Here is a 68,770-nt window from a genome sequence, read left to right as displayed (position 1 = left end):
AATTAGAAAATTTTCGCTGGGCGATGTTTCTATATATTTTTAAATCTATATTAACTTTTTTTACTTCATCTACGACCTTAGCCCAGAGCACGCTCTTTTTCCTCCTTCCCGACGTGAACTCGTTCTCCATGCTCAGTCGGACTCTGAGCAGTAATTTTATCTCCGATGTACTAAAGTAATCACTAAAACCAAGAAAAGTATAATAAAATAAAGTTTAAATATCGTATTTTTCATCAATTTTTGTATTAAAAGCTAAAATAAATAATTAAATACCTACTTTTCATCAGACATTGTACTAGCGTATTTATTGGCAGTGTGAAAATTTTTGCTGCAAATAATGCACGACTTTTGATATAAAAATGACGTTTAAGAACGCGTTGCATTTGCAGTACTGCCATATTTGCATTTTTGAACGCACTGCTCACTCTGAAATGGTATGTTGCGCATTGTTGAACATACCCAAAGCGCGGCAGGCGTTTCTTTCTCGTGCTAACCGGCGCCAGTTAGAAACACCAAGGCAAACAGAGGCACTGGAACACGAAAGATGACCATCTTTCCTTGCTCGAAAAATATAAAGTCAAAGTTGTTGTTGTTTATTGTTAGTTTTAATTGCTCTTCTTACACAAATCAGTTGACCACTCAAATTAGCAGTTTTCACAAACTCATCTTAACTTTTTTTCTGGGACGACTTCGAGCTGATGAGCAACTCAAATTACTCTCTCAAAATGGCTCTCAACAGCTTGAGAACCGACAAAAGAAACACTAAATGTGCGGTGGGGTACGCCGCACTAGGCAGGGCTAGTTTACTGGGCTACCGACAATTACTGGATCGGACAGTGTACAGACAGACAACGAAGGACATTCATCGGGAAACTTACCACCTTCTTAAGCTCCCCACCCCCGAATGGCGTTATCGGAGTCCAACCACCACCCATTGCAGACGAAGAGCTCGAACTTCCCCGAGAGTCCCGCGTAGCATTGGCACAATTACATTCTGAATACTGTAGCAGGTTAAACTTCTACTTATCCAGAATTGACCCGGACATATTACACATATGTCCTACATGTAAAGGCACCCCGCACGACACTAACCACCTTTTCACATGCCCCATCAAACTCACTCATCTAACACCCCTCTCCTTCTGGACCCAACCTATCGAAACAGCGAGTTTCCTGGGCCTATCGGTAGATGAGCTAGACGAAGACGACCGGTGATTTACACTACACTGACAGGGCAAAGCATACTGCTACAACAACAGCAACACTAAATGGGCAGTTTTGTGCACACACAGGCGATCTTGAATGAGTAGAGAAACAAAGGGATTGATGTTTTAGCAAGCGATACATCTTAATATAAAATTGGCTAATTTGACTGCCCTCCTTATATCAATCCTACAGAATGTAGCTTAAAAATCATGTTTTTGTTCTTGTTGTTATTAGCAATGGCTAAGCAGTAGCCTAAAACACTGTTTAAGAAGAGCGTTGCCTAGCGCTGTCTAATAGGTGTCATTTGCAGAGAAAGTGTTCCACAGTCTCTTTCTCTGCAGGATTCCCATAGCTTTTGCAATAGGAGTTGTACGGAATTCCAAGTTTTTCGGCATAAGTACCGATCACCCAGTGACCAGTGAACACCGCAATGAGTTTGGAAATTGAATGGCGGGGAGTTCCCATCACCTTAAACGTACTGTTTCGAAATAGCACACGATGAGACAGACCTCCATCTGTCTTATGCTTTTTTGAGAAAGATATTGTACAGTTTCTCTTTAACAACGGTCAAGGTTCTGCCGACCCCTTTCTGGCAAGCTCATCGGCAAATTCATTTCCCTCTATATTCCTGTGCCCAGGAACCCAGATAAGGGGAAATGTTTCCTGCACGTTTGAGTTTCTCCTTACAGGAGTTCACCGGAAGGGAGCTGCAATAAGGCGACGAGACGGCCTTGATCGCAGCTGGACTATCGGAAAAAATAATAATGTCTCCCTCCCAACAGACAAACAACGATAACTTTTAAAATTATTGATTTTTTTTTTTTGAAATTTTGTTAAAGTCAAGTCGAAACATGATGTACTACTGCTATGTTTTTATTTTTGTAAAATAAAGCAATAGACTAGCAAAAAAATTATTGAACATCATCATTTTTTCGGGCCTCTGACGACTGCTAACCCCTCAAGTAACTGAATGTGTTTTTTACTTCAAATACATCCCCGAAATTTGTAATATAAAAATGAATCGCAAAATGTTATCAACACATAAGCATTGAGCATAACTCAACAACGCATGTACCAATCTTAACAATTATTTTTTTAAAATGTTCCTTGAAGTCCAAGGATGGTTTGTACGGCGAGAAAAATTCGAATAATTTCCGGGAAAATCCTAAAACAGCCCTTTTCTTTTTCCCACACAAATATTGCGTGTTCGTGTGTGTGCGTGTTCGCGTTGGAGCATCTAATGCGTTTACACAAAAGTGATAATATCGTGAACCTGACCAAATTGAAAAGTCAGAAAATGTAAGAGCTATAGATTTGATTGGCCTCGCAATATTCTTTCTTTTGTTTTAGTTTCAGAACGAGTTAAGGAATGATTTCATTCACAAATAATAAATAAAAATAGTTAAGTAAATTCTAAGAATAATCATGCAGGGTTGAACAAAACCAAATATATTTTAAGAATAACAAAAGATAAACATATTTTACAAGATCTACGGAGCAATCATAACCCATTTGGTGGTGCAATGATTCTATTAGCAGGAGATTTTCGTCAAACATTGCCAGTGATTCCACGATCAACGCCAGCTGATGAACTCAATGCATGTTTAAAGTCCGCCAATTTGTGAGAATTAGGTACAACTCGGAATTGAACGAACTTATCCATGACGAGACAGCTGTGCGTTTTGTAAAGGTGCAGCGTATGCGGTGGCTAGGTCACGTGCTCCGTATGCCTGCTGAATCCGCTGTAAGGAAAGCCATGACTGGAAAGATAATTGGTGCGAAGGAGAAGAGAAGACCGAGAAACCGATGGATAGACGCAGTAGGAAGAGTTCTCACCTCAATGGGAATTCGTAACTACGAAGGAAAAGCAAACGATAGAACACTTTGGAGGAGTTTTGTGAAGGAAGCTTTGTTGACACACCCCGCGTTGTAATGCTGTGAATGATGATGAATTTGTGGAAACATGTCAAGGTATTACGCTTAAGCAAGAATATGCGTGTCGAGTTGCAAAATGACCAATATGGAGACATATTCTCTGAACAACTCATTGACATTGGTAATGGCGAATTTCCTATAGACACCTTGACTGGTCGCATTAACTTTCCTCAAAGTTTTTGTCAGTTAACTCGATCAAAAGATGAACTTATTCAAAAGGTGTTTGAGCCATAAATAAGTCCCAGGGGCAATCATTAGGTGTTATTAATCTAAACCATCAGATTTGTTTGTATAGTCACCAGGTAATCAAACAAAAAACATTGTATACCGTAAAGCACTACAAATAAAAATAAAAATAAAACATATTTTTTTTTAATAATTATGATTCACTTGATTTAAAATAAAGCGATTACTGAAAATACTTATATACGTTTTATTTCATTATTCTTTATTATATCGGTTATTAACCTTATGTTAATAATAATAATATTAATAAATAATTAATTATCTTTATGTTTTGTCATTGAAGCACCCACTTTATAAATATTTGTCACCTTTCGGTTCCCTTTAGATTATTTTTCAATCAGGTTTGAACCTTAAGTTCCCGTCTTAGTTTTTGAAGCCCTCTGTAAACATCCCAGTCGGGGTTTTTAGTGGATCCCAAAAGGGTGGCCAAAGTTCGCGGAAGCGAAGATACTTAGGTCACCCGAGCTGACCCTTTTCTTTAATTCTCCTGAACAGAACCGTCACCATGATGATAGGGCGGTGTGTGAGGGTGAGCAGAGTAAAAACGTTTTAAGGTGGAAATATAAACTGCCACATTCAAAATCTATTTGACAGAACGAAGTCTGTTGGGTGCGCTAGTTAAAAATAAAACACACTTCCCATACATTTATCATATTTGTATATTGATTGTTTTTATTGATTTATTCAATAGTATAATTAAATAGCGAGAGCAATGATAAGAGCTTTAACTTACTTAAGGCTTAACTACTACAAACGAAATATTAGAGACAGAGAGCGCAGCGCGTAGAGTAAAATATTACATAGATACATTAATGTCTTTTATCCTTTTTTTCTAAATATTAACTAAAATAAAATAAAGTAACTAGAAATTGAATTAAGAAAAAAGAAACATACGATTTTATTTTACTTAAATTAATTTTGCATGAAAAGAAAATGACTATAATGCATGAAACTGGTGGTTTCATTAAAACCAAAAAATGTGTTTATAAGTATTCGTATGCGTAAGTACGCAAAAAAAAAACTTAAAATGCTTAGTGTAAATTTGAATTCGAGCGTTTGAGAAAATTAAAACAAAATTTATATTTTATATTGTATATTTAGTACATTATTTGCAGTAATTGCAGTAGTATAAGTAAAGTAGTAGCTAAAGGCAAAAAAGTGTGCAGCGAACGCCACTAATGCTAATAAATTACATGCGTACATATGCACATATGTACGCGCATAAATATATATGTACGTATGTTTAAATAACACAATACGTTAAATTCATTTTAATTTGCTTGCTTACATTTTTTGTTTTTTATTTGCTGGTTTTTTGTTTTTGTTTTTAAGAGTTTCATAAATGTGTAAAATATAGATTCTTGCTAATATTTGAGTCATGATTCAACGTGTTTTCTTCAACATTTTTATATATTTATATTTGAGTTTTATTTGATTTTTCTTCTTACGCTTTGTTTGCTTTGCTGTGCGACAGACAATTAACTAACTGAACAATAAATTCATTATATTTTTATATTTACAATTATTTATGAATTTGTTCGAATGAAAATTTCAGTAAACTCTTTTGTGCTTTTAAGCACTTTTGAATTGAACGATACAATCATTTTTGATTTCTTTGTATTTGTTTTTAATATTAATTCTTAAATATCCGAACGATTTATGGTAAAAATTATTATTTTTTGTATGTATGCATGTACACCTGTGTTCGAAATAATAGGAGCGCGACGAATTGAAAAGCTTCAACTATTTTTTTTTTATTTTTGTTTTTGTATGTTTTTTGTATGCGAAGATTGTACAACAAAAACCATATAACTCAAAGCGCCAAACTTTGTACAAAATTCACAACAATTTGACAATTTTCAAAAACAAAAAAAAAAAATATTAAAAAAATTCTGGCTATGCAGTTCTATAGTCCATTAAATTTCAGCGCAATAAAATGAAAGTTCAAATTCGCTAAAAAATCGCGTCAATTATTTAAAATAAAAGCGCGACGAATTGCAAAATTTGAATTCTTCTTTTTATTAATTTTGTTGTAGGTATGTTTTTATAAAAGTAAAGGGAATTTTACAACAAAAACCTGTTACTCAAGGCGCCAAACTTTCTACTAAATTCACAAAAATTTCAAAAAAAAAAAATTTCAAAAAACAACAAAAAAATATACATAAAAATTTCCAAAAATTCTGGCTCTGCAAATTTATAACCCATTAAAGTTTAGTACAATCAAGCATAAGTTCGTAGTCCCTCTGATCAAAAATCGCGTCAATGCCTGACAATTTTTTTTTACGTGCGATGTTGACAATTTTCTTCCATATAAGCCCTTAGCACGCATGACAGACATCACTCTCATCTGTATACTTTGGCCATAGAAACAGAGAAGGAAATGAGAAAGTTGAAAGCAAGACAGAGGGCTTCCTCCAGAGTATCCGAAGTCGAAGCCCGTAGCCCGTTCTAACACTCCCTTCTGCAGCCATCAAAGCAAATGGGTTACTTACTACAACCCACAAGTGAGCTGGGCAGGCTGTGAGAGGCTGCAGATGGACTAAACTGATGTTACCTGCTATGTCCCACCGACTGTCGTAAATCCTCCTGTCAATAAACAGAGGAGACTATAGGAGGCTGGTTGGCCTGATGACGGGCCACTTTCTGTGGGCGAAAAGCATGGACAAAACATGTGGGAGAGAATTTTGCGTCACTGGAGAGTTACGCTTTATTATACTAATATTGAATGGGCTATAAAACTGCACACCTATAATTTTTCTAAAAACTCAGAATAAAAAGTTGTAAATGTAAAAAAAAAAAATTACAATATTTTGTTAAATTTTTTTGAATTTTCTAAAAAGTTATATTTTTATAAAAAGATAAAAAAAAAAACAGTTAAAACCTGGTAATTCGTCGCGCTGTTATTATTTTGAACTCAGCTGTATGAATGTATATGTGGATGCAAAGCCGGAGCGAAAGAGACGGCAAATGCCAACAAATGATTTAAATTTTTGGAATTTTACTTTTTTATTTATTTTTTTTTTTATCCAATTGGCGTACAAATATTTGCCAAAAAATTCCAATTTTTCTGGTGGATTGTGGTTAATCAAATGGGTTTTAAGTAAAAGAATAAGCAACAGAAAGGTGCATAGAGTCGTTCTGCTTAGGCATCACCTAAGTAGGCGATAGGTAAGGCTAAGCTCCTTCTGCAATTTGCGGTGTGTGTGTGTATCTAGGGTGGTGGTACAGATAGCGGGTTCTTATTGTTGTTGTAGCAGCCTAAAAACTTGCTTATGCAATTTTAGAGAAAACAACCGAAGTGACAGTCCTCGATAGTATTAAAAATTCAGGTCGTTTCGGCAGCTTAAACCCGACTGGCAGCGAGGACACTACAGTTTTTTGCCAACTCCAAAGGGCAGAAAATTTTTATGAGCAACTTTTTTGAAAAACAAAAAAAAAATTCACTAAAACGTTTGCCATTGCCTGACGAGTTTGCTAATGCAGGCACCGGATTGCCTAGGATGAGTACGTTCAACATATATCCTTCCCTCTCAGTCTCAGTTTTGAAGATGGAACTAGTAGACGAGCAACTCACTCTGGTAGTACAGTTTATATGGGAAGCTCCCACCCTCGACCTCCCACAGGATTGCCAAAATAATGCTACGAACTTATAACACGAAAACAACCAACTCCCAAGGAAGGAATATAAAATATTGGTTCAAGTACTGACCGGACTTTGTCTCACTCCAAATTACGCAGCTAAAATGAAATTAGTTCAGAACGACGAGTGTTACTTATGCGAAGAAGAAAGCGGTACGCTAGAGCACCTCCTTTGCTACTGCCCTGATGTAAGCAGAACTCGTTACAACTGCCTGGGATCGGTATACTTTTCATCTATGAACGATATTGCCGACAAAAGTTTAAACTGTTTATTAAAACTCGTCAACAACTCCAACAACACTGGTAACACTACAGAGCCTTATGGTCTATGTGAGATCTATTAAGATCAGGCAGATGATAAAACCTAAACTTCCCATTGCCTGCCAGATGCAGTTAAAGAAAAACTATGTCGACAGTGGGCATTGAGTACAGATTCTTTTGCTGGTAAAGAGCCAAGATAATTCAGAAGGTTGGGCCTTTATGCTGCACTAAATTTTTTTATTTTTAAATTTATTGCAATTATATTTCAGTTGCATTTATCAAACTTTTCATTTACCAGAGGCATTACAAAGAACATCGGAAAAGAGACGCCTGGGTTCACAAGTTTAATAAAGAAGAGGAAGAACATTCCTAAAGAGGAATCTATATAGACTTTCCAGGTCATATACGCTCAAAGTACCACCTGATCTTAATTGATTGATTTTCCAAATATCCAGAGGCATACAAATTCACAATAATTTCAAAGCTAAGGTCATAGAAATATTGAAAGATTTTTTTTAACAGATTCGGGTATCATGAAAGCTTCGTATCAGACAATGGTACACAATTTGCAGGCACACAATTTCAACAATTTTGCTAGGTTCTCGATGTACGACATCATCTAAAAACAGCTCCATACCATTCGCAGAGTAGTGGACAAGCTGAGAGGTGATTCGATGACATAGTTAGTTAAACATGCTTTAGAAAAGTTTTCATGGTGGAGACAAAAGCTAACACAAATCTTTAAGAAATTTCGCTTTAGTGTCCATCGACAACTAATTAAAATTGCGAAGTCAAAAGATAATACGAATCTTCAAGAATTTTTGCTTCAGTGCCGATCGAAGCCGAATTCAAATTGCGTGGAAGGAAAGTTATCAGCAGAATTATTCCTATTAACATTAAAAAAAAACTTTTTTGAAAAGATGGAGATGAATTAGAGCATACATTTTACATTCGTATTATAAATCCTAGAATATTATTTATAATTTTTTTAAGGTTACTCAATCACTTTTCACTCATGACTTTGCATCCAAATACACACAAGTGAAATATGAATATGAGAGCTTCTGCTTTGCTTATTTATTAAGACGACCTGGTAGTTTTGAAAATGAACTAACCGATTAATATTTTGCTTGTTCTTAAGCGTCACTAGATGAGGCGTACGAAATTGGCAAATATTTTAAGGTTATGAAATTTTCAAAAATACTACAACAAATGTTGTCCGTTCAACTGTCCGTTAGTCTGATCTAACAACATATATAACTTCTTCTATAACTTTTCTTCTTTTCTTGATTGACTTTACTTATATGTTAAGCTATACACTTGTACTTTTGCCCAATATGTGGGCGCAGACATATTGGTTAACCCAATAATAATAAATATTGGCTTGCCATAAATACTAAAAATATATGAGTGTGTGTGTGTGCTATTTTAAAATTGTTTTTTTTTTTTCAATTTTCAATGCAGGCGATTGTATGCTCCCAGTTGGCTATAACGCCTATGATGTATGCAGGTTAAAAAATATTATATTTAATTTAGGATATGGGATTAAATTTTACATGATTTTGAAATGTCAAAATTACAGCAATTTTTGTTTTCTACTATGACGGGGTTACATACATATTTGGTTTAAGATTATAAATACATATAAAAATTTGTCAAATTTCAGTCAGCTTAAAAGCAACGGAATTATGATTATGTTGTTGATATATAAATAAAAAAAAATGTAAAAAATTATTAAAAAAAATTAAAAATTAAAAAAAAAATATATATATATATAAATAATTAAAAAAATATATATATTAATAAATAAAAATTAATATAAAATAAAAAAAAATTAATAGATATAAATTAAAAAAAAGAATATAAATTAAAAAAAAAAACAAATATAAATTAACAAAAAAAAAATTGACACTAAAAAAAATAATAATGATAAGAATGTATTTCGAGTAAATCATCCAAAGTTTAAATAAAGCCAAAAAAAAAAATTATTCTTGCCATAAAAAGATTATTTAACTTCTTTGAGCGCATTGAGAGTTTAGCTCTTGTTTGGGGATATGCTTGTGCCACATAGCGTCAGCGTCAAAATAAGTTTTTAGCTATTTATTAACGTAATTGTAATTAAAATTATTTTTTTTTTTTAATAAAGTTCATACTACAACAAGAACCATATAAAGCAAAGTGTCGAACTTTGCGTAAAATTTGTGAATATTCGGCAAATTTTTATTAAAATTTTCATTAAACATCTAATTTAAAATTTTTATTAAAATTTAAACTTTTTCAAATTTCTCATTAAAATTTAAAATTTTTACTCAGGACTTTTTTTAGAAAATTATCGGGTATGCAGTTTTATAGATCGCTGAATTTTGGTAAAGTGAAAGTGATCTTATGCATTATCTCCATTAAACGCCTGCTGTACATTTTTTTATATAGCAGAAAATACCCACTATGTAGATGAGGTGAAATCATCTCAGCACCTTCTCCTTAGCTTCCCTGCTCTGGCGGGGCTAAGATCCAGGCATCTTGGCTCTTACTTCTTTGCTACGCCTGCTGATATAGCTGGCGCTGACATTAAAAATCTGATGAATTTCCCCAGCAGCAAAACGCGGTTGACGCAAATGCAGCGCAGTCATCGGTCGTAATCCACACTCTCTAAACCCACCCTCCTAACCATTCCAGCACCATCTCTCCCCGCCCTCTCCCTGCCTCCCATCGGTCTTTCTCTTTCACCTCACCTCCTTCATAATGGTATCACAAAGGACGAAACCGTTTTTTCTTCGTCTAAGTGGGATCATTCCTTGGGCAACCATATCAACCTAACCTAACCTAAACACCCAATACCGCCAAGCAGAAAAAATTGTGAAAAATCAATACGATTTTCGATCTACTTGAAACGTTATCGGGCACTTTTATAGATCACTGAATTCTGTTATTATAAACTGAAAGTAATTAACGTAAACAATTAATATCGTTAGTATCAATGGAAAAACATCAAAATAGCGTCAAGTAAACAAGAATGCGAAAACAAAGCGAGAAAGGGCCAAAAAGTTGCAAGGATGTGCAGGCACTGGTTTCAGCTTATTGGCAGCGTGTAGAGGAGTGAGAGTTGGTGAAATGTATGTATTATTTTATCGGCTATTGAAGGCACGTGCTCAGCATTGGGTAGCAGATTTATCTGATTTAACCTGTTAAGTGATTATGTCGTATATATGCGTCAATTTCAAAAGTTCATTTTTTAATTAATGTCGTATATGTGCGTCATGCCGAAAAAAGAAATTGTATTTGCTATGAAATTTAAAGTTAAGCGAAAATTTCCCTGTTATTTTGACATTATAAAGTAAGCATGAACACTGAATTTCCTGATAATCGTTATCATAATCGTTCAGCCAATGCGCACGGTGAATCCAATATTTGGCTGAAAACCGGTTTTGCATCGACAGTCCAAAAAATGAAATTAATTCAGCACAGTAAATCGAGCTGTCTAAGAAGAACTAATCGCTTAATAGGTTAAGGTTCTTTTTCAAATTTGTGATGCTTCGCATTTTTTAGCCGAATAGTTGCTGTTAGATTTAACGTGTCAAGTAGAGCGAAAATTGCGTTGATTTTTCACAATTTTTTCTGCTGACGGCGTTTGGCGATTTCTTCCATATAAAAAATGTATAGTAGGAAAAAAATGTATTATATCGCATTCGAAAAAAAATTCAAAAATTCTCAAAAATCATTGCGAAACTTTCACTTTTCGCTTTACCAAAATTCAATGATCCAGAAAACTTCATACCCAAAATTTGAGTATTTGAAACTTTCACTTATCACTTTACCAAAATTCAATGATCTCTGAAACTTCATACACGAATTTTTTCTCAAAATTATTCAGAATATGAAGTTCAAATATTGATGAAAATTTGTCGAATTTTATACAGAGTTCGAAACTTTGCTTTACAGGTAGTTATTGTAGTATGAAATAATAATAATAAAAATATGTTGTAGCACAAAATAAAAAAAATAATTGAAATTACAAAATAAATAAATAAAAAAATAATTGAAATTACAAAATAAATAAATAAAAAAATAATTGAAATTACAAAATAAAAAAATAAAAAAATAATTGAAATTACAAAATAAATAAATAAATAAACAGTCAAAACTTATCAAAATGTGGTGGACACTTTATTTTGACGCTGACTGCATACCTACTGGGTACATGGATGTATGGTAACATAGCTCGTTCCCTATAAGAAAACTGACCGTCATAAAAGCTAGCAAACTCATCAACTGTATTTCATTTCATCATTTTCTTTAGCATTTGCGGGTATAAATTTATGTATGTAAGGTTCACTCGAATCAGCGATGTTGGAAGTATAGATGAGGTCTGATCAATCGAAAGAAAATTTTTTCGAATTTTCTAATGCATTTGCATTACATTTTCGATCAGTGAGAACTAATCCGTCATATGAAACCTCATTGGATCTGCTGAACTGTAGGTATGGGTGACTGGTCATAGCATCATTGATGATCAGTCAGAAATGGCTGTCATTGGCTCCGTTACTGGCGCTAAAGAAAAAAAATGCGAAAAAAGTTGAGAAGCTTGTACTGGAAAAAGCTCGATTAGAGGTTAGATTATTAGCAGCGGAGACTAACCTATGCGTTGGTCTCATACATACTACTCTACATGATCATCTGAAACTCTCAAAAGTGAGCGCAAGATGGATACCGTGAATGCTCACTGCTGTTCAAAAACAAGTGTAAGTCGTAGTGCTGTAGATAGTTTTTGGAGCTCTGTAGAGAAAACTGAACGAGTATTTTCGACCGTATTATTACCGTTCCCGCGGCAATCCGAACTTAAGACTTTTCTATACTTCCTTCCCACGACAGTCGGTTCTACGTCACGGGAACGACCCGGATTAATATCCGGCCAAGGACTGTCACTCCAGCAGCATTCCCTGTAATTGTATGGGGAATATTTATACTGCTGCAAAAACAACAATAAGCATATTGGGTTCATCACTATGAGTCTGAAAGTAAGCAGTCTATACAGTGGCATAAGAAGTGTGAAAGACACTCCATCGGCGGGAAAGATAACGGCCATTGAGTCTCAGAATTTGAAGGAAATTTTATTGATTCGAGTACATGAAAATGGGTGAAACAATAAACGAAGCATTCTACGTTACCACTTGGCCTAATTTAAAGGAAATCAGTATAAAAAAAACGGGCCAAACTGACTGCTGGGGTGTGGCTTTTTCATAGCACTACAATTTACGCCGTGCGTATCTCCTAGGCCACTGTACGAGGCTGTGGTATTTAATAAATCAACATCCCACCATATAGACTAGCCCTGACCTCTAGTGATTACCTTCTGTTCCCAAATTTAAAAAAAAAAATCTCCGCAGAAAAAAATTTTCTCATGATGAGGAGCTTAAGCCGGCAATAAACGCATACTTTTCGGTCAAGCAGGAAATATATTTTTTAGAGGGCATTGAAAACTTAATTTCAAAATATGAAATTTATTTTATTGCAATGTCTGATTTATCTCTGTCTCTTGCTAGATATTTCCAGTTGATTACTTCCAGCTTTCGTACGACTTCTTCTATGCAATCTATTATAGACAGACGGTGGCATTAATCGGAATTAACGACTTAATTAGGAATTGTCTCAGAAATTAAGTGCAATTAATGCAGATTGACAACTAGACTTAATTTGAGTGGATTAGGGGAATATTCGATGGCAACATTGCCGTAAATTGACAGTTAATATTTATTATGAATGAAAAATAATGACACTTCTAAAGTGTAGAAGAACAAGAAAGACTGGATGCAATGCTAGTTTGCACGTTCGAAATGTCATTAATTGATTTGATATTGGGAAGCAGTTTGAGAAATTGCAGTTTAAGATTTTTTTTAAATAAATGTTTTTTTTAATAAATATTTTTTTTTAATAAATATTTTTTTTTAATAAATATTTTTTTTTACTAAATAATTTTTTTTTTAGTATCAGGACAGCTAATGCCCGTATTTGGGCCTGACATCCATCTTTTACTGACAAAACTATGAAATAAGCAAATCAGCTGTTCACTAATCTGCTCAACAACCGTCTGTCACTCTACGATTTTTGATCAAAATTATCTACGCCGGTAATCGCGATTAACGCCGCCGTCTGTCACCCTACAATTTTGATCAAAATTATTTACGCCGGTAATCCCGATTAACACCACCGTATGTCTAGGCTATTAGTCGCCTACGCGGGCGTTCTTTACTTCACTTTATCACCTCTCATTATCATAGATTTGTGCTGCATTATTAGTGTTTTTGAGCAGGCGTGTCTTTCATACTTAGAACATCTCTAATCTACCTTAGCCCTTGCGGTTTGATGAATTTGACAATGTCCTCGCCGCCATGCATAAATTGAAGTACCTCTTCGTTGGCTGGTATTATGTAATTACCTCTTTCGTTTAGCCTGGCGCCATGTATTTCTTATGAATATCTTTCTCTCAAAGACTCTTGACAGATTTTTCTTCGGGTGCTTTCATGGACCACACTTGCGAGCCACATGCACAATGGGTCTCATCTAAAAATATATTGAATTTAATATGAATCGTTTTTCATAATGATGCCGAGAATATATTGAACGCCCCACGTATATAAGTTATGATTTGGAACTTCTATCTAACCTCACTTTCAGCACTGCTTTTACTCGAATTGATTACTTTAATCAGTCATCACATAAATATTGATCAATTAAATAGGATTTTTTACAAATTTGCTTAACTTTTGCTTTTTTTTAAGTTTGCTCGTATTGTATGTGTTGGTTTCTATAGGAATGTATTGCAGTTTAGGTTGGCTAGACGCAGCTAGTTTATGTAAGACTTCATGACGGTCAGTTTTCTGGTGGGCGTTCATTATTTAGGTAAGTGTGTGTGTGTGTGTGCGTGAATACGTGCTTACATACATTGTTTACATTTATTTAATATCTACTGTTTTATTTCACCTTTTTCTCGTGCACATTAGGCAATTTTATATTTAGTAATTTTTTTTTTATTTTCTTCTTTTTGTTTCTTTACATAAATACAATACAATGCGACAAAAAGAACAATAATATTTATAATTATAATAAAAGTAGCGTGCTAAAAGCGCAATATGTTTTCACATTTCATTTTAACTACACATAAGCCAAAATTATTTATTTAATTTTCTGTAATAATTTTTTCAACTTACAACTAATGCGTATTTCTTATAAGAGTTTGGAATTCTTTAGTTTTAATTATGTTTTAAATTTAAATTGTTCTTTTCTTTTCTTCTCTTTTAGTTTTTGGGTTTACTTTCAAAAGGGTAAAAAGTTATATTAGAAAGTATAAATATTTTACTTTTCATCATAAAAATAGAAACATAAAAAAGGTTTTGTAAATATACATATATGTACTTTGCATACATTATAAAAAATCGCACAAATGCCATTGATTATGTGGGTGTGTATGTGTGTAAATTTTGCACATAATTACTTTCTAGTATAGTAAGATTTTTGTCTTAAAATTTCCTTTCACTTGATATATTTTTTTGTATACATATGTATATGTACGTTTGTCTCACACAATTTAACAAGCAATGCTTCGTAAAACATTTAGTTTGCATTTACTCTATTCCTATTTACTTTATTCTCTTTTGCACTTTCACTTGTTAGCATATTTTCTCCTATCTATTTCACTTTCTCTCATTTGGCTACTTTGCTTTTTTAGTCTCAGTTAAATATGTATATACGAAAATAAATAGTTGTATGTACGTATGTATATGTGTAAATTGCGCTCAAAACGGTGGTGGCATCTTGCGGAGTAGGCTTTTTGCTTTTCGCTTTTTTCACTTTCAATGGACGACGAAGTTTCATTTAGCATCTCATTACCGAATAGGAAGAACGGGTTGGTTAGTACTGAGGATATACATACATAAATAATTTGCAGTCAATCTATTTTTTTATTTTTTTTTTTTTGTTTTGATTTTTTGTTGTTACTTATATCCATTTTCAACACAACCAAAAAGTAAGTTTGGCATTTGGTTTTTTGTTTCGCTTAAACTGTAAGAAAAGGGAAATATTAGAAAAATATTAAGTAATTTTAATAAAAGATAATAATTTTGATAAATATTACAAATTTTAATAAAAAATACTAATTTCAATAAATATTACCAATTTTAATAAAAATTTCTTGTTCCTTATTAAATACTACAATATAAAATGTGCTTAGGGGGGAATACCACTGTGATTTTTCAAAAAAATCGATTTTTTTCCCATTTTCTTAAAGTAGATATGTATGTATGTATATTCAAAAATATGTATATTAAAAAAAAGAGGTTGTCTGTAAAGTCGGTTTACTGACGATAGTTTAAGGGGGGAGCCTGGTTTATGAGGTCTAAAAATTGCATCTCTTTGCGATTTTTTTTTTAAGGAAAAAATTAATTTAGCACTGCAAAGTTTTTTCTATCTTTTAATGAACATTTAAAAAGTATAAAAAATTTTTGTACTGGTTAAAATAAGTTGAAAAAAATGTTTAACATAGAAATTAGTAGAGCGCTGCAACGCTGGAGTTTCCAACTGGCGTACAAGATACAGCTCGTAATTATTATCTAAAGCAAAAAATTCAAATGGATTTCTAATTATCATGATTTTTTATTCTAGTTAGTTCATCTGACTGAGAGAAATTAAAAAATTTCAACTTTTTGGAGGTTTTAAAGAAAAAAATGCCTTTCTATAAAAAAAAATTTCACTTCAACTTAGTATAAAAATCTTGAAATTTTTTTTATCTATTTTTTTAGTTCAAATAGAAGAGAATTTAATACTGAAGGGAACAAGCTATGATTCATTTCAAAAGGTTCATTAGTTTTTTTTCATTCATGTACGCCAATTCAAAGAAATCATAAAAATGAAAAGTCGAGAAAAGAAGATAAAGTTTGTACTATAGCTGTCCGGTCACAGCGTAACTACCTAACGCTTGCCTACCTTTGGCTTTGTATCTACGGAAATATTGAGAATTAGGCTCTGTAACTTTGTGTGAATATTCTGAAATATATTAGGAATCGCTTAAAACGAAAAACAAAATTGATTTTTTTGACCTTATAAACCAGGCTCCCCCCTTAACGTGACAACGTCATAAGAAAATACTGATGGTATGGTTGTATTTTTCAAAAGAAAATTTAAATTTTATTTGTTTGATAGATATTTTGTATGGATAAAGGAAGGAGCTAAATGGAATCGCAATGGAATTGATCAAGTTACATTTACACAAACGTGAAAAATCACGAAAGATTTATCGAATTCATGAAAGATATGTTCAATTTCGATTGTGCATCAGACGTTAATAAGTCAACAACACTAGGAGGCACCATCATCGATTTGCCCTTTTCAAGATACTTTACACTCGAAACACCCCCTTTCATTTCCTACTTTTCCTATCATCGTCCTATTCTCAACAGAGAAATGGTTCATTACCATGCACACAGGAAGAAGGCATATGCAAATACAAATATGTATGTGAATTTATATACAGAAAGAAACGACTGGCGCGCTTTGTTAAACTCGGCCAAAACCGCGTAAGCGGTTATCGCGCCAATTAAGAAGAAGAGAGAATTTATATTCATATGCACATATACATACATATATAGGTATGCTCACTCAAGTAGGAGAGAGCCAGATGTCGAACGTTGCCGAACGCGGGGGCCGATTATGCCTCTTTGTCGTTCGTTCCGCGCATTTTTTGGTGCGTGCAGCTACATCAAATTATAAGGCGTTATCACGTCAAAAATTGTAACTTAAAATCTTGAAAATTGATGAAGTTATACCCAATACAATAAGTGCAGGTAGTGAGTAACAACGGCCAATGAAAACTTGAAACGCGTTTTTCTCAAAACGACTTTTCTGAACACGGTGACCTCGATTTCTCGCAGACTTATAAACCGATTTTATTTTAATTTTTACATGTATTGGCTATAGTTGTACATAGTCGTTTTTAAAAATTCCAAAAATTAATATTGTTTCAAGCCTTTCGAAAACAAAAAAAAAAAAGGGTGGAAACACAAACTTATTTTTAAAATAGGCACCATTTTTCAAAAAAAAAAAAAAAAAAAAAAAAAAAAAAAAAAAAAAAAAAAAAAAAAAAAAAAAACCATGTATGACGATAGCCATAGATGTATAGATTAAGAATTTTTCTTTTAGCTTTTGGCGCTGCTGGACGTATGTAACCCCTTAATTATAATATATTAATGCTCCCTTGTGGGTTCCAGTTCAGTGTCGCAAGGGAGCAGAGGTCGCGGTCGACCAAAAAACACTTGGAGAAGGTAGTTGTTGCGTGAACTAGCAGATGCCGACATCTCTTGAGACGGTGCAAAAACAACAGCACAGAACCGTGTACGATGGAAGAGTCTTGTCCAGGCCCTATGCTTCCTAGAGGAGTTGGTTGGTTGGTTAGAGTGGTGATTCATCCAGAATCCAACTAGCGGTTCCGCACCATTTTGTTGCCACATCCTCGTTACCAAATTGTTTAACAGTTATTTACAGCAGGACTATATCCAGTCTGTGCGGTTTAGGAACCTTATTACGTTGTTGACGTCTAAGCCAGACAGCTGCTCGAGACTCTCGAACAGCGGTTTGCCCAGGGTTGACATTCTGTCCTTCCATAGGGCAGGGCATTCACAGAGAAAATGGAAGATTGTTTCTTTTTTCTCCGGTTGTTTACAACTATGACAGTATGTGTTGTGAGGGATGCCCATTTTGGCGGCTTGTTCTCCGATAGACCAGAAGCCAGTTATGACTGCCGTAAGTCTACAGGTGTCCCGTCGTTTCATGTTTATTAATATCGACGATTGCTTGAGGTTGTAGGTGGGCCATAACGTTCTGCTGATTTTGCATTTCGTCTGGTCTCTCCATCTACACTCTGCAATTCGAAGGTATTTTAGGGAAATTGCATTCTTGACCGCACCTAGTGGGGTGAATACCGATTCTGCAAGAGCGCTATTCATGGCAGATTCCCCTCTTGCCAGTTCATCTGCTTTTTCGTTACCTTCTATGTTCCGGTGTCCCGGGACCCAAATTAAGGTTACTCTATGGTTTTCACTCAAGTTGGTGAGGCTATTCCTACTTTGCTCCACCACTTTAGAGGTTGTTATAGTCGCATCCAGCGCCTGGATTGCAGCTTGGCTATCCGAAAGAATAGCGATATTGCCCTTAAAAGAGAAATCTGCGATTAGTAACCTACAGGCTTCCGCTTGGAAGACGCTACCGGTATTAGGGAGACGCACAGATTTTTCAATTCCAAGTCTCTGAGAATATATACCAGCTCCGACATCACAATCCATTTTACTGCCATCTGTATAGACTGTGGTATCGAAGTTGTTTAGAGAGAATCCCTTATTCCATTCTTTTTTAGATGGAAAGAGTGTGGCAAAAAGACCCCATATTCTTCCAAGCATACGTTTGCAGGCATATAAAGCAATTTCTGCTTTCCTTACCCCTTCTTCGACGTTTAACTTCCAGCTAAGTTTGGAGTCCAGAATTACTCCTAAGTACTTTGCACTGGTTGATAGAGGAGTAAATAAGGACAAAAAAAAAAATCATATTAATGATTTTATTATGATGCCAGCAGCTGAGCGATGAATGAACAAAGAAAATAAAGCCTATGCTAAGTCTTTAGCGGCGAATTTCTTCAGATTTCCAACATCATCAATCATGTTGCAAAAAAAAAAACAAAAAAAAAAAAAAATTAAGATATTACTGATGAGGGTTGGTGTCGAAATTCTGTATGTACAAAATTCTAAAAACAAAATTCTGCTTTTTAAAATTCTGCTTTTTTTAAATTCTGCTTTTTTAAAATTCTGCTTTCTAAAATTCTGCTTTCAAAATTCTGTATTACAAAATTCTGTATAAAATATAATGTTAACAATGTTAAAGAGGTAATGTAATTATTTAATTTATTATTATTATTCGAGATATTAAATAAAAAAAAAATAATAATAATTTTTTCTTCGTCGAATTCCTTTTCGCGTGGGCGGCCTTCGGCCGCGCTTCAAAAAAATAACCCTCATCAGCCAACTCCGGCTACGCAATTCACCGTATTTTTGCGTAGAACTTCTTTTCGCGTTGGCGGCCTTCGGCCGCGCTTCAAAAAAATAACCCTCATCAGTCCAACTCCGGCTACGCAATCCACAGTATTTTTGCGTAGAACTCTTCTAAAAAAAAAACGAACAGCTGCGAAGAATTATTAAGAAAAGAAATGAATTAAGTCACACTACATATTTAAAATAAATTGCAAAAAATATTGTAATTGGCTAAACTAAAATATTGTTATCGCTTAAACATACCTATATGTATATTTATGAATTAAATGTTTATTTTGTTACTTCTTGTATGACGAAAATCACAAAACTTGAATAAAGCAGAATTTTTCGCATTAAACATGCAGAATTTTGAAAAAGCAGAATTTTGGAAAGCAGAATTTTAAAAAGTAGAATTTTAAAAAAGCAGAATTTTAAAAAGCAGAATTTTTTTGCAATTTACAGAATTTTGTCATCCAGAATTTTGTAATACAGAATAATGACACGCTCCCACTGATGATACCGGGGGCATGAGACGAATTCTATTAAATTGTCGAATTAACGTTAAAAAGTAATGCAAATGAAATAATTGATGTTTATAGGTGTAAGAGCCGAAGTTGACAACACACAAGAGCTAAGTTTAATGTAGAGAAGTGGATCTCCACTGTTTTTCTGATGTATTATTTAATAATAATAATAATCAAACAGCTGTACTTACTCTAGAATTACACATAATCTCAAACAGGTTTTTCAAACACTTTATTGATTCATAGTTGATGGTGGCGACATTGTTGGGCACATCGGGCATTTATTGTTGCCATCAACGAAATTTGGAGCGCCCCCTGTAAGACAAGAAGTCAATAAGAAAAAAATGTATAAAAAAATAGAATTCAGTTTTCATGTTTTCTTGAGTAACATTTGAATTTATTGCCTTGCAAACTGACTTTCCCCACTTGCTTACTAACAACAAAGCAGCATTGCCTTGCCACTTACATTCATACTTCTCAAAGTTTATTTCCCTCCCAATCACATTAACTCATAAAAATGTGCTTCCTCCTTTCACTTTGCAACATACGAGCATTTTGCCCCACCCCCCTCAACTTACCATGCATATTGGAATGTCGTGTATGTGCTGTTGGTGGATGCATTAACGGTGCAACCATAGTCTCCCCGCAATGCAAGCGAGCGTACGGCGGCGGCGGCAATGGCCCCGCACCTGTCGCATTCGCGTGATACAGATTACTGACGGCGTTGTGCGCAGCGCTGCGCAACATATGATACGGCGGCGGTGGTGGTATGGGAGTTGGCGCTGGCGTAGTTGGTGTACTACTACTGCTGCATTGACTACCGCCACTGCTACTGCCACTACTGCTGTTGTTAACGCCGCCGCTCAAATTGCGTGCTGCAGTATTGGAAATTTGCTGTAGCAGTCGACAATCGGCAGCGGTGTAAACCGAGCTGCTAGTGTCGTGTTGTTGGGCATATGAACCGTGTCCGCTATCGCTGGATGAAACCGACCCTATTCGATGTTTTGATGATGATTTGTGCGGTGCAGTGGGTGTAAGTTGTTATTGTTGGTGTGTGGGGAATTTGTGTTGATGGCACATCAGCAGCGGCATGGCGTATTGTTGTTGTGGCGTGTGATTTTGTTCATTTTTATTTAACGTATTTATTTATTTTGTTTGTTTGTGTTTGACGGTGTAAAATAATGATGAGACAACAGAAAATTATGTATTGTAAACTAAAAAAAGTTAAAAAATGTTCAAATACCCAACTACATTTGCGTCTCAATTTTTGCAAAACTACAGTGTATGAATGTATGTACGTGGTGGATGTTTGTGTAAGGCGACACGCTGTTATACATATTAAATTAAGTGAGCAGCATCTACATACGTTTCGGGAAGGTGGTGGGGGAAAGCCAAAATAAACGAAAAATAGTAAATAATAAACAAAAAATAGCAAAAAAATCACACACCTATAGTACATACATCAGTGTAGAATTACTCGTATATTTATATGAAGCGATGACTTGAATAAGGCAAAAGCTTGACAGATTCTTAGTTAACTAAAGTCACTTCTGGTCAATATGATATTGAATAATTTATTATGTTAGTGAGGTAATGTTGATGAACAGTTCTTAAGCAAGCAATGCAGATACTCAAATAAATCTATCAACATAATTAAAATGGCCGACAGGTGCCAGTTGGAGACAGACTCGTTCAGCCGTACTGCGTTTTTGATATTATCGAGTTGAAATTTTACTGAACACAACCATAACCATAAAAAAAACTACAAGTGGTACGTACATGTACATTAGGAAAAGACAGACAACGCCATATGTAAAAAAAAAAATTTTTAAAAGGTTACCCCTACATGCGACCATAATTGTTTTTTAAATACTTGTAATAAAATATACGAAAAATTGTCTTCAGAAAAGTGTAATGATTTTCGCCGAATTTCAAATTTAATGGTTTCAAGACAAAAAAAAAATTTTAAATGACCCCTACATTCGACCATAAATACGTCTAATGGAATATACGAAATACTTTCTTAAAAAAATTTTACTGATTTTTGTCGAGTTTTAACTTTAATGGAGATAAAAAAAAATAAAAGGAGACATCGCATTAGCCCATATAATTGTGTTTTGAAATACTTGTAAAGGAATATACGAAATACTTTCCGTAATACAAAATTTTTATGATTTTTGCCGACTATTAAATTTAATGGTTTCGAGGCAAAAAAAAAAAAGAAACAAATGTAAAAAGTTGACCCCTATATTTGACCAAGAGAGAGAGAGAAAGAATATATATCTAAATGAATTCACAACATTTGCAGAGAATACAAATAGACAAAATTTACGAAAAACGGAGAAGGGTAGACCGGTGTAGGTAAACGCTGGATACAAACCATGGTAACAACGCGCACTACTCCGAGCGTTTATCACCCGCACAAACGCAGCGATTCCAGGACCACAGCAACGGCACAAATACCAATATATCCGACGCCGGGATGGATAGTACTTTATAGAACGCAAAAGCACTAGCCAGGAAACGGAAATGCGCCAAAAAGTAGGCACCAAAAAAAAAAAAACGCTAAAAAAATTGGGACCAAAAACGACCCAAACAGTAGGCACCAAGGAAATATAACGTCAAAAAGTAGGCACCAAAAATATATTTCCTACAAGTTTGCACCAACAAACAAGCGCCAAAAAGTACGCAGTGTTATTTTTCACTAGAAATTAGCAGCCACAAGGAAAAACTCTGGAAAAATAGCCTAACGTGTATCTAAGATATATGTATATAAGGTATAGCTCTCTCTCTCCTTTTCCTCAACGTTATATCTTTTTTCTCTCTCGGGGAACGAAAATGCCCAAAACGTTGCATGGCCTGGGAATTTTACTCTCCATTCTCGCTCCATCCGTCCATCGACGCCTAAGAAGTTTCACTTCAAAAAACGTTTAATTTACAATTTCTCAAACTGCTTCGAAATATCAAAACAATTAGTGAAATTTCGAACTAACAAACTAGCATTGTGTTCAGTCTTTCTTATTATTCTTTCATTAATATATTTTTCACTCACAATAGATATTAACTTTGCACTTTTGCGCCAATGTTGCCATCGAAAATTCCCCTAAGCCGCTTAAATTATTAGAATTAAGTCTAGTTGTCAATCCGCATTAGTTGCACTTAATTCCTGAGACACTTCCGTCTTTTAGGCTTTTAATTTACTGGCATTAGTATGGTACTTTAGGATGGTAGGAGCTGAGGTTTGGTGTGCAAGGGGTGTAGAAAAGGGTACTTGAGACAACGGAATTTGAAACAAAAAAATGGTCTCCAGGAGACCTGAACATTGATATGTCATACTTTAAGATCCGGTCATAAATGCTGAAGATATGACGTTAAAAAAAATTGAAATTACCTTGCAAAAATACCGTAGACTCAGGAGTGTACTACCAACTTTTTTTCTGGGCTGTTTGTTTTAGCTGCATGAGGACTATCGCTATCGATAACTATGGTTTGCCTGTCGAGAATGGCAAATTGTACCGACATTTCTGTTTAAGTAAGTTTTGGCAAGTGCTCATGAATCGTTTAACGCGAGAACAACGCTTCTAAATTGAGGAAATTTACTTTGATAAAAAAAAAAACAATAACAAAAATGAATAAATCTTTTCGCGAAGTTCATAGAGCACTGGCGGCATCGTCGGTCTTTATTTCTTTTGAAATGAGGAAGCAGAAGCCGTTACGGTGAATGGCGAGCGCTATCGAGCCATGCTGACTAAATGTTTGTTTCCAAAAATTAATCAGCTAAATATCGACGAAAATTGGTTCCAACAAGACGGTGCAACTTGCCATACAGCAAGTCTGGTGGCGCCAATATCACATACTTAGACTTGCGGTAGGTCCGTTGTGATACCACTGGAACTTCTTCCTGACACTATGGAATCTCTTTTAAACTATCCTGCGGCCAGCACTTCTACCAATCAATTCATTGCAATATTCAACCCACCATTGACGCGCTACGGCAATATTTATTGGAAAAGGCAGTGAAAAATTGGACTTATCGAATGAACCATGTAACTCGTAACCGCTCCAAACATATGCACGGTATTATATTCATATTTTTTGAAATTATTTCGTGAAATTATCTACCCGATTATTATAAAAAAAATGCATTCCAACAATATTTCTGTTTTTGAATTCTTGGTTTTGCTTTTATATTTCATTCGCTTAGTTGTTGCCAGCCCCTTCCGGAACATTCGCGTTTTTGTAACGGTATTATTAGCTCTCAAGCTCTTAAAAAACACTCGATATGTAAAAAAAAACACAAGACTTTTTTTCTGGCCATGTCCCGTACTCAGATTCCATGAAATTCAAAAATTCCATAAAAAAAGACTCTGAAGAAATGCTGAAGAAAAATTTGTTGTGCCAAATTTCCTTATGCAGTACTCAGTTCTTAAAAACTTTGCTACACATTTTATTACAACTATTTTCTAAAGTTTAAATTTCTTAGAAAAGAGCACAAGACAACCCAGGTTTGGAGCAAAAATATACAGCCCGCGAAAGAACTATAGCGGATAGCAACATTTTGATAAGTTTTGACTATTTTTTTTTTTATTTCAATTATTTTTACGAAAATACAGTTCATTTTATAACAAATACCATATCAATACAATTTTCACACTTTGTGCAAGATTTCGAAAAATTCGATAAAAATTGATTATAATTTTAAATCAGAATTTAAAAAAAAAATTTTTTTTATAGCTCATTAAGTTTTGTGTAATATTTTTTTCATTGTAACTAGTTAATATACAATGAGTCAAAAAAGTATTGGCACACTCGAAAAATCAAAGTTTTCAGTGCTATAACTTTTCTTCTCTTTTTTATACTTTCATTGGAAGAAAAGTTGCAGTTGCAAAGTTAATTTTGAAAACAAAGAAACAAGCTTCGATCAGGCACAAGATTATCTTTTTTTCTTCCTTGTTCACTCCTCTCGGGAGCATAGGGCCTCGACAAGACTTAGCCTTGCGTTGGTTTCGTTAATCTGTTTTTGATTTCTGACAGGGTAGGTGATTATAAATATATATATATAATTGGCGCATACACCCTTTTTTGGTGTTTGGCCGAGCTCCTCCTCCTATTTGTGGTGTGCGTCTTGATGTTGTTCCACAAATGGATGGACCTACAGCTTCAAGCCGACTCCGAACGGTAGATATTTTTAGCTTTTTCATGGCAGAAATACACTCGGAGGTTTGCCATTGCCTGCCGAGGGGCGACCGCTATTAGAAAAAAATCTTTTCTTAATTTTGGTGTTTCACCGAGATTCGAACCAACCTTCTCTCTGTGAATTCCGAATGGTAGTCACGCACCAACCCATTCGGCTACGGCGGCGACCTGCCTGCCGCTAATTTATCTTGTCCGATTGATTTTAGCTGAATCTCCAAGGACTTGTGATGATCACCGCAAAGAACTTCTGGAGAAACGGGCTCCACCCAAATAATGATAACTTTTACAATTATTAATGTTTTTTTTTTTTAATTTTGCTAAAGTTAAGTCGAAACATGATGTATTAATGCTATGTTTTTTTGTAAAATAAAGTAAAGCAGTTGACTAGCAAACAAAAAAAAAATTATTGAAAATAATCATTTTTTCAGTTCTCTGACTACCTCTAACCCCTCCGATGTCAAACATTTGCACATACAAAGGATAATAGCATAATTTCTCTTGAGCATTTTCTTGACAGGTCCGTACCTGCACCTGAAGAAGCTGAAGGCTTTTTTTTGTTTTTAAGTTTGTTTGATTCCGGAAATTAAATTTTACTTAAGGGAGCCTGGTTTATGAGGTCTAAAAATTGCACCTCTTTGCAATTTTTTTTTTAAGGAAAAAATTAATTTAGCTCTGTAAAATTTTTTCTATCTTTTAATGAACATTTAAAAAGTATAAAAAATTTCTGTACTGGCTAAAATAAGTTGAAAAAAATGTTTAATATAGAAATTAGTAGAGCGCTGCAACGCTGGAGGTTCCAACTGGCTTACAAGATACAGCTCGTAATTATTATCTTAAGCAAAAAAATTCAAATGGATTTCTAATTATCATGATTTTTTATTCTAGATGAACTAAGAAAACTGAGAGAAATTCCAAAATTTCAACTTTTTGGAGGTTTTAAAGAAAAAAAATGCCTTTCTATAAAAAAAAAATTCACTTCAACTTGGTATTAAAATTTTGAAAAATTTTTTTTTTATCAATTTTATTAGTTCAAATAGAAGAGAATTTAATACTGAAGGGACAAGCTTTGATTCATTTCAAAAGGTTCATTAGTTTTTTTTCATTCATGTACGCCAATTCAAAGAAATCATAAAAATTAAAAGTCGAGAAAAGAAGATAAAGTTTGTACTATAGCTGTCCGGTCACAGCGTAACTACCTAACGCTCGCCTACCTTTGGCTTTGTATTATTGAGAATTAGGCTCTGTAATTTTGGAATCGCTTAAAACGAAAAAAAAAAAAATTGATTTTTTTGGCCTTATAAACCAGGCTCCCCCCTTAAATGTGCGCGCATATATAAAGTTTGCCCAGAGCAAATTTGGTATTTCCTTATTTGTTGAAACGTTTTTTTATTTTTTTGTTTTTTGATAGACGCCCTCAAATTCTTAGAAAGTTCCCCAGCGAAGGCACCTTTTCTTTATTGTAAAATTCAATGACCTCAAAATATATTTGTAACCTTTTAATATAAAATTATTTATACCATACAAGCATAACTGTATTATTGTGTTCAAAATTTGCAACTAAGCGCGACCTTCACCAAAAGCCCTACGCTACCTGCTTACAATTAAAAACCACTTCGCCCAATCAACCATTGCGGACTAGCACTACAATAACGCAATCAACTTAATAGTCTAAGCTACTTCGGATAACTTAAATTCCAACCCACTATTGCCATTTCACTGATTTTGTTAGTAAGCAAGGAAGGAAGTTAATAGCAATAAAATTTTAGTTATGACATTTTCAAAAATTTCCTAGAAACCAAAAATAATTGAAGCAATTCTAGCTTACCGGAAGTCACAGATTTGCGCAATGGCAAGTCACGAAATGTTGTAACGCTACTGCTCTCAACTGACAGATCAACAGATGGTAATGGTGGCGTTGGCGTGTCCGAATGTGAGCGTTCATGTATGGCCCGCGCGGGTACCATATTGCCTGAGTGTAAATGGCCATTTCATTAGTATATAAAGTTCATTGAGAATGCTGAATAAAAGATTCAACCACCACTTACCTGCCGGCATCGAATTGCTACCGGACGCCAAGCGCCGATGCGAGCATGGGCTTGGCGTGGTCGATGCGCCAGGTGCTGCCGTCAAGGGCATGCCAGCCGGTGCCGAGGTGTACGCATGCGCTAGCATATGATGCGGCGTATTAACTAGCAGTGGGGGCGGGGGTGGCGGCATGCCCGAGTGTCGCGCTGTAAACGGCTGATGTGGCCGCACTTTCGTCGGATCGGAAAGTGCGAGTATTTTTTTGACGGCTTGCGGAGACGCGATGCCAAATTTTGAGTTATTATTGTGCGCCATATTGCGACGATTGTGGTGATCGCTTGTCGACGATGTCGAGCTGGTGGTGGAGAGTGTCGGCGAGGAGGGATGACGTTTGCGTAGTGACAACGACGAATTCGGTGCCGACGACGAAGACGTGTGCGAATAGATGCTCAATTGATCACCGCTGCGCGTCGATGAATTACCGGTGCCATCGCGTCCCAAACCACTTTCACCACGTGTACTGCTACTGCTGCCGCCATACGTCTGCGAATTAGAGGATGGTTCGCATTCGAGCGAGAATTTGTGCAATGCATCTTCATCGTTGATGATCTTCAAATTATTCAGGTATGCTTTGACGCGTCGCACCATTTGCGCCTCTTCGAACATTTTCTTAGGGTTGGGTGCAGCTGTTGACTTTTTACGGCGCTTGATTGTCGATTGGCCGGCATTGGCAGCGATGACGGTGCTGTGTGTGCCGCCGGCGTTTTGTGATGTGGATAATTGATTGAGCGAGAAGAGCGCATTCGACGGCGATTGACCTTTGAGTTCGAGTATAGCGAGCAGATCATAGGGCGAGGAGCACATATGAGTGAGCAGACGTACCTCCTTGGAGAGCATGCGTAACTTTTCAAAATTGATGAGACCTTCTACGCGCGTGTCATTGCCCAGATGGATGAAGGTGAGATCCTTCTTTACGATCGGATAGAATGGTATGATGGGATGTTGTGCGAGCAGCTCTGAGGAGACCAGCTGTCGATATTTGGACATATTGCGTGAGGGGTCCATTAGATCCTGCAAGTCGGAGAAGAGCCGTTGATATTTAGAAGGCAATTTTTCCCAAGTAAGGCGCAACCGTGACACAGCTGCATGCCCCAGTCCGGATATAATGGCGAACATGGAATTGAAATTGCGGCACTCCTTGCAATGACGTGCGATTTTTATGAACTGCTTGACGATCTTCATGCGCCGCACGATATTATGCTCACTGCAAATCTCAGTTACCACCCAAAACATTTCGCGGTTGACAAGCTCGGCGAATTTCGACAACATTGGCACGCCATATTTCGTTTTAAGATTGAACAGATCATCGATATATTCCGTTGACTCGATTTGCCGAAAAATAGCGAAATCCTGCAGCGTCAATTGTATGGCCAATTCATAGGCGTTCAGCTGCAGAAAATGCACACTCGACTCACGCACCAATTCCAGTGCCAATTCATCCGGCACCAGCGTCTCTGTGCTGCCATTTGTTTTCAGATAGTAGCGTGCGGCGAAACCAATTCGCTCGGCGAGATTCTGCAGCTGATCGGGTAGGCGACGCTGTTTCACCATGCCACCTTCGCCTACACTAACTTCGCAGAGCGAGTAATTGGAACTCGGGTCGTGTATGCCAAACTCCTGCAGCGCCAGCATCACAACTTCGTGCGCCGTCGTCTCCTTGTTGATGAGTAAATATTTGCACGATTGATCAGCCTTGAAGACTTTGAGCACATGCTCGGGATAGTCAGGCAGCATAGCGGAGCTAGTGGTGGAAACGGCAGATGGCCGATGCATGGAGGTAGTCAAATAATTGGGCGTGGGAGTGGGTGCTGTAGCGGTGCTGGTCGCAAGAGAGTTAGAATCTTCGTAGAGTAAGGACGAACTTAAATCAGGATTGGATTGTGATTGGTAGAGACGATTGCCGCCGACGCCACCGCATGTAGAGGAGGAACTGGATGAGGATGTGGTGAGTTTGCCGGCTTTTTGTGACATAGTCTCTGTTGGTGTGACTACATCAATGGAGTCATTCAAACCCGCACCACCGATGCTTTTATGTTGCAATAAATTCATTTTCGCCAGCGCCTTTTGTAAGCGTCGTTTTGGCGCAAGCGTCATAAAGCCACCACCCTTTGTACCACCACCACCACCACCATTCCCATCATTGCAATTTGTGTGCGCTTCCTTGCGCGCGGATGCGTTACTGACACTTTGCAGCAGATTCGACATGAAATTGCTGGCCATATTGCCGCCGCTAGATTGTTGTGACATTACTGGCGGTGGCGTCGCTGGTGCACAACAGTCCGTCTGGTCTGTGGGCAACAGCATATCTACCGAGCTGAGTCGCAAGATGTGCGATCGATTTGTTGTTGTCATATCATCCAACATGCAGCGTCCATGTAATTTGGCAATGTCGTTGGCGCAAATGCGTCGCGGACTACGTAATGATTTGGTGCCTAGCGAGCCGCCGCTGCTGCCACTGCCACTGCCGACCGGCGTGCCGGCGCCATTGCTGCCACTGCTACCGTTGCCACCCTGCTCGATGGCCAACATCATCTCTTTGAAACCCAAAAGATTGCTTTTCACCGTAATACTCAGATGTGTGCTGCTCATAAGTATTTCCATGGCGCGTTTGCTTGTCACATGTTCGAAGGATTGGCCATTCACTTCGTGTATTTGATCGCCACGTTTAAGACCGATGTCTTGTGTCTTCGAGCCGGGCACTACATGCGCTATGTATATGCCACAACCGCCACCACCCGTCGCCGCTGTAATGCCACGCATCTCATAGCCGCCGATTATATTGAAATTCAATGGCTCGTCGCGTGATGAACGCGTCAACGTACAACTGCGCATGCGCGCCTTAGCCGCACAAGCTATATGCAGTAAACGCAATTGACTCAGCAAACGCGTGTGCTCCAACCCAGCCTCGAACACCTCCAGGAACTCCATCATTTCATGATCAGCCTCAAAATCGGTGAAGTGATTATTCACCCAAAGCAGCACAACGCGCGTTACACGATCTCTGATCTCTTGCGGTGAAGCGGTGCTGCCCTTTGGCGGCTCCGCGTCACACTCAAACCATGCGAGCAGCTTCTGTGTCACCTCTTGTGGATTCTTGATGAAAATGCGTTGTGTGAGCAAAAAATCTTCCACATATGTCGGATCAGTCATTGAATTCTCCTCCACTAATTGTTGTAGCAAACGTTCTGGTGAGCCGCGTATCACCACGTGTCCACGCTTCATGCCCGCCGCGCTTGCCGCACTAGCATTACTGCCGGCACCGGCGTGCTCATTGCTGCCAATTTGACGCAACTCAGTGACCATAACTATGCGGCCATCCTCGTCTTCGTGCCGCCGCGTGTTCTCCTCGCCCTGATGTTGTATGCGATAGTAATCGGTTTGTGTTATGCAAACAAACTGGCAATCATCACATTTGGTGCGCATTACGCCGCGATGATACAACTTATCCATAGTGGGCAATATGCCAAATGAATCGCCCATTTGCAGCTCTTCCCGTGTGCCGTTCGCATGCTCGATTTCCACGGCGCCGTTGATAAGCACCGACCACGAATCGAGTTCCTCGCCATCGGACATCACCACAGTGCCGGCCTTGTCGACCACAGCAAACACCATAACGGCACATAGTGCGCGCCGCACAGCTAGTGTTATGTTGGTGAAAGCCTTCAGGCCTTGAGTGAATTCGAGCAGGATTTCTACATCTTCTTCTGTGCGTTCGGAGGGATCTTTTTCGAGGCAATCACGCACGGCATCGCGCACATTTAAACTCTAGAAAATGGAAGCGGAATTAAAGTAAAAGCAAATTGAGTGGTAATCATTCGACTCACATCCATACTCTCGGCCAAGTCCTCCTCATCGGAGTCCACTACTGACTCCACCAAACCGGAGAGATCAATCTCCTCAGCGTCCATTGATGAACCGTACACGGATGCCATTGTATCGCTGCCGCTGTATGCTGAGCTGGTGTCACTCGAATGTGAGCCGCGATTGCATTTTTGCTGCAATTCCGGTCGGGTGGGTGGATACTGCAAGACAAAAAAAAAAAAAAAATGAATATTTTAGTGATCTTAAGTAATGTTGGTTAATAGACTTTTTATTATGTATTTTGTAGGGGGTATATCTACGCGCGTTGCTATTTATATTTCTGGTCTAACAATGGAAAAATTAACATTGGTGGTCCAACGGCCTGGCATAGGTGGTAACGCTCGCTTGCTAAAACGGCTGTTTCTGTTGCGAAATTTGAAAGGATTTGCGTCAAGCGCACAACGGGTAAGAAACGAGCCGCAGCATCAGCGATCACCTTGCGGTCCGAATGCGTAAAATTATTGCTTTTTTATGTCGGAACAAACTAGCAAGTACAGCACTCAGCACTCAGACAACATTAAGTCCATTGTACTGCACTCGGGTTCCCTTTTAAGTTTTCTTTAAACCTACCCGAACTTCGAGTAGATCTTGTGGTGCCAAGGAGCCACTTCCAAAGATCTTAAGCCTGATTCGAGCGAAGGCAGGGCAGATGCACAGAAAGTGGTCCACCGTCTCATCCTCCTCTCCACATGCTTGGTAGAGTGGACTGTCTGAGATGTATACCTTTTCAATGTGCTTCGCCTATAGAAAGTACCCCGTCATCAGTCCAACCAGCTGCCTACAGTCCTTTCTGCTTAACGACAGGAGGATCTGCGACATTTTCTCAGCCTGCCAAGCTCACTTGTGAGTTGAAGTTACCCGTTTGCTAACCGTAGCTGGATAAGTAGGAGTTTAACCTGCTACAATATCAAGAACATAATTGAGTTAAGGTTACACGGATCTCACGAGGCAGTTGAAGCTCTTCGTCTTGGCAAGATAGAGCCGACTGTCGTGGGAATGAACATCTCTTTGCCTTTACACCAAGTGCTGCCGAACCTGTTAGAACCTCGTGGCGGTTTTGAACCTTAATAGCAATTGCGGTTGTAGGCGTCGCGAAAGAGAGCAAACTCTCGAAGGTAACGCCCAGGCTTTTGGGGTTACTTGCAGTCGATATTGGTTTTCAACCGATTTTCACCGTTAACTGCAATTTGACCTGCTTCACTCAGGAGGTAAAAAGGGTCGCCGTGGATTCTGGAGATTCCTCGCAGTGAAAAAGCGAGAAAGGCTGGCGAGATAAGTGTTTACTTTTGAGCACAAGCCATCAATGCTATTGTCGGACGCAATTATCGAACAATCGTCTGCATAGGAGATCAATTAAAAGCTCCCTTTGGTGGTTGGGGGAACTTCGAGATATAGAAGTTGAAAAACCAACCTGCGGCACTCCTTGCTTTAATCTGTTATTTTTCTTCTTGATATTTTTCCATAAATGGAGGGACCTACAGTTTTAAGCCGACTTCGAACGGCAGATATTTTTTTATGAAGAGCTTTTTCAGGCAGAAATAAAATCGGGCGACTGCTATTAGAAACAAACTTTTTCTTCATTTTGGTGTTTCATGGAGTATCAAACCTACGTCCTCCGAATGGTGTTCACGCGCCAACCATTCGGCTACGGCGGCCAGTTATGGAACAAAACGCACACCACAAATTGGAGGAGGAGCTCGGTCAAACTCCCAAAAATGGTGTAAGCGCCAATTATATACACATATATACTCGTATGTTGTTGTTGCTGTAGCAATTACAACAGTTTAATAGCTTTATCGTCCTCTGTTCCGGCCTGTCTAGTGCGCTGAACTTCACGCCTTATTGCTCTAGATTTCAACTCCGATTGCTCCGATTTTCACACTTTTTTTGTACCCTTCTTTAGTGGTGGCTCCTAGGCACTAGAGTTAATACTCGGCTGGACATTTTTTTAAAACCTTCGGTTGGACACCCGGGTTTGGCCTTTTTATCGTCCGGTTCGAGGATCCTTTTTAAGAGGTTATATTCATAAATCGATAGAAAATTAAATTTTAGGAAGCTACCGGAAGCTCAAGTCGTTAGCTATAGAAATATATCAAATTCACGGCCAAAGTCGAAAAAGCGAGTCTGGCCAGACCCGGCCCCCGACGGAGGGTGAAATAAAAATATTTAACTGGTGCTTGAAACAATTAAATCGAATTTATTAAGTCGAAAAATGCTATTAAATTTTTCAACTGCCTGTTTCTTGGAAACTCACGTGAACAGGAAGTCGAGAGAATGGCACTTAAGGGGGGCAGCTCCTCCAGCACTTTCAAATTTTCAATTTTTTTTTTTGCTTTAAAAAATCATTTACAATCTAAAGAACATCTTTTCAATGTTTTAAGCTTAATAAAAATATCTAAAAAGTCGCTATAAAGTCAGTGTAGTGATGAGCGTCGAACGAAAGATGAATAAGAACGTTTTTACGTGTTTTTCCGCGCTGTCGAATATAACTCAGAAAGTAAACAATTTATCAACTTAAAATTTTACAGGGATATTCTTTAACATATTGGCCTTTACATGTGCCACAAATTTTTTATTAATTATCACAAAAATATTGCTTAGATTTGTTTATAAGAAAAAGTGTATATTTTTTTTCTTTTTCACTCAAAATTTAAATTTTTTTTCGTTAAAAATAGGCGAATGCAAAGTGGATTAGCTTATTTTAATGAAAAATTTGAGTCTAGTTGATTTCAGTTGATTACAAGAGGCTGTACATTTCACGGCGCAGATTAAAGGAGCCACGTTTGAGCAGCTGTAGCGCCGCCATTTTTTTGTTTTTGTTTTTGTTTTGCGCAGCCCCCCTTAAGAGCTAAAAAACGCACGCTGTGTACTCACATGATGTCTGATATGATGATATGGATCCATTAGTTGCCAACAAATATCACTGCACTTGCTAATGTGGTCACGCCACCAACCAGTCCAAATATGTACTCTCTTTTCTACAACTAAGTTCGATTTCTAATGCAGTTCAATATAATCTAAATGATATTGACGAGGAGCCTATTGATGAGCTCGACGGCGTTGATAACGCGAATACATTAAAAATGTGTTTGATATGTACTTTTCCGTCTTACACCTTCGCGTTCGTTAGCTTAGCTGGAAGTTGAATTTTGTCGAAAATTTCTGCACAATGCCTTGTCTGACACGAACTTTTCACGCTTAATTATGTGTATGTATGTTTGTACATACTTTTGTATATGTATATAATCACTTTGTGTGCGCAGCTCAACTGGAGATGACGTCGATTATCTTTTACCGTTCTTGCAATTCGCATGTTCGTATGTATGCAGTTAGGTTTTTATGCTGCTGCTACTGCTACTGCTGCTGTTGCTATTACGGCCTTCATTCTGGTGATTTTACTTTCCACTTATGACTTTTCTATAGTAACTGTAGTGGTTGTAGTTGTTGCAGTTGTTGTTACTGTTACTGTTAGTTCATGATGTTCACTAATTGGTTTGGCGGCATTCAGCAGTCTCAGCCATCAGCCATCAACCTAACCGTTGACTTGAAGCTCTGCAAAAACACGAATTAAATTACTTTCAATTAGTACAGACCCATACATATAGACAAACATACACACACAAACATACATATGTGCGATATTCACATTAATGTGGTAAATAAATAAATAATAATATGATTATTGTATAATAAACTTATTTAGGCGCTTGATACAGACAGCACCGACAAATTGCACTGCTGCTGATGGTCTCGGACCATTACAATGCCCGATGACGGTCGCGCATAGTGCGCAGCATCATTTCACTGCTTCAATAAACTCACACATGCATGCACATTGTCTGCCCACTTGTAGCAGCATCGACATCAACATCAGCAGCAGCAGCAGCAGGAGCATCAACACCACAGCCACCCACCATCAGCAAGTGCAAAAGCGTATATGTGCGCAGTGCGCGTTTGAGTGGGGCGTTTGCATTCTTGCATTATATTGTGTGACGGCAAGCATATCTCCACACACACACACGTACGCGCATACGCACACATATACACGTAGCCAAGCATATTTGTCAGGCCCTATTTGCTTATTTGTCCGGTACCACTTGATTGCCCGCTTCACTTCACCCACTACACCCCAGCACAACCAGCAACAGCCCTGTCTATATTGCTTTTCATTTTTCACCGTTTTATCATAAAAGCAACATTCTTGTAATACCAATAGCACAAAAAAAAGAAAGAAAAAAACAAAAACCCAAAGAAAAAGACACACACACACACTCACATACCATTTATAGCGTTCTGTGTATGAGACGCAGTTGACTGGAGCATAAGATCACAGGAAGCGCAGCGCCAAGTGTGTATTGTTCTCGGTCAGTGACAATCAGGGCATAGCGAAATAGTGGCCCATAACAACTTTGGTACTTGCAGGCTTTAAAAAACATTTCAGAGACATTTGAATTGAATAATAAATGACAACTAATACTCGTATGGTGGAAAGTGGTGGTGATGGTTTGGCATACAAATGAATGATATGAACAATTAACAAATCAGAGTGAAATAAGATTACGAGGGTAAACATGTAAAAATACAGCCTGATACCCATTCCCGCGTGCTCCACGTTCATTCCCTACGTTAGCGGGAATACGCGTATTTACTCGCACTCGAAGTGTAACCAATTAAAAAGGCTATACATTTAGTTTGGAAAATTACTTTTATTCAACCGAAAGTAAAAAATGTGTAAAAATAATAAAAAATTAAGAATCAATTTACTTTTGCCCGACATGCCCATCTTTTGCCTTGACTATGGCCTTGAGACGGTCAAGAAACGAATCGCAAGCTGCCCGAATGTGACTTGCCGGTATTTTGGCCCACTCGCAGACAATAGCTTTTTTCAGCGCCTCGAGATTGGTCAATCTTTTAGTACGGCCTCTCAAAAATGGCCCAGTGACCCAAAGAGAATAATCCATCGGATTCGCGTCTGCTGAATTTGAGAGCCATTGTGTGAACGTTACGAAGTTCGGAACGTGGTTTTTTAGCCATCCTTGGTTCACTAGAGCTTTGTGAGACTGTGCCGAGTCCTGTTGAAATGTCCATGGCCTGTCAGCGAAATGTTTGTCTGCCCATGGCTTCAAAGCAACCTCCAGAATACTTTCCCGATAATATTTCGCATTTACCTTGACGCCAGTCTCGATGAAAACGATTGGAGACCATCCATCCGCGGTTACAGCGTCCCAAACCATTGCCTGCGGCGGGTGTTGCCTCCTGGTGGCCAATCGATGACTCAAATTCTCGTATGAACGGTCGGTCAAATAAACCCTATCGTTTTGGGAATTTACGAATTGCTCAATTTGAAAAATTTTCTCGTCTGAAAACACAATGTCCGGAAATTGACCGCTTTTGGCCAAGCGAAGTAACTGCATCGCTCTCTTAAGCCTGACTTGTTACTGCTTTGGTGTGAGATTATGCGCCTTTTGGATCTTGTAAGGCTTTACTTTGAGATCATTTTCAGTATGCGCCGGATGCTACGGTCAGATATTTTCATTCTTTCGCGATTTGATTGGCACTTCGTCGGGGATTTCGGTCAAGTCGCTTATTCATTTAACGAGTAATGGTGCGATAAACAAAAACTTTATTTACTTTGAAGTGCTCGAGCTCACGAACAATCGCTGGTTATGATTTTTCAGCCAAATATAATGCAATCACACTATTACGGCTGAAATCCATTACTGATTTTCTTTTTTCGCGTTTACTCGGCGTAATACCTGGACTCTGGCAGCATCCAACAGGAATGTAATATACTTAGTTTTGCCTTAAATTCTGTGACAATTTTTAGAATGCGTAAGGGGAGAACATATTCGCAGAAAAAAGTTCCGTTCTTTTTGCTTTTGTTCGTTTGCATGGTCTACTAATAAATTATACTCAGTTTCGTTGCAAATTTCGTTTGTAGACAATGGAGTCAGGAGCTAAGAAAACTCGTATTGCACTGATTGCATTGCAAAAGTGTGGTAAAAGTGCAAGTGAGATTTACGAATTGCTGAATAAACTTAATATTTCGAGTAAGTTTGCTTACCGCACGATCAATACTTTGTTTTCCAAACGTTTGAAGTGACAAACAGAAAAAGAATTGTTCGTCTTCGCGTGGTTCGAACCAGTGCAGCTATAAAAACCGACGAGAAAGAATTCGCAGAAATCCTCTTAGAAAGCAGAAAACCATGTCCAGGAAATGAATGTATCGACCAGGTCCACGCCAAGACTAATTAGAGATGATCTTCACATGAAAGCCTTCCGCCGCTTAACTGGTTATCTTCTGACAACGCGCTTGAAGAAAATTAGACTCGACAGATGCAAGCAGCTTCTTCGGTGACAGCGGTCAACGGCCATGAAGATCTTATTTTCACAGATAGGAAAATTTCCATTGTTGAAGAAGTTTTTAATAAGCAAAACGAAAAAAATTAATGCTAAAACTTCTAAAGACGTAAGAAATGTTGTTCCAAGTGTTCAGCGTGGCCACCATCCAGCTCTGCATTTCTGCGAAAAATTGGTGAAGACCGGGGCAAAACTGTACCAGGAGGATGTCTCAGAAGTCGTGGTGGAGCAGTTGAGCAGTACTCTCTTCAATGGAGAGCATTGGATCTTCCAGCAAGATTTCGCTTCAGCCCATAAGGCGAAAACCACCCAGCAGTGGCTAAAAAACCATATTCCTCGGGTTCATAGCCGCAGAAGATTGGCCGTCTGGAAGTCCAGATCTGAATCCATTGGACTATACAGTTTGTGGTCAGAATTGAAGAACTTGGCCTGTCAAGATCCGCACAGAAATATGCAAAGTTTTAAACAATCTTTGGTTGGAGCAGCGACGTCAATATCCATGGAAACCGTGCGAGCTGCAAGAGACAACTACTGAGGCAGACAGCGTTTAGATAGACAATAAACAACATTCATCGGGAGACTCTTATCACCTTCTTAAGCCCCTAACCACTAAATGGCGTAATCGCAATCCAACCACCACCAACAGCAGATGAAGAGCTCCAACTTCCCCGTGAGACCTGCGTAACATTGGCCAATTACCTTCTGCATATTGTAGCAGGCTAAACTCCTACTTATCTAGAAGCGACGCCGACATACTAAACATATGTCCTCACATGCTCTACTAAACCCACTCATTTAATACCCCTCTCCTTCTGGACTCAACCAGTCGAAACAAAAAGTTTCCTGGGCCTACCTTTATATGAGTTAGACGAATACTGCCGGTGATTTACACTACACTGACAGGGTTTGGTATTGCTGCTACAACAACAACAACAACAACAACAACAACAACATTAATTCCACCTTTCTTGCTAAATTGTCAATATCTTTAAAAAATACATGAAAACTTTTTCAAGCTGTCTGTAGATCCATACAATTTTATTAACGGATGAGGCCGACAAACTGCAAAGATATTTCAGATACCAGACATCACACCAAATTATGCCATTTTGCTGGAAACAGCAGCTGAACGAAGCCATTTTTATACATTGGGTCTTCGCTTCAAATATATTTTTAAAACTTTATATGAATATAAAGAAAGCAGACTCCCGCATAAATTTCCGAAAAACATTATCGCAATCGAATTCGTTATCGTGCTTTGTACGAGGCTGACAGGGTCTATCAAACCTTCACACTTTAAATAAAATAACAAAAGCAAAAAAAAATTTAATTAAAAAAAAAAATTTATTTAAAAAAAAATTAATTAAAAAAATATATAATTATAAAAAAAATGTTCAATTCAAAAAAATTTTATTAAAAAAATATATATTAATTAAAAAAAAAATTAATTATAAAAAAATATATTATTTAAAAAAAAAAATGCATTACAAAAAATTGTAATTTAAACATTATCGCAATCAAATTCGTTATGGTGCTGTGTACGAGGCTGACAGGGTCTATCAAACCTTCACACTTTAAATAAAATAACAAAAACAAAAAAAAATTAATTAAAAAAAATAAAATTTTATTAAAAAAAAAAAAATTCAAAAAAAATTTTAATTAAAAAAAAAAAAAAATTGAAAAAAAAATGTATTGTAGTTTCAAAAAATATATATTAATTAAAAAAAAATTAATTATAAAAAAATATATTGTTTAAAAATTCGTTATGGTGTACGAGGCTGACAGGGTCTATCAAACCTTCACACTTTAAATAAAATAACAAAAGCAAAAAAAAATTTAATTAAAAAAAAAAGAAAATTTATTTAAAAAAAAAATTAATTAAAAAAATGTATAATTATAATATAAAAAAAATGTTCAATTAAAAAAAATTTATTAAAAAAATATATATTAATTAAAAAAAAATATATTCGCCCCATGACACGAAAAAAAACATAGTTTTCACTTTTTAAATTTTTTAAGGTAATTTTTTACACAATCAAAATATAAAATAAACAAGTTAAATACTTAGTTACTTAATCGTTTTTGTAGAACAATTGTGAAAAAAATGTGAAGGGCGGCCCAAAATTAATCATCAACTTTGATCTTGAAAAACTTTTTTACTAAATAAAAAAAAATATTTTTAGTGAGAGAAATCTTTATTTTGACCTTTACGCCCTTCATTGCTCGGCTGCAGTCTAGTTCACAACAGTGTTGCCAGTCTATTACAATTGTAATATATCTATTACATTTGTTCTCAGTTTATTACGCTATTACACTTCATATGAAATCTATTACAATTTCCAATTCTAAGAGGAAACAGGAAAAAATTGTTCATGTTTTAAATTACAATTTCAGCCAAATTTTGAAAAAATGTTTTATAAAAGACGTTATCTTTATCCATCGCTGCTTATGTAAGTCCCATTGTTAACGAGAGAGGGCGAGCAGCAGCCATAAAAGTAAACATGATGTATACTAAAAGGACATATGTCTGGAGATATTTTTGTTTCATTCGCCCTTTTGACAATAATTTCTCCGCTACTCCACATCGTCAATTTTGAATATGTATAACAACACGATACAACACGTTGCAACTTGCAACGTGCGCATTGGCCATAAAGGCTTAAAATATTAAGCCCGCTAATGTTGGAAGAATATATGTTAATTAGTGATATCCTGTGTTACTGACTGTGTTATGACGTTTATTTGACTCTGCCTTTCTGAATGAGCTTTACTGCTTTGTTAGAAGTTTATTCAGTTCGAGAATTGTCACTGTGATGAGCATGTCAGTGTGATAGTGAGTGTTTTGTTTTCGTTTTATTCAATTAAATCCTGTTGATACATCAGTATGGAAAGGTAAGTGTTTCTGAACATTTTCTCACGTGAAATAATTGCGGGTTATTTTTTCAATGGACCATGAACAAGAATTTAATATAAAAGAATATCTACATGTATGTATATGAAGGAATCCGTATTTTGTCTTGCAGATTTATTATTAAACGAAAATTAGACTTCTGTTAGGTGTTTGGCCGAGCTCCTTTTCCTATTTGTGGTGTGCGTCTTGATGTTGTTCCACAAATGGAGGGACCTAAAGTTTCAAGCCGAACGGCAGATATTTTTTATGAGGAGCTTTTTCATGGCTGAAATACACTCGGAGGTTTGCCATTGCCCGCCGAGGGGCGACCGCTATTAGAAATTTTTTTTTTTTTGTTTTTTTAATTTTGTTTAGACTCCTATTACGGAGTACAGCAATCTATTACTTTTTTGATCATCGCTTTAGTACGCTGCTGCGATTGGTTCTGGCAACACTGGTTCACAAGTGTCAAATACGATTGACGTGCGACGGCATTTGTAAAAGTTCTAAATTCTATATAAAAGAAATACATTATAGAAAAATAAATGCATTATCTGTAGTTGTTGTTGTAACAGCATAAACATTCCCCACACATCCATACACGGAAAATGCTGCTGGAGTGACAGTCCTTGACTGAATATAACTTCGGGTCGTTTCGAATGTCTACAGTATTTCATTGTCGCGGAAAATCCCTCTGAAGTAGTTTACTACCAGAAAAAGCTGCATAGAAAGCATTAACTTCTTTGGAGTAATTTATGATTTAGTCACGAATTCCACATATTCCATATCATTTATTTGGTGTCTGAAAATAATATTTGATAATTAAGTAAAATAAATTGAAATATAGTAAAATAAATACTCATTCGACTGCTGCTGCAAATTGAGCACATCCACAACGAGGGTTAAAGTCTTTTGCGGAAAAGTGGCCCGAATACACAAACGAAACGCTGGGAAATGCATTTGCAGTTACCATGCACGCGGCCATCCACTTTTCTCGCATTTGTGTTGCGTTTGTTTCTTGAATTTTTGCTATCTCTAAATCTTACTCAAGCATCTTACTAAATAATAATAAAAGTGAATGCATTCTTTACGTGCATGAAAGAATGCAATATTTCACTTACCTTCCGGTTTATATTTTATTTTGAAATAAAAAAGAGCTCGCTGATGCTGACATTTTTTTTTTTCATTTTTTGTAAATAATATTTTTTTTTAAATAACCAGTCACGTTTTTTCTTTTATAGAATGAGAATAGCGCAGCTTACTTTCAAGTTTCCCAGTTTATGTCAAGTAGCGGCAATGGCAGCCAAGAAGAAAAAGAAATCAAACTACCTTTAAATTATTGTGTCATGAATCCCCCCCTTATTATGGGGCAAACTTAATGAACTTCTCTTCCCACTTTGATAGACGTATAAATTTTTGCACATGCGGAAAATTTTGTTATTCTTCTTCATTCAATGCAGACATGGTATTAAGTGCGTAAAGAAGAGTTAATACAAATTTCAAAAGCTTCTCTTCTGTGCATGGTTCTTTTTTTTACGAGATTCGTACATTTTTCCCCGTTGAAATTGAATTCCGATCGTAATCTATTTATTATCAACTTGAATGCAATCAAATTATCGGCATGACTTTATAATCATTCCAATCGTTTGCACACAGTTTCGTTTGAACAGAAGTTTCGCAACATGTTGCGCAATATGTTGCGAATGTCAGTACAAGAAAAGTTGAGAAGCTTTTTTATTATTTTAATTATGGGTATTTAACTTAACATTTTTCCATGACAAATTCAATCTTTGATGATGCATAAATGTACAGTGGGTTTGTTCTCTAAACTGAAAGGAAATATTGGCAAAATTAGAACCCCGCTTCATAGTCACGAGTTCAAGCGGACCCGGTGGTCTAGAGCACAAAAAATTTCATTTCATTTGCCATTAAAAATTAAAAAAAAAAAAAAAAAACAAAAACGATGTTTGAACTTTTCGTGTTTATTACTACATCTATTGAGCATAATTTTTTTTTTTCAACTATATTTATTATTATAAAAATTATAGCTCAAAATGACCGCCTCGAAAAATCGGACCCGAACTGCGTAGGTGATTTTGACACTTCTACTCATCTGAAACACAAAATTTAAGAAGATTCCTAATCTAAAAAATTACAAAATGGCCCCCTTTTGAAAAAAAAGTTCGTAAAATCGGATCGTTTTTCACTAGTTTTATTATGTAAAAAATAGGAAATTATTTAAACAAAACTATGATTCTAGTTCCGACGATAGCCAAACATGTTGTGAACAACATATTCAAATTTCAAGTGATTCGGTTGAATTTTTTTTTCATTCTCTCCGAGCCGAAAAAAGTCGTTTCCAAATAAATGAGCTTAAAGTTTCACCCATGAGGAGCGGGCAGACCGCTCTCTATCTAGTTAGTGGGCTGTAGAAGCTATAATATTGGGAATTTCCGAATAAAAATTTCACAGTATATTTTTAAAATACTATACTTTCGATTTTTTAGAATTTCTAGACCAACGGGTCCCGTTAATATAAAAGATGGATGTACTTTAATTAATTGACAAAATTTATGATTTTTAAGAAAAATATTGCAAACTAAAAATACTGATATATTTCAGATTACAATTTATTTGATACAACTGAAAATATTCTTAAAGAATTTAAAAAATCTATGTTAAGTTTAAAAATCTAGAATTTTTTGCGAGTGTTTTGCCTTAAGAAGCGCTTAGATCAGCGGTGGCATTTAATTGACCAGCTTTTGTGAGTTTCTGGAGTGATTTTCCGCTTTTACTCTAGTAGCTCCTTCTTCAACACCTCTTTGGTCGAAATATAGTAGCACCGAATTTTTTGTGAAATATAGAGGACAAATTTTCAATCGCTTTCATATCAGGAGACAATCGCTGTCACCGACAGTTCCATAGGGGCCGTGATTGTATGTTAGTGGATTTGTGTTTTGGGCTATTAGCTTGGTAAAATCAGAATTTGCCGCTTAAACTTAGTTTCTCGCAACTTTGGATCAAATTATTTTTGAGAATATCAAGACACAAATTTTGTCCATATCCTTTCAATAAACACTAAGTTTGCTACACCGATTGAGGACGTACAGCCCCAAACTATTACACTACCTCCGCCATAATTTACAGCAGCTTATCTTTAAGGTCCAAGGTTATCTTTATTACGCTTTATATTCCGCCACCGGAGTCAAAAATGCGAAATTTAGATTCATCAGAAAATACAACCGTGTTCCAAAAGCCCAAAGCCTTACAAACATGCTCCTAATATATCTATATACAGTTGAAGCTTACACCCCTGTTTTTGGGGGGTTTGGCAGCTCCTCCTCCAATTTGTGGTGTACGTCTTGATATTTTGATGGAAGGACTTACAATTTTACGCCGAGTCTGTGCGGCATATGGTTTTTATGAGGAGTTTTTTCATGACAGAAATACACTCGGAGGTTTACCATTGACTGCCGCCAACCTATTCGGCTATGGCGGTCGAATTTCTCGAACTCTCGGATTTTTTTGCTAATAGATGACTTCTTATGAACTCGCTCACGAGACACGTTACGGATAGTTTCGGTACTGACAGCCATTTCAGGTGATTCGCGTTTCACGAACTTTGTTCGAACTGCTTAGAGATTAATTTAGTCGTTGAAGAAGATCTATTACACCCACAGAAAACAACTGCTTGGTGTGGCCTATGGTATGGAGGAATCATTGGCCTATGTTTGCACAAAGATGAGGCTGGCGCCGGAATCCCAATGTATGAGTGAATGGCGAATGCTAAGGAACCATGAGAAACCTACTTTTTGATGCCGGAAATTGAAGCCCGTAATCTTCAAAACATTGGGTTTCAACAAGGCGGCGCTACTTGTCATACAGCCCGTGAAACAATAGATTTACTGCGTCGTTGTTTCGATGAGCAGTTTATCTCTCGTTTCGGACTAGTGGATTGGCCGCCAAGATCGTGTGATATCACATCTTAGGACTTTTATTTGTGTGGGTATGTAAAGCCTAACTGCTTTGTGGATAAACCAGCTTCAATTGTGGCATTGGAAACCAACATTACTAAAGTTATTCGCGAGATACCGACCATGTTCTTCAGCGAGTCATTCGAAATTGCCAAAATTTGAAAGAGATTATCTTAAAGAAATACAGGGTTTGATGGAAAGGAATGAACCTTGCCGCGCATAGCGTCTGCCAAGCGATCAACCGAATCGGCTGGTGGGGGGAAATTATCGTTGGACCTTCCTCTTCCACTAGAAACCGGTTAGGATTTTGCAGTGGCGAAAGTGCAGCGATCGTCATCTGTAAACGCGGAATTTTACAAAGAAGTGCTCCTTCGGCTGCAAAACCGCGTCGCCCGGGTTCAGCCCGACCTCGTCAACAATTGGACCCTTCATCACGACAATGCGCCGGCGCACACCGCCTTTCTCTACACCTCTGCATTGGCCAAGATGGGGGTTCCGGTGCGTCCCCACCCTCCCTACAGCCCAGACTTGTCCCCTCTGGACTTCTTCTTGTTCCCGCGCCTTAAAAGAAAGCTGAAGGGGAGGCGTTTCGACTCTATCGAGGCAATCTAAAAAACTGTGACAGCCGAATTGAACGCGATTCCGGCGGATGAGTTTAAAAAATGTTTCCTACAGTGGAAGGACCGCTACCAGCGGTGTATTGACGCTCAATGGTCCTATTTTGAAGAATATTAGTTGTATAAGTTGCTTAAAAAATAAGGCTCATTACTTTTCAATCAAACCCTGTAAATGCTATGACTGGTTCTACAGAAAAATAATAAAGATTGCCCAATCAATTTGAATTTTCGTTGCTTTATTTCAATTTAAAATCCGACAGTTCTAAATCGATCACCCTTTACTTGCTTTTAATAACTATAATATATTCTGAAATTATTTTCAACTAAATATTTTAAGCTAAATTAGAAAATACGATCATTTCAAAAAAAGCTGATATTTGATGTTTGGAAAACAACAGTAAAAAATTTACTTGCCAGGCTTTCTACATTACATGGTACTCTGGTAGATAAACACTGCTTGTGTCAGCTAATATTTGTTTACGTTGATGAGTAATTCCACTACTAGCCTCTCAACTTTACCACTTCATAGCCACATCGCAAATGCCGGAATTTCATAGATTTTAATACAAAAAAAGACAATCATTTAGATTAATTTTTTTTGAAAATATTATGTAAGTAGTCAGTCACCTGGACAAATCACTCAGATTATTCAACAGAGCCACCACCTCTTCTTTATATTATTACTTATTATTATATGTATGTGGGTATGTTTGTTCGTATGAGTGGGCGCTTATAAGCCTGATTTTGTATATTTGGACAAACAGCGCCAAATAAATGCAAACGCGAATAATAGACACTAATAGACGACAGCTTTCTTTCTTTCTTTATTTATTTGTTAAGCACAATTGAATTGCGATTAATGGATTATTTCATGCCCATAAGTGTGTGTGTGTGTGTGTGTGTGTGTGTGTGTGTGTGTGTTTAAGTATATCTCATAGATGTTAAAAACGGTCATTGTACATTGACTGACACCAGCTTCAACTTTGAGCGCTCTGCTGCTGCTTATTAGATTGCTCGTGAATTACTTTTCATATGAACTATACTTATCTACATGCATACATACATACAAATGTAGAATGTGCTTGTATAATTTGAGTAATCACTTTATATTACGCTAGAGTACTAAGTAGTACAAGTTTATATCGGATCACAAGTATCAGCACGCGAATATTAACCGCGCGCTTGTATTCAATCGGATTCTTTGTACAACTGAATTTTATAGTCTGACAAGCCAGTCTATTTAGTTGGCGGGAGTGTTGGACAAGTAAAAAAAGGGGAGATAAAATATTAAAAAAAAATTATAATAAAAAAAAAAAAATCAGCTTAGAAATAAACTCATATATGTACATACAAACATTCATACATGCATTATGTTTAATGTGTGCCAGTCGTAATTATGTACACATGTAGTTAACATAGCAGAAACATGCGAGTATTCTAAAAATTTTGCTTTTCACAGTTTTCTGGACTGATAATACGCAATAAAAGATTGACTGTCATACGTGCACTTGATTTTAGTTTTATTTTGATTTTTATTTAATTTTTTTTATTTTTATGATACGCGATTTTAAAGCGTCCACGCATGCACTATCTGACGCCCGATCCTCTTCATGATATTCTACATAAACACGTCAGTATGCATGCACATTCTCAAGGCATGATATTTCGCTGTATTACTAAAGTTTTCCAGGAAAATACGTCACCATAATATACAAGCACAATGTTACCACGAATCGAAGCTTAACGACTCAGTTATGGCGCACCTATGTAAAAAAAAAAATTAAAAAAGAAAAAAACTACTTTTCAAGTTGTTCAACAATGGACAGAGGCAGCAAGGCTTTGTAAAATTTTCTGCTAAGAAATAGCTTTAAGAAAGTTTATTATTAATCAAGTACAGTGCCTTTGAAAATCGAGTTCCTATTGTTGTTGCCACAGTTGGATGAGGTCTCCTGGCAGAACTTAAGGGGACCCGGTGGTCTAGAGCACGAAAATTTCACCTATTTTCACGATTTTTTTGCCATTAAAAATTAAAAAAAAAAACTATATTTCAACTTTTCGTGTTTATTACTACATCTATTGAGCATACAAAAATGTTATTTTTATTTTATTTTAAAAACAATATTTATTAATATATTATAAAAATGCCGCTGAAGATGACCCTCTCGAAAAATCGGACCCGAACGGCGTAGATGATTTCGAGAAACACAAAATTCTTAATCAGAAAGAGTGCAGTTGTGGTCAGAACTAGAACAAATCTAAAAAATTACAAAAAACAGTACGTAAAATCGGGTCGCTTTTGAAAAAAACAGTACGTAAAATCGGGTCTTTTTTCACAAGTTTTTTAGTATAAAAATAGAAAACTATTTAAATTAAATCATGATTCTAGTTCCGACAATAGCCATACATGTTGTGAACAACATATTCATATTTCAAGTGATTCCGTTGAATTTTTTTTTTTGGTCCCTTCCGTGCCGAAAAAGTCGTCTCGAGATAAATGAGTTTAAAGTTTCGCCCATGAGGAGCACACGGACCGCTCTCTACATAGTTAGTGGGCTGTTGAAGCTATGATATTGGGAATTTCAGCATTAAAATTTTACAGTATATTCTTAAGATACTATACTTTCGAAATATCGAAGAAAACAAAAAATTATTTTATGAGACTTTTAGACAACCAAGTCCCCTTAAGTAGAAACTCTATAATTTATTAAAAAGAGTTCGATTTCGCTAGAGAACAGGATAGAAATTATACAATTAAAAGCTACTACTAAAATTGAAAATTCGTAAACAGTTTAACAAGTGTTTGGCTATGTTCGGTTGTTGTAGCAGCATAAACATACCCCATAAATGTACGGGGAATGCTGCTGGAGTTACAGTCCTCGGCCGGTAATAAATTCGGGTCGTTTCGGTAACTTATAAACGTCTGCCGTTGGAACGGGTTATTTTCGGCAGCTTTAATCGAAAAAAAAAAAATATTATTTGTAACAACATAAGACGTGTTCATAAATGTTAGGAGAATACTACTGAACAGGCAGGAGAATGCTACAGCGGGTCATCTTGGAATAATTGCGTTCAGAATATTGTAGGAGCTCAAACTCCTAAATATATAGAATCGAAATAGTTATAATTTTTTAGATTCTTGGAAACTGGGAGACTGCTGCGCACATCTTTTTTTCGTCTCATATTTGATGTAGCGTGCATTAATTGGAGACCTCATCACAAATATGCTTTTGCTTTCGAGTGTATACAAAAGATCGTCCTAAATATGTTCTTAGCCCATGAATTTTTGTGATCCCATCCTTCCCTATAAATCCCGTATTTTTTGTTCCAATTCCAGAAAATTTGTTATTCATTTAAGTTTCAAAAGTGCCGCCCAGATGACAGTAGTGAATAATTCCTAGACGTCACCTTTGTTATGCCATCTTTGACATTCGTCAAGAAGACAGATGTACTATATAATTTTGGGCGATAGAACAACGCATTAAAATTATTGAAACTTATTATGGAAATGGTCGATCTTTAAGAACAACATATCAAAAAACTAAAACTCGTGATTTTTCGGTGAAAATATTCATATGAGTCTACAACTCTCAGGTTGGTGAAAAAATTTGAAGAAGCTGGTTCTGGCGAGGACAAAAAAAGAAATGACAGCTCAAAAACTGGACGTTCTGTTGAGAATATTATTGCTGTAGCGCATAGTATTGCTGAACAACCTTCAAAACCTTGAATAAAAATAGAGAAACCTGAAAGAATCTAAGTTTTCACATGTTTTGTTTTAAAATAACAACTAGGCGTGCCTTTTGAAAGACCCTTTATAAGATTTATGTAAAATAATTTAAATAAAAAAGTGAGCTTTAGCCTAGTTCCTGCATTAGCTAGAACCCGAGAGGTTAGAATGTCTCTCGGAGTTAGAACTTCAGAGCTTACATAGATTCGTAAAGGACGTATGGGTCAAGCTCCATCTGGTACCACTAAGGACCAATAGGTCTATGTGGTGGCTTTCAGCCAGCCAGGTCAACCTAAGTACAACTAAAGCGGATTGATAACTGGACTTAATTCACAATTTTTGATAGGAACACTGCCCAAAAATAACAGCTAATATCTATTGGGTATGAAAAATAATGAAACTTTTAAAGAGAAGAACAAGAAATACTGGATGCAATGCTAGTTTGCACTAATACGTTCGAAATTTCATTAATTGTTTTGATATTTCGGAGTAGTTTGAGAAATTGCAATTTTTTAAATAAATAATTATTTTTTTGGTATACGGGCTGCTATTACCCGTATTTGTTGCCTCCGGTTCATCTTTTATTGATAAAACTACACCCAAAACAAATCAGCTGTTCATTAAAACGCGTAATAACCGTCTGCCATACTACAATTTTAATCAGAATTAACTGTGCCGGTAATACCGATTAACGCAGCCGTCTGCCTAGGCTATTAATAATCGTTCCGAGTAACTGTTCATCATTTAATATTACAGTGCACTCGCGATAACTCGAACTAATTAAAACAGGCGCTGTTCGATTTATCGAATTTGTTCGACTTATCAATTGAGTGTGCTATGTTAAAAAAACAGTCATCGATATCGATTTTTCGATCGATTATTGAAAATGGAAGCCAGTAGAAAATTTCTGTAGAATAGTTTCGTTATACGAATTACATTTTGGTCCATTGGCTGGATCAATGGTGTCGCATTCGGCGGCATAAACATAGTTAAAATTAAACCATCCTCGGACTTTAATTCGATTTCGTTGGGATGTGATGGGGCATTATCAATTAGAAGAAGAGCCTTCTCAGGTAGTCCCCCATCTTTCAAATATTTTCTTACCTAAATATTAAAGTCATTTAACTTGGTTAAAAAAATTGTTTTAATGAATCTGGATTTTACCTGCGGCACGAACGAATTATGAAACCAGTCTTTGAAAATCGCCGAAGTCATCCAGGCTGATGTGGAATTTTTGTACTCCACCGGACAGTTAAAATTTTTGAAAACACGAGGATTTCTTGCTTTGTGAATAACGAGAAGTTTAAGCTTATGGTTGCCGGTAGCGTTAGTGCAAGCCATAAATTGCCTTATCTTTCTTTTTTATAAGACTTATGGTGGACTTGGCTACCCCCTATTCCTTCGCTAGAGAAGTAACACTACGTCCACGTTTAATTTTGTTAAGGACCTCAGCCCTCTCTTTTAATGTTAAACACTTCAACCTTTTACGATCCATTACTCACGTGCACTGATACACTACAAATGACAAATTTAAAGCAATTTGGTCAATGCAAGATGTTATTCCCAGAAAACTAACGGGATATTAACGCCGAAATATTCATATGGACAATACACTAGTATACATATAATTTATATACATATACTATTACATATGTATCTATGTACAAAATGTACATGTTTGAAAAGAATGTGTGTACAAATAAATTTGTTTTTTTGTTCGAGTTATAGCGCTTTTTTATTGTTCGAGTTACAAAGAAGTCAATAGGGGAAAAAATGTGTTCGAGTTAGCACGTCGTTCGACTTAGCGGCTATTCGAGTTACCGCGAGTGCACTGTATTTTTAATTCTAACTCTTTAATTAATAGTTTTTTTTTTTAACTCGCTAGTTCCAAAACTCTGGCAAGGTTGGAGAAAATATCTAAAGGGCACATAAACTCACATTTAAATTTAGCGGCGCGAGAATTTAACAAGCCGTTAAAGAGAACAAAATGTGTTCATCGACTTCATGCACTCATCTGTAATGTTGTTGTTGGTGTTCTAATAGCATAAAACATTCTCACCTTTTTTTATGGAATTTTAAAAAAGTAGCAGTTCTTTCCCGGATATGAATCTGGTCCATTCTGGTAATGTAGAACCAACTGCCGGGGTAATGTAATGTTAGAGGTTTGCAGAGAAAACCATGCCTGGGCCATGCCATGTGGCTACTCTTGAAATAAAAAAAAAGAAACATTATCCGTTCCTCTTGTGTTGAGTGCTGCAAATTTTTGATTTTCATAGCAAATATTAAAAACAGAAGTGCATTTATAAATGCTTTTAATTTCCTTCGGCCACTCAATTATGCATATGTGTGGATATGCATTTTCGATTCGCCACATTCCAAGGCATTCCACTTAACTTGCCGCCTAAATAGCCCCCACTGCATAACTTCAAAGCGGTGCAAGAAGCAACCATTCAAACGCGAGCATTTTTTTCAAGTTTGGCCTGTTTCATTTGTGTGGTACCCTTCACCAAGTTGCACCAGTTGAACACGCTTTGTGAGCATTGTGACTGGCTGCAGCGCCACCACAGCAAGCAGCACTAAACAGCAGCAGCAGAGCACAGTCAAGTGGCACCCGCAGTGGAAATTGCTTGTTTAGCAGTAGGACGTCCAAACCGCGTCAAGAGCGTTGCGGTTGCAGCGCAGTCTTTATTAGCGACAATGGTGCGCAAGGGGTGTTGTTGGCAGTGCCAACTACAGTGGGCTAGCCCACCTATGCATGTATGCCTATACTAGCAATGCCACGAACACGAACACGAGTTGACAAACATTAACAACGGTACTTTCTATTTTTTGCTATTTTTGTTATACGTGCGAAAGTGGTAGATATTTTCGTTGTTTTTGCCACATTGTTGTTGCTATGAGTTATACATTTTCCATGTGACCATTTTTATTTTGTGATTGAGCGCAAAGTGTATTTGCTTTTTATACGATTATTATTATTAATATTATTATCATAAATGTTTCGTTATTCAAAAAGTAAATTTTTTCCATTGTGTACACAAAAAATTATCAGTGTTTTCGTACCGCGTGGCAGAAATCTATTTGCATCGCTGTTGCTATCAAACGAGTTTATATGTAAACAAATGAACATCGCCCACCGACCTAGCGTCCTATTACAACAAGAGCAATAACAAATTCAGCCTTGTCGTTGCTTTTGCTTCTCTATTTTTATTAATCTTTGAGCTTCACTTTATCGTCATTTCATTGTTTTGCTGTTGCAACTCAACTTGCTTGTAATCGCATTGCCAGTCACTGTCACTTTTCCCCACCAACGGTTATTTTCCTCTCTTCGTTTTCCATGCATTTCTCTTGCCTTCCTCATTCACTTTTTTCGGATTTTCTTATACACATCAAATTTTTCCTTGTTTTATAATATGTCAGCTGGTGACGTCGTTAGGAGAAAAACTACAATAATTGTATTTTTATTACTACAAAATAGCAAGGTCCAAATGAAAGCTAATAAAAAAAAAATATAAATTTTTGAGAAAAATAATGACTTCATATTTTAGCGGGTTAAATTATGGGTACTATTCGTCCGCTACTGACAATGCACTTGTTCCGTAATATATTTTTATTCGGCCAGCAGTAACACTAATACATATTGTGCGATTTTCAGGAAAAACTGCTGATGTGGCAGTTCTTCGCCAGATAAAAGTTAATTCCGGTCGTTCCAGTGATGAAAAAAAAAATGGAGCAACACCGACACAATTGAGTTCTGTATATTGGAGAAGGTTAAGCATCTACATATCCAGAATTGAACCCGATATACTCCGGTCCGGCATGAGTTGATACTTAGTATAAGACGAACCACCTCTTCACACAGCCGTTTAAACCGACCCATTCAACACCACTTTCCCCCTTTTCTCCCACCTCATTAAAATTGGCCGCTTGCTGGGCCTACTACTATCATCTTTCTACGACGCACACTGGGGATTTTTGTACAGAGTTGCGGAAAAAAGTATACATCCCAAAAAATATTTACATTTTTACTACTAACGAAGTTGTATATATTTGTGTATGAAAAGAACATGTTTAAAAACTAGTTTTTAAAAAATTTGTAAAAAACAATTTTTTTTTAATTCATAAATTTTAATTTTTTTTTTTTATTAATATAAGCCAGCAAATATTTACGCACGGGATACATGTAAGTTCATAATTCTGAATTACCCTCAAAATGTCGAAACAAAATTAAAAGTGTTTCGTTATCATTATGCACGCACTAGAAAGCGTTTAGTTATTATCATTGCCAAAAAATAATCAGTGGCGCCTGGTGGCACCTGCAATTGATTAAAACTGAAAGAGACGCTATTAAGCTACACGTTGATACTAGTTTCTGACCGTAGGTAAATGTAGCTCAACTTGCAGATCCAAGAATATGAAGGAATATGATTTTTGTTTTTTTTTTTTGTAAAATTAATTATAAATAGATAATCAAATGCTTCACAGCCTTTGTTCTTCCCGCTAAAATATATATTATAAAAATATCGTACCCTAAATAAAAAATAAAAAATTGGAAGTCGGCTCAAGAAAAAGGAAAAAAAAAACCACCTTGGGCTTTGAAGTTTTTTCTTAGTCAGTTCAATACTATAAATATGCTTTTGACATATCTATAAAAAAAAAAACTGTAAGTCGAAGTTTAGTAATTCTTTTTGATTTTATTGTTGGTTCTATTCTGGAATTTAGAAATACCATTAAACAATGCGTCGGTGATATGTTGCAAATTTGGCTTTCTTCCGCTAAATCCCCAGTGTGCGACGTGGTTTCATCACTTCTAACAGGAATTTCTAGGTTGCTACAAAAACAACAACTACGTCAATGGCAACACGTATTGGAAAATCGACCTAGACCACATCTCTTTGTGGCCAGCATGACTCGTTTGAGAATATTCTAATCCTATGTAGATGCCCTTTTAATCTCTAATGATCTGTTAGGATTTTTGTAAGTATTCTTAAGTTATTGATTGAGATGTTAATGAGGTTCTCAAACATTTTTTTAATTAGAAGGCATCTCAATCTTACTTTGTTTGTCATAACCTCCTTCTGAGCGCCACTCGATAATTTTTCTTAGCTTTCCTAAACTTTTCTTAGAAGACCCGAACTCTCTTACTATGGTTGTTGTTATTGTTGTAGCAGCATACGGGGAATGCTGCTGGAGTGCCAGTCCTTGGCCGGATATAAATCTTAGATGTTCCGGAAACGTAGAACCGACTACTGTGGGAACGGCTACCTTACTATTCTTTTTTTCATTGTGTTGGACTAAAAAATCGAAAAAAATATTATGGCATATTCTAAAAGTACATCACCTTAAAAATATAAATTCAAAAAATCATATAGATCGGAGCACTAGAACTAAAGTTATAGACCGTGGAAGCACGCGACCTTATCCATAAATGAAGTGCATGCAAATCTTTAGACGCGATTATCTCAAAGTCGTGTTTTTTGAAAATTACCGTCGCGGTGATCATTATTTATCAAAACCTATTTGACCGATTTACATAAACTTTTTTTTTAATTATTCGAAGTTACAACCTCGTAAATCTGAACGGTTCAGTGTTTATAAATATTTGCATAGTTCGCTGGAAGTAATTTTTTTTAATTTTTCAACCCCTCAAAATCGTTTTTTTTGGTGCAAAGCGGTTTTCATATCCAGACTAATTTTTTTTGGGTAAATAGGTAAACTGTTCAGATTCACTAAAAACATTTTTCTACAATAATAATTTTTTTATTTATTTCAGTTTAGCTGCTCATGCGCTACGGTGATCACCGCAAGCCTCTTCTAAAAAACGGCGTGTCGGGGGAGGGGCGATATCAACAATAAAAGCACCAAAATGTATTCTTCGAGAGTTACCCTTCAGTATGATATATGCCTCATTTGAATAAAAGTTCTAAAACATATTCAAAAAAAATTATAACAATCGTCCATTTTTTCGGGCTCACAAGGTTCAAAACCCCTTAATACCTACAAATGGACTAATTAAGTAGATTGCTGCTTGGGCAATATTCCTGCTTGCCTGTATGCGAAAAAATCGAGTAGCTCAGGGATAGGCAGACTCGAATGGTGTGGGAACGAGGGCAAACTCCTTAAAAGTATTTCTTTCTAATTTATAAATTTTAAGATTTACCGAAGGTTTCTAATATACATGTTGTTGTTGTAGCAGTATACTTAACTTTTTCTAAATAATATATGGATAATTGACAATGCTTATATGACATTTTTTCATGCCATTTTTAAACTTTGATACAACTGTAAGACGCTTAGTTACCTTTTTTATACATTTTGAATTCAAAAGATTTATATAATACTAACTGCCAAATATTAAGCTGACTAATTGTTATTGTTATTTATGCGTTAATAACATTTGTCATAAAATAAAGCGTAAATGTAATAATATTTGACCTTTATTATTACACCCACGTTTCAAAATGGCAACTCTATTTGCCAATCATTTCGTTATTACTGCATGTTTATCTGTTGTGGCCAACACCAACACACACTACTCACTGAATGGGTAAATACGTCACACAATACGCGCAATACAGTTTTTCTTTGGGTGTAATTAATTTTTCGGTTTCATTTTAATGCACTTACAAAGTTGTTTGTGCTACTATTTTGCCGTTTATTTGCTAATGTTGAGCGAGCAGATAGAAATAAACCAACAACAAAGAAAACAGTAATTTCCACAGGCAATTCGTCTCAGCTGCCGCGCAACAGCAGCAACAACTTGTAGCGTGTGAGATGAAGTGGGAGTTAAATTTGTACGGCAGCAACACTGATGATGATGGTGGTGGTGGTGGTGGTGGTGGTGCTGCTGCTGCTGTTGTTGAATAAATGAATGAATGGAATGAGACGATAGATGGCTGGCTGGTTGGGTGACTGGCTTGCGTACTGCGCAACATGTATGCGGTGCAGCGCGGTACGGGCAAATATTCAAACAAAACATACAAAAAAAAAAAAAAAATTGTCCAAAGCGGGAGCAGAGTGAGGGCGTCGTTTGTATGCTATGTATTGCGAGTATAGCATTCATGCTTGTATTTCGCTGTTTGACGGGAAAACAAGTGGGCGAATTGACATTTATGTTAACTTTATTCAGTATTTTTTTGTTTATACGTATACCCCTTACGATTACTTTGAAGTTGTAAACGAAAATAAAATAATGAAAGTAGCTAATTATTAGTAGAGAATACCGTTAAATACGGAATTTATAACTTCTACCAGTAAATATATGTGAAATTAAAATATCTTTATGTCAAATATTTTGCATTGCACAAATTGCCGCTGTGACATAAAACACGGCGCATACTTATTTTTCGACCGCTCATAATGGGCATACGATTCTGGACAGATTTCAGAGATAACACGTTTGTGTGTGGATTTGACTAACTTTATTTTTGTTTCGGGCTTTTTACAACTGACCGAGTTAGCTTGAGAACCGCTTTTACCTCCACATCCGTTTACTCGAAGGTGGTTATTTTTTGCTTTTTTGCAAAAGGCTTGCGTACTAAATACATAGATACCAAAATTTAAAGCGACTCAATAAATCGACATTTTGATTGAATAACAAAAGTTTAACATTATGTGCTAAGGCACTTTTTTTAAGTAAACGGAAGTAATTAAGTTTCTCTGTGCATAAATTAACCACTATTCAAATGTAAATATCAACAGCACAATGCTTTTGATATCTATTTTGTTTTTGCTTATAAAAGATAAATACACCAACCTGTGTACACACTTTGCGCGCATAGTAAAAAAAAACACTATTATGTATTGTTAAAACATAAGATATTTTGTCTATTCATACTCTACCACCTTATTTGTTTTTTTTATAAATATTCCCAACAGCAGTATATCTGTGACAATTCGCTTCACGCACAATGGGTTAATAAGACGACGAAGGCATGCAGCGAACAAAATCGGAAAACTTCACAGGTAGATGTACTCCGGATTATTGTTGCTGCTGCTGCTGCTCTTAACCACTCTAACAAATAATGAACACTCTGCCAACGCGTTATAAAAATGGTGCAAATTTTCCACTCTTTTCACAATTAACCAATGCAACTATATAACTATTTATAAAATTTATATATACATATACTCGTACCGTTGTTCAATTGCATATTTCATTTGATATCTTCGCGGAGTTACAATAAAAAAAAAATTTCGGGCACAAGTTGTCTCTGCGCTGCTCTTCTGCTTCGCTGCCACTGCAAGCAACCGAACGAGACGGTACAACGCGCAAGGAAACACAAGTAGTAGAAATTACTAAAATAGTAGCACTAAATTCGCACGATTTCACATAAATTTATTGCACTGCACTACAATAAAATGCTTAAATTTCCATTCAATTTGTTTATTTTAAAATGCATTTAAAGCAAATAAATAAATAAAAAACGAAAAGAGCAGCTAAATTCTTTCCGTACGCGTCGACGTTTTCGTTTTCTTTTCACTGCTGCTGTCTACAGTGGTAGTGCTGCCAGAATGCTTGTGTTGGTGCGGAACGAGTGGAATTTGCTGAATGCTTTGGGTGTTGATATATGATGCAATTATTAGAATTTTGAAAAGAAAATTGTGATTTAGACAAGAAGAATTGAAAGTAAGCATTATTAATTTTTATTTAATTCAACAATAAGCAAATAGTTATGGTTAAAAATGTGTTTTTCTGTTGTGTGAAACTTTTTTGTAAAGTAGTGTGGCAGCGCTATTTGCTCTTTCGTTCCAACAGTCAGCAGCGCCCTCCATTGAACGTTGTAATGGAACATTGTTTGGCATTGCCAGTGTTAAGTAAATGTTTCATGCAATAAAATCTTTGCATATTTATTAAACATGTAATTTTAAAGCGATATGTAATTTTAAAGCGTTATATACGTCCAACAGCACCAAAAAACGGCTAAAAGAAAAACTGTTTTTAGAAGGGAAAACCGAGAAAACTTATCTCGAAGCGGCTCCGAGCGCGCGATTTTTCGGCCGACGCGCTCTCTCTTCTAAAACTCGCAAAATAATTAGATAGGGAAATATCCTTTAGCCTGCACATTTTTAAGACCGTAAGGATGAAAATAAAGCAATACAAAAAAATAAGGTTTTTTGGTCGATTTTAAATTCAAAGACTTGTGGCTAGTTTTTCAGTTGTAGTTTATCTACGGACCAATTCCATGCAAAGTTACCAAGTAATTTAGACAAGGTCTTCAATTTTCTAGAAAATTGGTGTATTGGTAGGCTTGAATACAAGGTGGCGCAAAATGAATCAGGAAGACTTATAATTTTTGCAAATGGCTTGGTGCGTCCACCATGTTTGACAATTGTGAACTAAAGAGCTGCTGTATACAATCACACAAACAAAGGAGCGCCTGAAAGTCAAAATAAAGATTTCCATCACTCAAAATAACTTTTTTTTTATTTAATATTAATAATTTATTTAATAAAAAAGGTATTTAAAAACAATATTGCATGTTAGATTTTGAGCCGCCACGTATAAGAAGAAATACTGAAAAAAATTTATAGTTAAAAAAAAAATTTATTGTGAGTTTCGAATTTGAGAAGTGAAATATCTTCGGTTCTTTTTAATTTAAACTTTCCTTGTTAATTTTCTAGGATAAATTATACTTTAAAACAAAATTTCCAAAAGAGTTAACGCAATCCTACCATGAAATTTGTATTGATTACTGAGCATGGTTGGTTGATTGGTTAAAATGGTTATTCATCCAAACCCCACTAGCGCTTCCGCACCATTTTGGATGTGGCATACATCCTCGTTTCCTACTTGTTTAACGGTTATTTACAGAATGACTATATCCAGTCGGTTTATGAACCTTATTAGCCAGACAGTTGTTCGAGACTCTCGAGCAGTGCCTTGCTCAGGATAGAAATTTTCTTCTTCCATAAGGCGGGTATTCACATCGTTTCCCTTTTCTGCGGTTGTTTACAACTGTGACATTGTGGGTTGTGAGGGATGTCCATTTTGGCTGCTTGTTCTCCAACACTCCAAAAGCCAGTTATGACCGTTGTGAGACATACCTTCATTTCATGTGCAGTCATGCCTTCATTTCATATTTATCAGTATTGATGATTGTTTGTGGTTGTAGGTGGCGGCCGCCGTAGCCGAATGGGTTGGTGCGTGACTACCATTCGGAATTCACAGAGAGAACGTTGGTTCGAATCTCGGCGAAACACCAAAATTAGGAAAAACATTTTTCTAATAGCGGTCGCCCCTCGGCAGGCAATGGCAAACGTCTGAGTGTATTTCTGCCATGAAAAAGCTCCTCATAAAAATATCTGCCGTTCGGAGTCGGCTTGAAACTGTAAGTCCCTCCCAACATCAAGACGCACACCACAAATAGGAGGAGGAGCTCGGTCAAACACCAAAAAAGGGTGTTCGCGCAAATTATATATATTATTATATATATTGTGGTTGTAGGTGGGCCTTAACGTTCGGCTAACTTAGCATGTTGTCTGGTTTCTCCATCTTCATTCCGCTATTTGTAGATATTTTAAGGAAATTGCAGATCACCCTCTTTCCAGTTCGTCCACTTTTTAATTTGCTTCAATGTCTCGATGTCCCAGAACCCTGGTTAAAGTAAATTTATGGTTTAGAGTCAAGGTGGTAAGGCTATTTCTGCTTTGCCCCAGCAGTGCCTGAATTGCAGCTTGGCTATCTGAAAGAATAGCGAAATTGCACTTAAAAGAGAAGTCTGCAATTAGTAGCTTACAAGCTTCTCCTATTACCAGTACTTCCGAAGATACTGCAAGTATTCTAAGTCTGTGAGAATATATACCAGCTCCAACACCACAATCCATTTTACTGTCTTCTGCATAGCCTGTAGTGTCGAAGTACTTTAGTGAGAATCCTTTATTCCATTCCTCCTCAAATGGAAAGAGAGTGGCAAAATTCCCATTGAAAGTTACCATTGGGACGATGTAATCAGTCCTCTCTGAGATGAACTGAGTATGCCTTAGTTACTGAGCATAGTCTTAGTTTTAAATTTCTTGTTTTCTTTTGTGATAATCAAGTTTTTATTTCCCAACAAATTTAGTAAAAGAAATAAAATTATTAAAAAAAAATTTGTTTTATATTTTTTTTAAATTTTTTTTTCCAAAATTTTTTTTTAAATTTTTTCAAAATTTTGTTTAAAAAAATTTATTTTATCTAAAAAAAAAATTATTACAATTTTAAAAAGAACCTTCAGAAAACTTCACGCAAAATTTTTCAACATTGAATATATCTCAAAATTATTAATTAAATGTTTTTCAAAATACTTGAATCTCTTGACATAGAATCCTTCTATAGTTTAACTTTACTTAACTCACTCTAACAATTAAAAATGGCCCCTTAATTAACGTTATTACCGTCACACTCTTGCTGGACGTTGTGAAAGCACAAGGGAACAATAATGCGAGTTCTGGAAGGAAAGAAAGTTTTGACAGGAGGGAAAGAACAAGTAGCCCAGCCAAGCGCAGTAGCCCAGTGTTGGACCATCCGCCTTATTGCCTTATTTGCTGGAACTTCCGCCATGTAACTATCCTAACTATTTTCCAAGACGAAATCTTCTTTAAAAAGTTTAAGACTAGAGTTCGTTGAAGCTGTGAATGAGATAGCGACGTGCTTCCTTAAAGAGCTGACAGAAGGTAAAGAATAATTCGAGCACTATTTCGACTAATGGACGATTCCTTTGCAGCTTTGTGCAGGTAGCAGCACAGGCAGAACCTTAAGTAAAGGGTGGTTAAGTTTCAAGGGCCGATGTTGATTTTGAATAAAATACAATTTTTTTTAAGAAATTATTGTCATTTCTCTTTATTATGATAATATTGGTATGGCTCAATTACGTATGGAACAAAATATCGGCCAAATGGCCGCCGCGGGACATTTCCATCCGATGGTCCAAATTTTCGATGACGCTGAAGCATAATTGAGGGCTATGCCGTTAATGTGCCGAATTATCTCATCCTTTAGCTCTTGAATTGTTGCTGGCTTATCGACGTACACCTTTTCTTTCAAATAACCCCAAAGAAAGAAGTCCAACGGTGTCAAATCACATGATCTTGGCGGCCAATTGACATCGCCGCGACGTGAGATTATTCGGCCATCAAATTTTTCCCGCAAAAGAACCATTGTTTCGTTAGCTGTGTGACAAGTGGCACCGTCCTGTTGAAACCATATATTGTCCACATCCATATCTTCCAATTCGGGCCATAAGAAGTTCGTTATCATCTCACGATAGCGAACATTATTCACAGTAACTGCCTGACCGGCCTCATTTTGGAAAAAATACGGCCCAATGATGCCACCGGTCCATAAACCGCACCAAACAGTCACTCTTTGTGGGTGCATTGGTTTTTCGCCAATCCAAGGATTTATCATTGGCCCAAATGCGGCAATTCTGCTTATTGACGAATCCACTGAGGTGAAAATGTGTCTCATCACTGACCATTGACCACTGACCATTCTGACGATTGACGACGCTTGAAATGGTCAAGAGGCTTTAGTTCTTGAGTCAATTGCGCCTTGTTAGCGTGTAAATGCAAATCTTTATGCATAATATTCATCAGCGATGAGCGTGAGAGGTGCAATTGTTGGGCACAACGACGAGTTGAGGTGGATGGCTCTTCAAGCACACTATCGCGAACAGCAGCAATATTTTCCGCAGTACGAGCATGCACATCTCCTACAGACCCGGTTTGCTCAAACTTTTGCACAATTTTTCCGATTGTACGCACATTTGGACGATTAAATTGATCGAAAAAATCACGAAGTGCGCGATATGCATTTTGATTTGAACGCCCGTTTCATAATAAGCCTGAATAATTTTAATGCGTTGCTCGATTGGGTATCTTTCTACGGTTAAAATTGAATTAGTCTGCAATTGAAAAATGTCAAATGAAGTGCAGAAAAAAACTTAACGTTTAGGTGTGGTTTACATTCAACATTGGCCTTTGAAATTTAACCACCCTTTATAAAAACGAAGAAGCAATACGTAAGTTTTTTCTTGTAGAATTTTATGTAAGAAAAATCGTTTTTTTGTTTATTTTGAGCACAAATATGTGTCTGTTTTCTATGACAAACGAGTTAACCCTTCAGCTCCCAGTGTTACTCATAATTGAGGTCGATTTAATATAACCTGTTTGTTAACCTCAAAGTGATTCTAAATTAATCAAGGCATTAGCTGCATCTGCCATGTTTCTTTAGTAGCTAAATATCGCATCATACGAGGTGTATTTATTCATTAATATCTATTTTGTCCCCTTCAAAGTATTCCCCATGAAATATTATGCACTTGTGCCAACGTTTTTTCCAATCTTCGCAGCACTTCAAAAAATATTTTTTTTTTCCTTTTTCAGCTTCTCCTTCGATGCCGTCTTTATCTCGTCAATCGTAGCGTAGCGTCGTACTTTCATGGGCCTCTTCAGCTTCGGGAACAAGAAAAAGTCACAGGTGGCCAGGTCCGGGGACTGCGGTGGCTGTTTCATCATTAGTGTGTTGTTTTTGGCCAAGAAGTCGCGCACACGCAAAGATGTGTGAACAGGGGCGTTATCGTGATGCAAGAGCCAAGTTTTGTTCTTCCACAAATCCGGGCGTTTCTGGCGGATCGCTTGGCGCAACTTGCGCATAACTTGCAGGTAATATTCCTTATTGACCGTTTTACCCTGTGGCAAGAACTCATGATGCACAGCGCCCCTGCAATCGAAGAAAATGGTAAGCAAAACTTTTACATTTGACCGAACTTGGCGCGCTTTTTTCGGTCTTGGTTCGTGCGGCAGCTTCCATTGAGATTATTGAGCTTTGGTTTCCACGTCATAACCATAAACCCACGATTCGTCACCAATTATGACCCTTTGGAGCAAATTTTGGCCGTCGCGGACAGAGTCCAACATCTCATTAGCCATGTTCATGCGATGCTACTTTTGGTCGAAATTGAACAGTTTTGGCACGAGTTTTACGCCGACCCCTCTCATGCCCAAATCATTGAAAAAAATCGAATGGCACTTCTCTAACAGTGATTCGACGATTGGCCAATACCATTTTCTTCACTTCATCAATTTTTTCGTCTGTTGTTGAAGTGCTCGGGCGTCCGGCACGCTTTTCGTCGTTCACATCTTCTCGGCCTTCAGAGAACATTTACATTTTGTACCACCGTTAAACGTTGCTTTGGTCCAAAGTAGCTTCTCCGTATGACACAGTCAACATTTGGAATGCATCCGCGTACTTAATTTCGTTTTTCACACAAAATTTGTTACAGGTTCTTTGATCCATCTTTTTGAATAGGTAAAAATCGTAGACGAGCCGAAGCACGTGAAAAAGCAACTGCCACCAATTAACTGAGGATTCAAAATGGCTGCTGCCACCAATTAACTGAAAATTCAAAATGGCCGAACTCGTCAGCATGAGTGAGAGACATGAGTACAAACATATCGGCACAAAAAATCGAAATTCGAATATACGTAACCTGCGAAAATTCAAAATTCGCGACACCTTTTGAACATACCTCGTATTAGATGTTCAATTTCAATACAAAAAAAGGCGAGTCAGTCTCGTTATATAATAGCTGCTCCTTGTATTTCTGCTGCAAGCGCAAATATTTTTTTTTTGCACCACAAATTTAGAGTTTCTTGTTGCCTAAGTTCTTTGCTGCACATTTTTCCATGCTAATTTACTATTTCGTTAATCAAATAAAAAAATGTCAACTTCTGGGCTTTAGATGCCAAAGATGTGTTGAGAAAATGGAAACCGCAGTCACATTAACTACAGAAATAAATACTTGTTTACAACCAACAAAACAAAAAAAAAAAAAAATAACAAAAAAAAGAATAAATAAATAAGCAACACAAAATTCAAACAAGGGTTTTTACTGCCAATCAGCCTCAAAGCCTAAAAGGCTGCTTCAGATGCTTGGCTATACTTTAGCAAAGCCTGCTGTCTATTTGTATTTATTAGAACTAAAACAAACGAGCACTACAATAAAAATAACATAGAAAACCCGAAGCAAGAGCAAAAAAGTGCACTGGGGGAGTAAAGCAAATTTTTTTTTTATTGAAAATAGTGAGTCCCCAGAGAGCAAAGGGATAAAAATATGTTCCAATTCCAAATATGGTAGCTAACAACGCAACAAACAACTCAAAAACTAAAGCAGATGGGGGCTCCAGGGCCGAAAAATGCATTTCGATATGTTGGCCCGGAGAAGGGCGTTGACTTTAAGCTGCGCATATTTGGCTGTTATTGATGAGCCGATGGGATAGCACGCAAGGCAGCGCGGCATGTGATGCGAGCGGAAGGTGTGGAAGCACTAAGCAGGGGTTCTTGCATGCCACACTCGTTACGCTTAAGGATATGTTTACGCGTTGTGTTTGTTTGTGTGTCGAATGTGTAGAAGCACCATGTCCAATTCCTTTTTATATGCACCCAATATGCCACTAACATATGTATGTATATGTGCATGTGTAAGAACACATATGCCCATGTATGTGTGTGTAGGTGAGGTTATGGATTGAGGTTTGCCTACTTACGTGAAATTTAACCTTTAGCCTTGTAGAAAATGGGTGCAAATGTACGCAAGTATTTTCGTGTTTGTTGAACCCGTGGCGAGGCAGTCGCTAGAGGAGGGCATAAGTCAGCATCTCTTCTTTCATTTCCATTGCCATTTACATTTCCATTTCCATTTGCATTGCCATTTCCATTTGGGGGTAGCAAAATTCCCATAGGTGTTAAAATAGTATTACGACACTGTTGGATGGGCTTATGACGGCTGGTGAGTTTCGGCACCACTGGCACTACCACAACAACCACCACCACCACCACCAAGGCCCAATCAGCCTGAGTGAGTTTAATATGAAGAAGCAGTCACCACCAGAATGCCCATCAGTAGTGGTTTAAGGGTAACGGTGTTGGTGTCGTAAAATGTTATACGCACAGTGGGCGCATATTCTCAAAAAATGACACAGCTTTTAACATTTCAAGTTAATAGTTAATATTCAAAATAATAGTTAATATTCTGCTTGGCGGCCGCTGTAGCCGAATGGTTTGGTGAGTGACTACCTTTCGGGAGTGCGTATGTTCGAATATCCGTGCATGAAACAGCAAAATGATAGGAAAAAGCGGTCGCCCCTCCCAGCAAACCTCTCGGTTATGAAAAGGCTTTTCGTAAAAAATCATTTGCCGTTCGGAGTCGGCTTGAAACTGTAGGTCCTTCCATTTGTAAAACAACATGAAGACGCTACAAATACAGGGTTGCCCATATTCGACGAACTCGACGGATTTCGTTGACTCTTTGGGCCCATTCCAATCGACGAGGCTTGTCTGCAGGCAACAATCTTTGCGTCAATTGAATCTTATACGGGAATAAATGCAAATCAATGCGGATAATTCGTTGTAAAGTGGTCCGAGCAATGCCCAACTTCTGAGAACGGCGATTTTTGTATGTCCTTGGCGACGCCTTGGTCGGCTTTGATTTGGTCTCTTTGGATTAGAAAGAGCATCACCAGTCGAAAACCTTTTGTACAAACGTTTAATGGTGTTCTTAGAAGGCGCACTTTTCACATTATTTAATTTTTATACGCACGTTGAGCTTTCACAATTGACTTCTTTTGTTGAATGTAAATTTCAACAATTTTGGAGCGCTCGCGTGGTGTGTACTGTTCCATGGTAAAAATCTGCTTGGACTGACGCTTCCAACGCGGTATATCATTAAGCGATCTGACGTCTTTGTCAAAAGATACAGGGTAGCCAGATGGGTCCGTCGAATATTGGCAATCCTGTAAGAGGAGTAACTCGGCCAAACACCTAAAAGAAATGTACGCGCTAATTATTATCATTTTTTTCAATATTCTGCCTGCTGATCCCTTAGAAAACATGAACCAAGCGGTAGTACAGTTATGGTAGGTGGGTGAAATCGTTAAACTCTGCCACTTCTTATGTAGCACTAAAGCGTCGTCTTGGTACCATTATGAGACCTCCAGGCAAGCATCTACTGTCAGCCAGAGTTGTTGATGTAACGGGGAGGGTTGGTGGGATTTACGTTAGCGCATTGCCCCAGGCCGTCGAACAAACGAGCACCTAGTGACCTTAATACTCTAGCTGCCAAGCCCGGACATTTACAGAGAAAGTGCTCAACAGTCTCCTTCTCTGAAAGCTCCCCAAAACTTCTGCAATAGGGAGTAAATGGTAAACCTAGCTTTTCCGCGTGTATGCCGATCGTCCAGTGACCGATAAACACAGCTAAGAGTTTGGAAATTGAATGGCGTCCAGAACTTTCCGCGCCCTGCATCTATTGTACTGGTGGCAAAGGGCTTGCGAAATAGCACATGGAGAAATGGAGCTCCATCTTTTCTGTGCTTTCCTGAGAAATAAGTTGTACAATTCCACATCAACAACAGTCAGGGGGATGCCGATGAGCGGGTAGGAGATTTCTGAGACCAATTCAGTCCCCTTTCTGGCAAGCTCATCAGCAATTTCAGAGAAATGTTACCTGCACACACAAGAGATTTGATCTCCTCGTTACAGGAGCTGACCATTTTAGAACTGCACCATGGCGTTGGATTTGCACCATTGATTGCCTAGGTGATTCTGTCAACAAACAGGATCGATTTCAGTGAAACATCGAGTAACCTTACCTGTCGTCTCGTGCCGACAATGTCACGTGGGGTAATAGAATTTTCCGTAAAATGTGTATTTACCAGGATAGTTAAGAATTCTTCTGCAGATTCAGCCACTCCCCATATTCCATTTTTACAAGAGTTCTGCAGGAGTGATCCCACGAAAGGGTCTTGCTTGGTCTGGCAGAATCTTTCACGGATTCAATGGATTCGCAGTACTCCTTTCAAGAGTGGTGTGTCGCATATTCAATTTTTTTTGTATTCATTCAAAATTTCACGGTAAGTTTGAAAGGTTTTAATTTGGTAACATTCATTAAAAATCTTCTCTTTGAAGTCGGTCAGCGGCTTGCTGCACCAGGGAGGAAAGTCTTTCTTGCTGTAGCGCAGTTATACTTAATAAAGAAATGTGAAGACTCAAGATGAGACTACTGCAAAATTTTTGACGACTGTCTCTCAAATTTCAGGCATCTAGATTACATACTCAACCCCTTATCTCACTTTCGGAAACACCTTCTTCACATAAATACTTTCCAAGAAGATGACTACGATATCTGCGACGCAAAATAAATTAAAAAAAGGGAAGTTGCGTATACCCGCCGGAACTCCTTAAACAAAAACTTCCGGTGGCCAGGCAAAGCTTGCAGCAATAAGAAAAACTGTGTGCCTGACGAATTGGTGAGGAAAGAAAATTTTCTGTTTGACATCAAAACATCTCACAATTATGTCCGAATTCTTCTAGAGAACTAAGGTCTAGAGCTAACTTCTTTTTTTTGACCACTTCTTGAATAACCACTTATGCGATTTTGCCTGAGTTTAAAAAAGCGCGCTAGTTGAAGTGAAGTCCTTCTCCACCTGATTTTTCCAACGCATAGGATGCCTTCCTCTTCCTCTGCTACCACCAGCTTGTATTACTGGATCTTTATTCGCTGCACTATGTCCATGTCGTCGTAATGCTCATACAGCTTACTGTTCCATCGCCTATGATATTCGGTCTTCAACGTGCGAAGGTCATAACACCTTCCGCAGAATCTTTCTTTCATCATTGTACACTCACGCTAGGTCCGAGCGGAACTTTTTCCAAGAGATGAGTGGGTACGGTGCAAAATTTTGTAAGCAAGATATGGCAAACATGTTTACGGATGCCTCGAAGTTGGACGGAAGAGTTGATGGGGAAGTATTCTGCGAGGAACTCTCCATCAAGCTCAGGCTTCCGTACCACTGTAGTGCTTTCCAACCGAAGGTAGCCGCAATTAAGGAAGCAGTGAACTAGTTGCTCACTTCGGTAATTCCTGTAAAGGATGTAAATATCTACTCCGACGGCCATGCGACAATTAGAGTCTTGGGCTCGTTGTTTGTGCGTTCGAAATTAGTCGGGGAATACCTGGATTCTCTCTCGATTGCATCCGAATACTTCGATATTAGGCTCATTTGGCTTTCCGGTCACAGCGGCATAGAGGGAAACTAGAGGGCTGGATAGACAGGGGACCCTGGAGATGGTTTCATCACAAAATGATAGTATTGGGGTTCCCTTGAGAACATGTGGCCTGTGGGAAAAATGGGTCTCTCGTTAACTCAGTGAGCGTTGGGATATTGCACAAACATGCGGCTAATTACGAACGAAGCGGCGAAGAGGATGATGACCATCCACTAAGGTCATCATCCTCTAATCCCAAGGCCCCTTCTTCCCTCCCTTCTCCTTCCCTCTGTATGGTATTACAACGAACGAATTTTGAATATCTGTCCAAGTGGGCCTTTTGTAAGGGCAGCTATTCATTCCTAACCATTCTCTCAAATACTTCAAGGGACGCCTCATCGGATATTGTCATCCTCCAAGCTTTTTCATGTATGTGGGGAAAGTCCCTTATCGCCACTCACTTGAGAGTGGCCAAGACGATTCTTCTGCATATGGTCCCAGCAGGTAACAACTTCCGGATTTCGCACAAGTATCATCTGGGTAGCATCCGAAGATCCGTTTGAGAGCTAGCTAATGTGAGAAGGCAAAGCAATCCGGGATATTTGTCTGTGCGTTGGGTTTGGGATCCGCCACGTAAAAATCCCCCGCAATGAAAAAGAAAACAAAGCCTCGGATGTTATTGGATATTCCTTAGCATATAATTTAACCTTCCCTATAATGTACACTTCAACACATGATTTAAGCCATTCATTAACCTATACTTTAACACTTAACTCAGCAAATAAATTGAACTATTATTTAATCTTTACGGCCCTTAGCGTATACCTTAATCTTTACATACTTATCATTTAACATATAAGGTATCATTTACACACCTCTTAAATTTTACTACATCTCTTGTCACGCCCAACTCACTGTATACTATTGTGCCGCCTTCACATTTTTTATCATATTATATAGCCATAGTCTTAAGATAGGCTTTACTGGCTTCATGCATATCAAGCTTTACTAACTTATGCTGCAGTCTTCATTCTTCTTTATTTTTTCACTTACATTTCATTTCCTCCTTTACTGGCCTTCTATTATGAATATTTTTTTGGTGTTGTCTTTTTTGTGTTGTTTGGTTTGTTAATGTTTCTTTTACAAGACATAAAAAATCA

The 68,770-nt window shown here is 37.1% G+C and overlaps 1 protein-coding gene across 7 annotated transcripts; it reads right to left on the bottom strand.

The window, feature by feature from the left end:
* Positions 1–14,479: 14,479 nt before the first annotated feature.
* Positions 14,480–57,044, bottom strand: LOC129247753 (rap guanine nucleotide exchange factor 2). Of its 7 annotated transcripts, none has more exons than XM_054887033.1 (8): positions 56,721–57,044; positions 33,893–34,570; positions 30,982–31,179; positions 27,118–30,922; positions 26,898–27,041; positions 20,455–20,868; positions 20,068–20,191; positions 14,480–15,342 (listed from the first exon to the last, which is right to left on the bottom strand). In XM_054887033.1, the coding sequence occupies exons 2-7, from the start codon at positions 33,920–33,922 to the stop codon at positions 20,109–20,111; spliced, it is 4,674 nt and encodes a 1,557-aa protein (XP_054743008.1). In that variant the 5' UTR covers positions 33,923–34,570; positions 56,721–57,044; the 3' UTR covers positions 14,480–15,342; positions 20,068–20,108. The 7 variants fall into 7 exon arrangements, with proteins under 7 accessions (XP_054743008.1, XP_054743010.1, XP_054743009.1 ...); XM_054887035.1 differs by having other exon boundaries at positions 26,898–26,957; XM_054887034.1 differs by lacking the exon at positions 56,721–57,044 and adding an exon at positions 34,841–34,860.
* Between the last annotated feature and the right edge of the window lie 11,726 nt (positions 57,045–68,770).

The sequence above is a fragment of the Anastrepha obliqua genome, chromosome 5 (assembly GCF_027943255.1).
Source record: "Anastrepha obliqua isolate idAnaObli1 chromosome 5, idAnaObli1_1.0, whole genome shotgun sequence".
NCBI classification, from domain to species: domain Eukaryota; kingdom Metazoa; phylum Arthropoda; class Insecta; order Diptera; family Tephritidae; genus Anastrepha; species Anastrepha obliqua.
The sequence above is the reverse complement of the archived record's forward strand: the minus strand, read 5'-3'. Positions and strand labels throughout refer to the sequence as shown.

Bases quoted from the DNA above. Each gene is read 5' to 3' on its own strand.
- LOC129247753 (XM_054887033.1), bottom strand. From the start codon at position 33,922: ATGGATCCATATCATCATATCAGACATCAT. The intron at 31,180-33,892 runs GTGAGTACACAG...TTTGTCTTGCAG, and splicing joins ATCATCATATCAGACATCAT to TATCCACCCACCCGACCGGA. The intron at 20,192-20,454 runs GTAAGTTGAGGG...CTTGTCTTACAG, and splicing joins ACGACATTCCAATATGCATG to GGGGCGCTCCAAATTTCGTT.